The following is a 66488-nucleotide window of genomic DNA, read 5'->3' as shown; positions in this document are numbered from 1 at the left end:
TGTTCATAACAAGTTGATGCAGACGTTCCTTTAGTTTATTATATTCATGCTCTTTTCTCTTCATATCATGATTATACTGAGTACCTCAACTTGCAATAATATTTTGTAATTTTTGTACCTCATCTTTCTCATTTTTCAGGAGCTGATGCAAATTCCTGTTCTTGCACTGCAATTGTCTGTCTCTCTCCTGAAGCCCAATCATTTCCCTCTTGGAGGTTTCCAGTTGTTCCTTAAGTTTTGCATAGCAGTTCTGTAGATGGTCCATATCACTTCCCAGTTTCAGATTCTTTGTTTCCACATTTTCCTGAGCTAGAAGGTTCTTCCGCTGAAGTACAAGTAGCTCATTCATACAATTTAAAACAGCAACTATATTCAGTTTTCTCTTTGTCTCTTTACTTTTGGATTCTTCATATAATGAAAGAAAACCAAAAGTAGTTAACTTCTGATCAAGATATGAAATGCTTTGTTCAATATTCTCTTCTGTGCAGAAGGCACTGAAAAAGCTGTGCACATTTTTTGATAAAGGTATTGAAGAACTTAGCACTTGCTGTGAGTATAGACTTGATGGAGACATCTTTGTTTCTGAGGTATATTGAGAGATATTTTTACTTTCTGCAGACAGACCTGGATCTGTAATAGTCATCCAATCTCCCATAGCAATTTCCAGAGTCAGGATACCTGAGGAACTAGTTCAGCACTGAAACATGTAGACCAGCTGCTGTCACTCTTCTAAGTAGGCATCTCCTAGTTCATGTTAAGACTCAGGTTCTTAACACACTTCAAAATCCTGTAGAGCTTTGGGGCAGGCAGCCTCTAATGCAGACCCCAGTTATTCCTGCTTCTGATAAAAATACCTTTTGAGTTATTCCACTCCTTGAGTATCTAGGTTCAAAACAACCAAAATTCAAAAATTGCTATTATACTAATAATTTGCCTTCTTGCAGAGTTTGTGGCTATTAGGTGGCTTCACAGTTGGAAAACAGGGCACAAACAAAGCATGCCTCCCTCACAGGCCTGGGTCAACAGACTGGAGTCATATCTTGATTTAGGTTACTTAATGCAAGACCATTTCTCCAAGCTGGTTTCCTCACCCTTTACTAGATTATTGCTGCAGTATGAGAAACAGTGTGGTTAAAGGCACAGGATCCAAAGTCAGACCACCTGGTTTCACACCACAGCTCCAACACTTACAAACTAAGTGATTCTGAACAGAAATCTCCTCTGGGCCTCATTTTCCTCATCATCATGGCCCCCAGGAGCGACGGGGAGTCACCGCTCTCGGCGTACTAGCATGGCTCCCATGGCTCCGCAGGCCTGCACAGGCACTGTGGGACAAAGCGCCTCACACAGGCCACCCCTCCTCCGGTGCGGGCTTCTGCCTTCCCCGCCCCTACCAGGCTGCGCTCTGCCCTTCGCGGCCGCCTCTCCCTACTTTTATTTCTTGTGCTTTGGGAGTCTTGTTAAGGAAGTCTGATCCTAAGCCAACATGATGAAGATTTGGACCTACTTTTTCTTCTATTTGGTGCAAGGTCTCTGGTCTAGTTCCTGGGACCTTGATCCATTTTGAGTTGAGTTTTTTGCAGGGTGAGCGGTAGGGGTTTAGTTTCATTTTGTTGCATATGGATTTCCAGTTGGGCTGTTGTTTTTTAAATTTTGTTTTCTTTGTCTAGGTTTGAGATTGGAAACTCATTTCACATTGCATTATTTTTACATGCTATTTTATTTAAGATAATAGAGAAAGAAAAGTTGTGGGAAAAGAAATCTCAGTGGAGATTATTTGCAGATGGCTGATGTTGTCTAACTAGTGAGCACTGGGTATCAGCTATGAGTGTCATGTTGGCAGTGCTCCACCCCTGCCCCTGTCCGGAGCCAGCAGGCCATGCCCCCACCTTGCCACATGTTGAGCTAAGATGGCGCCTGCCAGATGCTGGTGGGGCGTGCCTCTCCTGCACACGTAACTGTCAGACAATACCAGGTGCATCAGACTAGATTGTGTGGTGCTTCATGACTGGCCAAGTACACTTCCTTATTTGAGCTCTGGCATTTGGACTAGTCTTGCCTTTGCATGCTTTCCCCTGATTGGTTTTTGTACTTTATATTAACTGGGTTTATTCCCCTAATAAATGCAGACTTGATCAGGCTTTTGTCTTGTCTCCATTTCTCATGTCTCTTGTCTCTCCCAATCCCTGTTCCCTGCTCCAGGTTCCCATTACAGTCCTGCGGGTTGGGACATGCCTCCACCAGGAAGAGGTATCAGTGTCCTGGAGCTGCAGTAGGTCAGTACAGAAACTGAAGGTTTTGGGAAACCTGTGAAGTAATTTGATAGTAATTTCTCTATATATTATGTCATAATAATTAAACATAGGAGCTTGTATTTCCTACTCCATTTTTAAATTTTCTAGTAGCTTTTGAATGACATGTTGTATAAATGTGATATCTGTATTGAATTGGAAATGTAAAAAGACTGACCATTCACCACACTAGAAGCAGTAGGCTTTTTTATAATTGTTGATGGACATTTATTTTATTTATTTATATGTGGTGCTGAGAATTTAACCCAGTGCCACACAAATGCTAGGTAACGGCTCTGCCCAGCTTAGCAGAATGTTTTGAGTTAATCTTATTTGTCTGGAGCCAGCAGGTCACGCTCCCTGACTCATGGTCACGCCCCCTGCCTTGCCTCATGTTGAGCTAAGATGGCACCTGCCCGATGCTGGTGGGGCATGCCTCTACCTGTTTACACACCTGTCAGACTATACCATGTGCATCAGACTAGATTGCGTGGTGCTTCATGATTGGCCAACTACACTTCCTTATTTGAGTTCTGGCGTGAGACTAGTCTTGCCTTCCTGCGCTTTCCTCTGATTGGTTTTTGTACTTTATATTAACTGTTTATTCCCCAAATAAACGAGAGTTGATCAGGCTTTTTGTCTTGTCTCCATTTCCTGTGTCTCTTGTCTCTCTCAATTCCCGCTCCCCTTTCCAGGTTTCCGTTGAAGTCCTGCAGATTGGGACAATTAGCGCCTAATGGTGTGGCTTTTGATACGGGGAAATTCTTGAGGGAAGAGGCATCTAAGTGTTTGGCCGAAGAAGAAAAAAAAGTGAAAGAAAGGTCGACAAAGATCGTCACGGGAGCCTGTCGTGACATTCTTAAAGGTACAGTAGCACCTAAGTATGGGACAAGAATTAAGTAAGCATAAAGTTTTTGTTAAGCAATTAAAAGAAGCTTTAAGGACATGGGGAGTAAAGGGTAAGAGTAATGATCTTTTTAAGTTTTTTGACCTTATTAAGGACACCTGTCCGTGGTTCTCACAAGAAGGAAGCATTAATATAAGAAGTTGGAATAGGGTTGGAGATGCTTTGGGAGATTTTCATAGAATGTTTGGCCCAGATAAATTTCCTATTACAGCTTTTGCTTACTGGAGTCTCATGAAGGAACTTTTAGAACATACAACAAATAATTCTGATATAGCAACAGCAGTTACTCAGACAGAGGACATTTTAAAAGCAGCATCAAAACAGGATCTTCAGGGAGAGCCCTCCGAGGAAAAGGGAGAAGTAGATCTTATTTCCCTTGAGAGTGAAGATGAGGAAGTTACAAGTCCTTTTCCAGATGCAGGCAGCACAGATGTTAAAAAGAAAACTCAACATCAGAACGAAGCTCCACCTAAAATTTATCCTTCATTGACTCGTTTTAAAGACCCTTCAAACGAGAATAAAATAGATGATGAGGAAGTTGATTTGGACCTCATAAATGAGGAAGCCTCAAAATATCATAATCCGACTGCCCACTTAAACAAGGACAGTCCGTTTTCTCTTATCGACCTCCCTATTGCACACACTCTGCTCCTATGGCAATGGCAGTGATAGATCCAAAGGAAGACCTTAAAGAAAAAATTAAACATTTGGAGGAACAAATCTAGAGGAACAATACCAAGCTCTGATTACCAGGTTACAAAAATTAAAGACAGGCAATGAATCAGTGCCCAGTCCTGATGGATTAAAAAGGGATATTCACCCTCAAATTCTATCTGGACAACAGTGTCCAAGATGAGGAGTTCCCTTAATCAACAGGGATTTAAAACCCCCTCCACTAAGAGCTTTCCCTGTTACTGAGACAAGGGATAACCAGGGACAACCCTGGAGGCACCACACTGGCTTTGATTTTACTATCATAAAAGAATTAAAAACTGCTGTTTCTCAGTACGGAGCTACAGTGCCATACACCCTTGCTATTTTAGACTCCATAGCAGAAAATTTGTTAACACCACAGGATTGGAATACTTTAGTTAGAGCCACCCTGACTGGAGGTGACTTCTTGCTTTGGAAGTCTGAATATTTTGAAAATTGCAAAGAGACAGCTAAAAGAAATCAACAAGCAGGATATGGGTGGACTTTTGATATGCTCACTGGAGTAGGTGATTATGAAACCACAGACAATCAGATGCAGTATGACCCTGGAGCATATACTCAGATACAGGCGGCAGCCACTAAGGCCTGGAGAAAATTGCCTGTTAAGGGAGACATCAGCATGTCTCTACAGGAGTCAAACAAGGCCCTGATGAGCCCTTTGCTGACTTTGTTCACAGACTTATAACAATGGCTGGTCATATTTTTGGCAGTTCTGATGCAGGTCTTGACTATGTCAAGCAACTTGCTTATGAAAATGCCAATCCTGCATGCCAAGCCGCTATAAGACCATACAGAAAGAAGACAGATTTAACAGGATATATTCGTCTGTGCTCAGATATAGGACCTTCTTATCAACAGGGCTTAGCAATGGCAGCTACTTTTAGTGGACAGACAGTGAGGGACTTTCTTAATAATAAAAACAAAAGCAAAAGGGCCTGTTTTAAATGTGGCAAGGGTGGACACTTTGCCAAAGACTGCAGATCAGATTTACAAAAAAACTCTTGAGGCCAAAATACCTGGTCTCTGCCCTAGGTGAAAGAGAGGAAACATTGGGCTAATGAATTCAAGTCCAAAAGAGACAATCAGGGAAATCCCCTTCCGCCACATCAGGAAAAATGGGAGGAGGGGCCTGCCTCAGCACCCAAAACAAGCATATGGGGCAATCAGTTTCATTCCAGCCAACAGCAGCAACAACAATCCATTTCAAACCTCAGTAGAGCAACCCCAGGGAGCACAGGATTGGACCTCTGTTCCACCTCCCATGTCGTATTAACTCCTGACATGGGCCCTCAAGCCTTGAATACTGGAATTTTTGGCCCATTGCCCTCAGGTTATTTTGGCTTAATTTTAGGAAGAAGTAGTTCTAGCATGAAAGGTTTACAAGTACTCCCAGGAGTTGTAGATCAAGATTTCTTGGGAGAAATTAAGATCATGGCTAAAACAGATAACAACATTATTACTGTTACTCAGGGAGAAAATATAGCACAGCTGATACTGTTACCATTAGTTCCAACCAAACACACAGATCAAAATCCTAGGAGAGGAAATGGAGGTTTTGGATCCTCTAATGTATATTGGGTACAACACATAACTGATCAAAAACATTCTTTGACCTTATAGCTAGATGGCAAGTCCTTTACAGGTCTCATAGATACAGGAGCAGATGTGACCATAATTAAACAAGAGGATTGGCCTTCTTCTTGGCCTACCACAGAAACTGTGACTAATCTTAGGGGTATTGGTCAAAGTACAAATCCAAAGCAGAGTTCTAAATACCTCACTTGGAGAGACAAAGAAAACAACACAGGTCTCATTAAGCCTTATATAATACCTCATTTGCCTGTTAATTTGTGAGGAAGAGACCTATTATCTCAGATGAAAGTAATCATGTGCAGCCCCAATGAAACGGTTGCTGCCCAAATGCTATCTCAGGGATATACACCAGGAAAAGGGCTAGGAATGGCTGAAAATGGTATTTTACATCCAATTCCCAATGTAGGACAGATTGACAGAAAAGGCTTGGGAAATTTTTGATTTCGGCCATTGACATGCCTGCACCCCAACTGTGTGCAGATCCAATAACTTGGAAATCAGATGAACCAGTTTGGGTTGATCAATGGCCGCTAACTTCTGAAAAACTTGAAGCTGCTTGAATGTTAGTGCAGGAACAGCTAACAGCTGGACATATCATAGAGAGTAATTCTCCTTGGAATACTCCTATATTTGTAATTAAGAAAAAATCTGGTAAATGGAGATTACTACAGGACTTAAGGGCTGTCAATGTCACTATGGTGCTCATGGGAGCCCTGCAACCAGGGCTGCCATCTCCTGTAGCCATCCCTCAAGGATATTTTAAGGTAATTATTGACCTCAAAGACTGTTTTTTACTATCCCTCTACATGTAGATGATCAAAAAAGATTTGCTTTTAGTCTACCATCAATAAATTATAGAGAACCTATGAAAAGATATCAGTGGAAGGTATTGCCACAAGGAATGGCTAATAGTCCAACCTTATGCCAAAAATTTGTTGCTCGTGCCTTACAGCCTATTAGAGATTCTTGGAAACAAATGTATATTATTCATTATATGGATGATATACTCATAGCAGGACAATCAGGAGAACAGGTATTACTATGTCTCACACAACTTAAACAGCAGCTGACTGCAGTAGGACTACAAATTGCTCCAGAAAAAGTTCAGCTACAAGACCCTTATACTTACCTAGGTTTCCTGCTCAATGGACCTAGGATTATTAATCAAAAGGCAACAATCAGGAGAGATCGTTTAAATACACTTAATGACTTCCAGAAGCTTCTAGGTGATATAAATTGGCTTCGACCATACCTTAAATTAACCACAGGGGAGTTAAAACCATTGTTTGAGATATTAAAAGGAGACCCTAATCCACAATCATCCAGGACTATATCTCCTGATGCATTAGCTTCTCTTAAGAAGGTGGAGGATGCTATTGCAGGTCAATTTGTTACCAATATTGATTATTCTCATCCCTTAATGCTCATTATATTTAATACTTCCATCACTCCAATGGGTCTTTTCTGGCAAGATAATCCTATTATGTGGATTCATCTTCCTTCCTCACCCAAAAAAGGGCTATTGCCATATTATGATGCAGTAGCTGATCTGATTATCATGGGGAGAGAAGATTCTAGAAAATATTTTGGAATAGAACCATATAAGATTATTCAACCCTACACCCGATCTCAGGTCAATTGGCTGTTACAAAATACTGACACCTGGCCTATAGCTTGTGCCTCATTCACAGGTGATATAGATAATCATTATCCACCAAATAAATTGGTTCAGTTTTGCAAACTACATCCTTTTGTGTTCTCTCGTATTATTAGAAGGGAGCCCTTATACAAAGCTCTTGTTGTCTTTACTGATGGGTCATCCACAGGAACAGCTGCTTACACCTTCCTTGACAGAACTGTCTTTTTCCAGACGAAATGTACATCTGCCCAACTTGTTGAATTACAGGCTCTTATTGCAGGTTTATCTGCCTTTCCCAATCAACCCCTTAATATCTACACAGACAGTGCCTACTTAGTGCACTCGGTGCCACTCCTTGAAACTGTCTCTCAGATCAGACATGTTTCTAAAACAGCATCACTGTTCCTTCAATGTCAGACACTCATCCATAATAGAGGGGAGCCTTTTTTTATTGGACACATCAAAGCTCACTCTGGCCTTCCAGGGCCATTAGTTAAGGGCAACAGAATTGCTGACACAGCCACCAAAATGGTTGCAGTAGCTTTTTCAGATAATATTAAGCAAGCTCAAGACACTCATAACCTACATCATTTAAATGCCTGCTCTCTTGGGTTACTCTATAAAATCACTAGGGAACAAGCAAGGCAAATTGCAAAAGGCTGTACCACATGTGCTACTCATCTACCTGTTCCACATCTAGGAGTTAATCCTAAAGGCCTTGTTCCTAACATGGTGTGGCAAATGGATGTTACACATTTTTTAGAGTTTGGTAATCTAAAATATATTCATGTTTGCATAGATACATTTAGTGGATTTATATTGGCTACACTTCAGCCTGGAGAAGCAACAAAACACATAATTGCCCATCTATTACATTGTTTCTCAGTCTTGGGCATACCTAAACAAATTAAAACAGATAATGGCCCTGGATATACAGCAAAAACCCTCCAAACATTTTGTAAAAAATTACAAATTCAACATGTCACTGGAATTCCTTATAATCCTCAAGGCCAAGGAATGGTCGAGAAAGCACATCTCTCTCTTAAAACTACTATTGATAAAATAAAAAAGGGGGAATGGTACCCAATCAAGGGTTCTTCCCGTAATATTCTCAATCATGCTTTACTCATTCTCAATTTTTTAAAAATGGATGATCATGGGAAATCTACCGCTGATCGTTTCTGGCACCCAGAATCTCAAAAGCATTTTGCCATGGTAAAATGGAAAGATCCATTGGATGGTTCATGGCATGGTCCAGACCCAGTCTTGATCTGGGGTCGAGGCTCAGTCTGCATCTTCTCTCAAAAAGCTGATGCAGCCAGATGGCTGCCAGAGCGCCTTGTACACCAAGTTAATGAAGTTACCTCCTCCAGGGATAAAAAATCATCCCTGAGAGTCTTTTCTTTTCCTTCCACAGGAATGAACAAAACATTGCTTCTCTGGATGATGGCTGCCTGTTCACTGCTCTCCTACAGCCATGCAGGGTTTGAGGACCCTGCTGAGGCTCGAGAAATGCTGTTTCTATGCCAACAAGTCAGGAATCATTAAGGACAAGATCAAACAGCTTCAAGAAGACCTAGGAAAACGCCGACGAGCACTGGCTGATAATCCACTATGGACTGGATTCAGTGGACTCCTTCCCTACCTCCTTCCCTTCTTAGGTCCCCTCCTTTGCTTGCTGCTAGTCGTATCTATAGGTCCTTTGATATTCAACAAGATTATGGCTTTCATCAAAGCTCAAATTGAGGCTATACAGGCAAAACCTATTCAGGTTCATTACCATTGACTGGAGATGATGGATTGTGATGGTGCAACATTTGATCAATATTAGATCATAATAGACCATCACCCCTGTGCGCTGAACTGGTCAGCCAATGACGGGTAAGATTCGTGGGAGCACATACCAACCTAAGACAGGAAATGAGGGCTAGAGCCTCATTATCCAATGACGGGTAAGGATGCTGCTCTGGCACGGACAACCTAAGACAGGCACAGTTCCCGAGGGATTGTCACTCCAGCTCTATAAAATAAAAAAGGGGGACCTGTCCTGAGCCGGCAGGTCATGCACCCTGCCTTGCCTCAAGGTCACGTGCCTTGACTCATGGTCATGCCCCCTGCCTCGCCTCATGTTGAGCTAAGATGGCACCTGCCAGATGCTGGTGGGGCATGCCTCTACCTGTTTACACACCTGTCAGACTATACCAGGTGCATCAGACTAGATTGCGTGGTGCTTCATGATTGGCCAACTACACTTCCTTATTTGAGTTCTGGCGTGAGACTAGTCTTGCCTTCGTGCGCTTTCCTCTGATTGGTTTTTGTACTTTATATTAACTGTGTTTATTCCCCAAATAAACGAGACTTGATCAAGCTTTTGTCTTGTCTCCATTTCCTGTGTCTCTTGTCTCTCTCAATTCCCGCTCCCCCCTCCAGGTTTCCGTTGAAGTCCTGTGGGTCAGGACACTTATTAGTGGTCCTTCAGAGCATTTTTTTTTCTCTTCTCTTGTGTCCCTCTCCCAGATACATCAAGTCAATTATGAGAAATGTCATCAACTGTATAATTGTTGATTTTCAAAAGGTGCTAAAAAACATTTCTTGGAATATAAATTAAAATTTGCACCTTGATTTACCTAGTTATATACACTATGAGCACTTTTTTTTTAAAATTTTGAGGGCTTCTGATTTTGTCTACCTTTATTATGGGTGTATAACATGTAATAAGTTTGTGGTGTTGCTTTTGGAAAATTACTTTCTGGTTTCTTTTTCTTGTCAGTGTTTGAATACTTATTTACTTTTCTAGGTTTAGCTGTATATGAATTTGATTCATTTTGTTACAAAGAATACTTTCCTTTTCTTCTCAGTCTTAGTTCAAACAAAGGGGTTTAAGTTGTATTTAGTTTATTCCCTCCTGTGGCCTAGAAATTGTCTTGTCTAGGTAACCATGCTACCCTTAAATGGCAGCCATATATTTGAGTATATTTTGCAGACTTTTTTAAAAAGCAAAGTTTATTTTTACTATAAAAGTAATAGAAACTTGGAAAACTGCAAACATGCAAAACATAGTCTTGGTGGGGATTAGGAAGATGTTGGTCAAAAGATTCAAAATTTTAGTTAGGAATAAATTCAGTTCTGTTGTATAATGTGATGAATATACTAATAACTATGTACTGTATACTTGAAAATTGCTAAGAGAGTAAATTTTTACTGCTCTCACCACACTGCCCAAAAATGTATGTGACATATATGCTACTGAGCTTGATTTATGCAGTCTGAGGATATAACTCAATGGTAAGTGTATATGTCTAGTTTGTGTGAGGTCCACACCATCTCCCAAGAGGGGCCTTGATTTAGCCATTCAATATTGTATACAAATTCCAAAGCATCATGTTCTACAACATAAATAATAAAATTTTATTTGCTAGTTTTTTTAAAATTACAGAAAAAAAAAACCCACTAAAAAATGTGCACATTTACTTCCTGTTAACTTTGACGTTCTATTTTTTTGCTATAAATGGTTTTTGGGATGTTGGTTACCTTTCTCTTTCTCTTTTCTTTTTTTTTTTCTTTTGTTTTACATGGTTGGATCTTAGGGTTTGTTACCAGAGATTTAGGCCATAGGGGTCCTAACTTCAAGGAGTTTCAAAAAATTAGATCTGGCCACTCACTCCAGAAGTCAAATGGGAAAAAGTAATGGAGAAAGAAAATTTAATCAGTAGAGGTAAATCAGAAAGACAAGGGGGATCAAAAACCAGCCTGCCTTCGAGGATATTGATATGAGCTTTAAGTTCAAATAGAAGAAAAATTGGGGTACAAAACAGGAGATATGCATAATTAGATAGTCTTGGTCAAATTAGTCTGGTTGGTCATTATCTCAGAATTGGTTCTGTGAAGCTCAAGAAGTAATCAGCCTCATTGGGATTTGTCTGTTTCTGGAACATTAAGAACAACAACTGGAGACTCTTTGGTACCATTCTGAGGGACTGGAATAGAATGGCACAAAAATTGGCAGTTAACAGACTGTTCACATTACCTTAGTTCTCTTATTGATCTCCCCAGTCTTGGAGGAGATAGGATAGGTTAGGTAAGCTGAGGGCTAATAAAACTTGTATTACCAGTTTTTAAACACTTCATAAGTGAATGGCATGCCTGTTTGCAGAGCTGATCCAAAGTTTAAGGTAATAAAGAGACAATAAGAGGCCGAGATGCCAAGCTTTTTTTCCTTGCTTTTAGTTACCCATTGGGAAAAAGCAGCCTGTTAAGTTCTTGTTTCTTATGTACAGTTGTGTATTTGGACATTCAAGCAACATTTATTTAAACTACCAATGTGCAAGAAAATCTTTGGAGATGTTGCAAAGAAATGTTTTTGATTTCTTCTGTTTAAATTCTGTTTGGGAATATAGATAAGAAAAAGTAATAAATTTAATGATGCCTAGGAATTGTCAAATATTTTGGACTCTGTTGCATGCATTAAGTGTGTCCTGTAGATCTAGAACTTATTTCTAAAACATATTCTTATTTATTAGTTAGTGTAACTAACATTTTTCATTGGCAGTTAATTTTCCTTGATTTGGGTAACATCATTTCTTCCCTTCTTTTCATTTTTAATATATTTTCTTTCTGTGATCTTTTTATTAAGGAATTTGAAACATGAATAATCTAATAAAATTATACATATGATATTTCCAACAAAGCACCAATCTAATGCACACTCACCTGTTTCTAGTCATTACCATTTCTAGTCCATGTACATACAACATGTTTTCACAGTATAAAGTTTTCATGTGGGGAAATTCCCTTATAAGGAAACAGAGTAAGAAGATTTATTTTTAATAACTAAAAAATATACTCTATGTGTTTAAAATTTTAAAAAAGCTAAGATGGAAGCATATATGGGAACTATACTTTTAAACTTCTCTGTGGCTCAGAATTGAAGCAGCTGAAGAACTGCTACACAATCAGGCAAGTGACTGAGGGAGTTCACTATTAGAAAGACTTGAAGAGACCCAGAAAGTCTGGTCTTTGTCATAGAGGGCAAAAATGGATATATCAGCACTCTGCCTGATGGCAGTGACAAAACTGAGGCCTGGCAGACAGGCATTGTGTGGTATTACACCAAGGAAAAAAGATAAATATAATGGCCATATTTGGCAAAAAAACAGCTGTAGAGCAGAAAGGCAGTTTGAACTTAACTCACAAGTGATCCACATTTCTCAACTTGTCAGCAGAGGCCTGTGGCAGATAGCCATCTTGTAGAGGTCGCAACTGAGTACATTGCTGTGAAAACCCTAGAGTCCAGGGTGACTCTGGTGGAATGCTATTGAAATAGGCACAGAGAAGATTATACACAAAGAGATACAAAAGGGAGTGTAGCCTGCTTTCCTTTTGAGTCTGGTAATGAGGACAACCAGTTGAAGAGGTTGGGAGATTGAATGGGAACAAGTGATTGCTTGAGAGAACTGGACCTTGGAAGGTCACAGTTGTGTGAATGTACTGCACAGGATCTGATGTACCCCCCATCCCCACCACCTGAGATGTTTGGTCACTCCACCCTATAAGTAGAAATCTTAGTAATTTCCCAAGATCCAGACACACAACAGTGACAGACATCAGTCAGGTCCTAGTGGTATGTCCATCTGATCTGTCCAGAGCAGATTTCAGCCAAGATAATATCTCATGCAGAGCTTGGTGTCTGATGCTTAAACTTTCACTTAAAACTTCAAAAATCAGCAGCACTCTGGGAGTGTCTTAATCTAATGTGTCAAGAGTAATCTCAAGAGGATGGTACTTCTCTCATTCCATGATACCAAGTACTGATGAGCAGGAAATCTGAGAATCATTTAAGTGAGTTTTAGCCCCTGACCACTCCAGCTGTGGGCATAGCAAGTGACCCAAAATAAGGGGATTAATAGCCCCCAGCCCTTCCTCTTTCCATTGGATGAATAGCTGAAGAAGACATGGTAAGAAGTGCAAATTGGTATAGATAGTGAGTCTGCTTTTATCTACAGGTTTGATGGTCTTTATATTAACAACCTGAGCATATTATAATTACCACATGTGCCTGACTCTCCTCTTGACCCCTGGCCTCCATGCTTACTGACATCATCTTCTGCTCAGTGGTCAGCTACAACTCTTTTCCTCCTTCAATAGACAGGGATAAAGGTTTCCCCTCATGATACACCCCTAGATTGTGGGTCATGACATGCACAAAATGTTCCTTGCAGGGTTGTTGTGAAAAGGAAAATGAAGAATGTGTTAGAAAATCATTGGCTTTGTCTGGTTTTTCTGAATAGAATTTTAGGGACTCAGACCCACAGAGGATCTAGAGAGTAGCTAAAAGGGGTTCCTCTGGTGCTGAAGAAATAGGTCATTTTGTAGAGCACTTGCCTAGGATGCTCAAGGACTGCAGTTTGAATCCCATGCCACTCAGGGAAAAAGAAATAAAAAATTAAAAAGCTCTTCTGAATATACCAACCCTCCCTGCTCTTGACTTTTTCTCCTCTTTTCATCAACTGAATCTGCACAGTTGAAAAAGTACCAGTTGGACACACAAGCATTTTCCAATCAGACTTTCAGCATGTTGCTGTGGTAAAAGTTAGCAGTACTTCCCCAGTCACCTGTGTTGCTTAATAGGAGGTGTTCTTGGAGATGAGTCAACTCTCAGGTACTGATAGGTTAGATTGTTCTCATGAGTATGCTTATGGGTGTATATCATCAGCAAGTTCTTGAAGAAGACAGTGCTCACCAGGTTGCAATGGCAGGAATCAACTACTCAGTTGTTAAGATCCAGTACATCTGTGCTATAGTGTTTTTGTTTTGGTCATACACAAAACCTTTATACATGTGCTTGCTTTGGCAGCACATATACTAAAATTGGAATGCTACAGATAATAGCATGGCCCTATGCAAGATTGACACACAAATTCATGAAGAATTCCATATTTTTAATCAGTTAATAAAAATATGAAGATGCATGCTTTTTATCTTCACTTTCCCAAAGCATTAAAATAAAGATATTTCTCAAAAGCAAATCCACCACCAAAAATATATACAATTCTGGGATTTCATAAATAAAAGCCAGAGATATTACTTTAACCACTGAATCAAATTACTACTTATCCCAAATTATTAAGATCCATTATTTTCTGTGTGTGTGTGTGTTGTGTTGCATGTGCTGAGGGCCACACCTCAGTCCTTGCACCTGGTAAGAAAGCATTCTACCACTGAGCTCTAACCTCAACCCCAAGACCATTTTTAAGTAAGTAATTCAAAAATTGCTAACATGAACCATTTTTGCCAGCTATTTGGAGAACTAAAGGAAAAACATACCAGTTATCAATTCTGTCTTTATAAGCATTCATATGAGAAAGATATTTAATTACCTGGTTTTCTCTAATGGTAGCAATGTGAGAAAATTCCATTAAAAAATTAACAATGGCTTTGGCATAGAAGAAAATGAAAAGAAAACTACCTCCCTGAAATTTTAAATCCTTCCTAATTACAAAGATACTAACAACAAACACTCACTTGGTTCTTAAATGAGGCCAGGAGAGAATAAACAAACCACTTTCAGTATCTTTCTTTAAAACTTAAAATTTCTGTGCTCTGTAACTGAGTTGTTAAGGTGTACACATAGAGGGACTGCAATTTCTTCTGTTTTCCAAAGTGTATATAGTGAATTTTAAGATAAAGGGGAAAGTAAGGATGGTATTCATTATTGGCCTTAAACCAACTGGATTTCCTCTTAACCCATCTCTGAATTTCCTCATGACATGCACAGAAATAAGCAGCAAGTTTTGTCATAAGAGAACAAGAATAGCAGCATGTATTTGACAGGTCTTTTTGATCTCAGGTCTTCTGTAAATCATTTGATGAATACTTAGCCATCAGAACAAAGAAACAGAACTTCTTTGGAAGTGAGATACTATTTATCCATTCATTAGGCTGTTATAGAAAGAGCCCCTAGGTCCCCAAGAGTCAAAGTAGCAATGGGTGAGAGTTTGTCAATCTAACATGGCCTATTGGGCAAGAAGGGCCCAGCACTGAGGAGAATTTATAAGGGTCTGGATGATTGATAGTAGCAAGTGCAGAAAAGGCTGTCCTCATGAATTCCCCAAGCTTGTAGAGAAGTACATTAGTTTTGGTTAAAACATGCTGCTTAGTTGGAAACAGAGGAAATATAAGAGGACCTCTGTTTTGTAAATATTGGGATCAGAGGAAATAGATGAGGACCTCTGTTTTGTAAATATTTGGGGAAATAGAACAAGTAGGTAAAATGCTGGTTTTAACCCAGTGAGAATGTCTGATGACCACCATGTGCAATTCTGGCAATGTAGCCATTTCCAAGTTGATGTTTTGAGAACTGACTTTCCTTGTGTTTTTGCAGGTACAAAGGGGTCAGTATGGAGTTCAAAGGACATAACTTTTGCCTGGTGACTTGGAAAACCTGGCCATTGAGACCCAGGGTGGCCCAGAAAAGCATGAAGTAACTGACTGAGTGCTGGTGAATACCAAGAACTGGCAAGAATTTTGTTCTTAGGATTAGATACACACACACCTGGTAAAGGTACCCAGTGTCCTGACAGCCTGAAAGTATTTACTCTTTCATATCTCTTGGAACAGCCTGACCAAAAAGTCAGTGGTCCCATTCAAAGAGAACTAAAGGAAGTGTTGAAGTTGGATGTTTTAGAAACAACCAATGAATTAATGAGAACTCGATTTTTTTTTCCTAAAATTTCAAAGCAAAATTCTCATGGTAAACTAAATGATCCAAACCTTATTTTGGCTAATGATTAATAAATATTTTATTTGACCTTTGATAATTATATATTACTCAGAAGATATCACATCATGATGGAGAAGATATCAAGATTTCCCTCAAACTGGCTATCCAGGTTTTAGCTTCAACAATATTTCAAAAGTTGACCAAAAGGGCTGGGGTTGTAGCTCAGTGGTAGAGCACTTGCCTAGCATGTTGTCAGACACTGGATTTTGATCCTCAGCACCACATAAAATAAGTAAATAAAAAAAGATATTGAGTCCATATAAAAAAATTTAATTAAAAAAAGTTGCCCGTGACATTTCCTCAGAGTATGAATCCTCTCAATAGACAGTAAGTTTCCCAGTACAGGATTTGCACTACTTCTAGCAGTGTCTTTGCTACAAATCCCTTGGTCATCTTAGGAAATTTCAATGTCATGGAAACTACTAGGGAAAGAAAACTAGACTACCAGAGGAAATAAAGATGCTTCTTTCCTCCACAGGTATCTCCCCTAAGTAAGAAACATGATGGAGAAGATGAGTGCCATGCATCTGATTCCCAAGGACAAGCTTCTGATTCAGAAAAAAATTACAGTGGTTGATGCTTTACATGAAATACCAGTGAAAAAAGGTAGGTAATGGATCTCACAGCCACTCAAAAGAATGACTAGTGCTTTTGCTTAATAAACAGAACCAAGAATCAAAGCATCAACCACAATTATTAATAAAAGTTCAGTAAAGTCAAGAATCCCCAAGGAAATTAAGTATGCTATTAAAATGTAGAAAAAGAGTATTTGGATGACTGACAAAGGCCAATATTATGACTTAGAGGCTTTCAATTTATGTTTTATGTAGAGTCAAAACTCAAACCTGACTGTAATGTCTTCTGTTTTCCATAAGTTTTTCTACTTATGTGGCATTTTTGAATGAGAGCTGGACCACAAAAGAAAATTCCTTAGTCTTGCTGGACCTCATCTTGATGTTTGTGAGATGTCCTCTTCCAGGCATATAAGGTCCTCTTTTTTTTTCTGCAGTGCTGGGGATCAAGCCCAAGGTCTTAGTGCTTGCAAGATAAGCGCTCTACCAACTGAGCTATCTCCCAAGCCCTTAATGTCCTCTTTTGTACATAGGCCAATACAGCAGAACTACCATCCATATCTAACATTGTATAGCTAAAATTCCTCATAGGACTTCAGCATTTCATTTATACTATTTATCCCAATGTTTTTGTTGTGCTTTTTTAAAGAGATGGGGTCTTGCTATGTTGCCCAGGCTGACCTTTAACACCAGGGTTCAAAAGACCCTCCTGCTGCAGCCTCCAAAGTAGCTGGGACTGAGTCCAAGTGCACATCACCATGTCCTACCCTTTATTCCTGAATTTTAGCATCTTTATTTATCTGTAACACTGAACTAATTGCTAATCAGAAAGTCAACCATGTCCATATATGTAACTAATTGTTATCTTTTTAACAGGTGAAGAGGCTGAACTATAAACCTAAAAAAAACTACTCAACAATAGCTAAAAGTAGTCACAGATAACTACAACCCTGTTCTTGCCTAGTAACAAGTTTCTGTAATCCAATGCACTAATGCTTTAGTTATATTCACTTGTTTTAACACAGAGAAATACCAATTAAAGAAAACACATCGAGTATCTAGAAGACTTTATTGTCTATTTACAGAAGAAAAGCATGCATATCATTAAACAAAACAAATAAAATGTTTTCTATCACAACTCAATATATTGTCATTCTTTTAAAGCTATATCATAGAAATAAGACAGGTATTTTGTTATTTTTCCTGGTACTATGGATAAAAGCCAGGGGTACTCCACCATTGAGCTATATCACCAGTTCTTTTTATTCATTTATTTATTTATAGAGTCTTGCTAAATTGTTGAGGCTGACCTTGAGCTTTCCATTCTCCTGCCTCAGCCTCCCTCATTGCTGGGATTGTGGTCCTGTACCACTGTGCCCAGCAAGACATGGGCATTTACAGGAATCTGGTTGAGAATCCTTTAAAGATCTAAACACTCATCATTTGAGGTGCAATCCTCATAGATATAAGTTCCTGGAACAACAGCTTGCATGCATAAGGCATTCACACCAAAGAAATCTGAAAAGAAAAAAAATAAATATTAATTAGAAGGACTGTATGTAGTGTCCCCAATTCTCTAACCTCAGAAAAAGGTAAGGATTTGATACTACAGATGACAAGTGAACAAGCAGCACTGAAGTGTTCACCTCTCCTGCCACCATGCTTCAGGGTACTTCTTTCCCCTAACCAGGCTCTGTGATGTTTTATAGTCTTTTTTTCTTTTTCTTTTTTTGCCAGACACAATTTGTATTCACCCTCCTCAAAGGTTTAAGAAAAACTTGTTTAAAATTCCTGGGCAAGAAAGTCCTTATTATTTCAAAACCATAAAAAGCCTGGATAAATTATCAAACTTCCACTGACTTGGAAAAATCAGTTTTTTTCCTTTTGTAAAACTAGGCATCTCACAGAGGTTATGTTACCAAAATTAGGAAAAGGTCAACCTGTTCCACCATACTCAGTCTGCCTGGATCAATAGCCCAACATGATTATATCTTAAAAAATGATCAAGTCTATACACACCTGGGTTTTATTGTGACAACCCCTGCATTCACATGTATGGGTCCTGGTGTTAGCAATTGCCATTATTCCACAAAGATTGCAAACATGTACCTGATATGGATCTGATGCCTCAAACTTTCTCTTACAAACTGGACTGCTCCATGGGCAATCTGATAATCTCATTCAATTTCTCCAATGCAGGCCATCATCACTATTGAGGGGAAAACATCAGATTATTTTGTACTTATTATTTTTATTATAAACACCACCTTTACTAACAGCAAAGGTTAAGGATAATATTAGTAAAGAAAGAGACTCCAGCCTTAATTTATATACCCTAGTGTTATGGTTATATGTGGCGTCCCCAAAAAGTTCATGTGTGAGACAATACAAGAAAGTTCAGAGGAGAAACAATTAGATTGTAGGAATCTTAACCCAATCAGTGAATTAATCCCCTAATAGCAGTTATTGGACTGGTAACTGAAGTGGTGGGGTGTAGCTGGAGGAGGTGGGAATTGAGGGTATGGCTTTTGGTTATATATTTGTATCTGGCAAGAGGAGTCTCTCTGCTACCTGCTCACCAAGTAAGCTGCTTCCCCTCTGCTACACTCTTCTTCCATGATATACTGCCTCACATTGAGCCCCCAAGGAATGGAGATGGCCTTCTAAGGAATAAGACCTTTGAAACTGCGAATACTCAAATAAACTTTTCCTCCTCTATAATTGTTCTGGTCAGATTTTTATTTACAGCAGCAAAAACAGCTGACTAAAACACCTAGGATTTTCTCTGCTGGTAGGAAAGAGAGAAGCCTAACAACCATTTGATGTTCATTAGAAGGTACCCAAATTGAATAAATACATTATATCTCAAGTACAGCATGTAATTTTCCTCATAAAATACATGATGTATAGGCTCATTGTGTTATCATTTAACATTCTAGAATTCAACTCTACATTCAAAAGTGAATTACAAAAGTAAATCTAAACAAAGCAACTTCTCAATGAATGAGTCTCCCAGGAAGGAACACCTGAAATGATAAATGTATTGTTGGCAAATGCAATAGAAAAACAGGTGAATTATTATAGGTTTCCCCAACACAGAATGAAATACATTGTGCCAGAGAATGATAACTATTTCTTAACATAAAATACATAAAACAAAACAAATGGGTTTACAGTATTTCAAAGAAAAAAAAAGTTCCCACTGATGAGCCTCTGGAACAGGAGTCCCCTATGTGTTTCTCAAAAAGAAAAGTCATTATTCAGTTTTGAAGAATACTGAACAATGAACTCAATATTTTGAAAACTGGCAAATAAAGGAAAAGAATCAAGCATTTATCCTGTGTTTACCACAGGAACTACATACCAGGTGCCTACTTAAAGAAACAAGAAGCAAAGTTTGAGAAGTAGTTCAGCTAATGTAAAAGGAATAATAAGAATTAGAATCTCATGAGTTTGCAAGCCCTTTTTCATCAAGGAATTAAAGGCAATGATCATTAGTAGCTACTAAAATTATAAAAAGGTGACCAGACACTGTAAGTATATAATACCACCTAAGAGATATTAGTGTCAAAACCTAAAGCCTGAGGCCAGGAATGGTGGCACATGCCTGTAATTCCAGAAATTTGATACCCTAAGACAGGAGATTGCAAGTTCAAGGCCAGCCTCAGCAATTTAGTGAGACCCTGTCTCAAAATACAAAGAGCTAGGGGTGTAGCTCAGTGCTACTGCACACTGAGTTCAATGTCTGGTACATTTAAAAAAATCCTCAAACCCTAAGTATCATCAAAACTTTTGATCAAATTAGCTCTTTATAGAACAACATAGCTGTGAGATGTAATCAGCAAAACCCAGATTATTTGAAACCTTCCAAAATAAATAGTCCTATTTCTTCAAATATCTACAAAAAGAAAAGGATGGAGGTCAATCTCTAGATTATTTTTAAAAAGGGCTTAAGAAACATATCAATTGCAAAACAAGACCTTATTTGTATCCTGATTAAAAACAAAAGACTTCCAATGACATTCCTCATAGAAATAGAAAAAGCAATCATGAAATTCTTTTGGAGAAATAAGAAACCCAGAGTAGTCAAAGCAATCTTTAGCAAGAAGAGTGAAGCAGGAGGCATCACAGTACCAGACCTTAAACTACACTATGGAGCTATAGTAACAAAAACATCATGATACTGGCACCAAAATAGACAGGTAGACCAATGGTACAAAATAGAAGACACAGAGACAAACCCACATAAATACAGTTATCTCCTACTAGACAAAGGCCCCAAAAGCATACATTGAAGAAAAGATAGCCTCTTCAACAAATGGTGCTTGGAAAACTGGAAATCCATGTGCAGCAAAATGAAATTAAACCTCTCTCTCAGCCTACACAAAACTCAACTCAAAGTGGATCAAGGACCTAGGAATTAGACCAGAGAACCTGCATCTAATATAAGAAAAGTAGGCCCAAATCTCCCTTGTGTTGGCTTAGGATCTGGCTTCCTTAACAAGACTCCTAAAGCACAAGAAGTAAAATCAAGGATCTATAAATGGAGTGGATTCAAACTAAAAAGCTTCTTCTCAGTAACATGAAGAACAAGTCTACCAAATGGGAGAAAATCTTTACCACACACACATCAGATGGAGCAGAATCTCCAGGATATATAAAGAACTCACAAAACTTAACACCAAAAAAAGTCAAATAACCCAATCAATAAATGGGCTAAGGAATTGAACAGACACTTTACAGAGAAATGCAATCAATCAAAAAACATGAAAAATGTTCTTCATCCCTTGCAATTAGAGAAATGCAAATCAAACTTGCTCTAAGACTTCATCTCACTCCAGTCAGAATGGCAATTATCAAGAATACTAGCAACAATAAGTGTTGTCAAGGATATGGGAGAAAAGGAGCACTCATACATTGCTGGTAGGACTGAAAATTGGTGCCACTACTCTGGAAAGCACTATGGAGATTCCTTACAAAACCTGGAATGGATCCACTATATTCACAATCTACTGACAACTTACTTGATCTTTTTTTTTTTTTTTTTAACTTTTCCTTTTGGCATTTTACTTTGGAAAATTCTAACCAGCAGGGTACTGTGTAAAATGCACAAGCCAGTGCTGCTTCTGGATCTTGCCTTTCATCTTAGGTAGGGAATAGGTAGAGGAATGTGTTTCTCCTGGGAAAGTCCAGTTTCCTTCAATGAGGGAATGCCTCATCAACTTAGCCAGACGATGTCAGGAAATATAAACAGGCAATGTCAAATGGTGATGGCACATGGGGTCTGGGTTCCCAGGACCCATATTTGCAGGCAGAAAGGAAACATTCCTCATCAATTATCAATCTTCCTCTCAGTATGTTTGTAGCTTTTACTCTTAAGATATCTTACAGTGAAAGAAGGGCTGAAATTCAAATCCCTCATCTCTCAATGATTCGGTGGCATTCAGTTTCACTGAGTACAATGAGTCTCTTCATTACCAGTGTTCCTGTAACATGAGAGCAAAAATGGGAGAGCTCCTCTATCCAGGTGAAAGGGGCGAGCCTCTGGTAGATCAGTGTAAATGGCTTGTGAATTCCAGGCTCCGCTTGGAGAACAATTGATTTCTCTTCCCAGAGGGTTTTTCCAAGCCTTGAGCAACATGGAGTTTAATGAGTGGCTACCAAAACCTGTGCAGTGCAGATTCTGCCTGAGGTCACAGAGGAAAGGCCTGAGAGCATGATGGTTCCATGGTTCCCATGGCTACCAGAGAAGTTTCCGCTCCTAGCCGCTTCACACCAAAAGTGAAGACAAGCATCAGCTCAGTTGTAATGGTCAGAGGAAAGAAGTGAGTGAGTGCCAGGGAACTGAGGTTTTCTAAAATGTTATTCTAACATCTTCAGCCAGTAGAGCACAGCTCCATGGTCCGTGGATCCCACCAGGATCAGGTAGCAAAAGGAACTCCTCTGAAGCCTCAGCTCAAACTGAACTTCAGGTATGCTAGGTATCGCTGCACTCATTTGGCCTCACTGGGCATCATGACAGCAGGCAAATATCCCCCATCAATTCCAGTGGGCCTGGTTGGGTGGACGTGTGCTTGGGGACACATGGATCACAAAGCTGAGCACTGGCTCCAGCACTATTTCCTTCCAAACGTGCTCCTCCAGGACTGGGCACACCCAGATTATCCTAGTCAATAAATTAGCCTAGAGCCCTTGCAAAAACACCTAATCATGTCAGGTGAGATCTCAGTGCAGTTGAGCATGCAGCGAGCATGTTGGATAAAGTGATCTTTAATTGGGACACTTCACACCCAATCTTGCGGGTTGCTCCTTTTTTCCTAGAAAGTTCAGCCAGGGGACAATTGGAACCTGGGAAGTGGATCTTCTAGGTGAACGTGAATGCATCTTCTGAAGACTTATATGGATTCCTGCGAGTCATTCCCTCAGGATATTTGATGGAAGATATGATGATGCTGACATGCCAGGAGAAATATTCTGTGCTCACTACTACTGGAAGGCCACACCTCCTTAGCTGTGACCTTACAACTAAGCAGCACTCAGAAATTTACCTGCTTGGAAATTCCAGGGCCACCTCAACGCACCTCGAGATGCAGAAATGTGTGTGCTTTCTGTGTTCACACATGTGTTCTTTCTCTTGACAACCCTAGTGCCAGCCTGGCACAAGGCCCTGTGGAAAATTCCCACCAGTCCTCTTAGCAGCCTCAAGGAGGATGCTGACTACAAGCCAGTGGATGATGTAAGAGCCTGCTGATGGCATAAGGGACACAGCATCACATGGCATGAATTCAGATTGGAACAGGCACCATGCTGAAAGGGCTATGATGAAAAGCTTCCAAGATAAATATTCAAAGAGAGCAAGCACATTTTGTTGGCACCGAATGCAGAAGGCTGTTGGTGCTAAAAGCCTACTGCAATGAAGAGACATTCTAAACGTTTTCAGCCATCATCGTCTACCCTCAAATTCCATGACATTTCTTCAGGTTCAACATACTCTACAAATAGAGGAAGTAGTACTTGCCAGTTCATTCTGTTAGCAACCATCTTTACAGACCCTAAATCCCCTTGCAAGAACCTCAAAGCCCTTGCAAACTCGTGGCTATTTCCTCTTGCTCTCAAGGAAACAGCTGATTATAAATATGCTGAATCATAGTTTTTCTGACACAAGAACAAGGAGAAAAAGCTTTCTTAAAATCACTGCACTTACACCGATGAAATACAATTTAAACCAGTTGAATTTGGAATATGCAGCACTGAAGCCAGCTCTCAAAATAAAGACTGCACCACAATATCACAAATGTAAACAGAAACAGCTGTGCTAAAAGGCAAAAGTGAAGATCAAAACTGAGTATCAAAACAGGAATGGTTCAAGAATATGCAAATGTGGGATCTGAATTTCTGAGCAGGGAAGTTGTACCACAGGCATTTGCAAATTGTCAAATGCTTTTTATTTCTTGACTTGCTTCTACCCACCTCCATCCTGCAACATTCCTAACATTCCTTGTTTCCCTTTTTTGGTTGAGTTCTTGCAATGAATAGATTTTTTCTTCCCACACCCTACAAAGCAGAATCCACAATTTCCCAATTCAGTGTTAAATGTGAGAACAACATATTCTTTTCCCACTTTTACAGTGCATCTCTTCAGGACATCCATCAAAGTTAACAAGAGTCTCTACATGTGCTCTGTTCCTTTTGACACTGGAGTTCCAATGATAGTGGGAGAGTAGGTGGTAAATTCCCACTGTCTCCTGAATGCTGTTAGCACAAACTAACAAGTATACAGCCCTAAATCTACCATTTTTCCTCAAGTCAAAAGCAATCCAATACAAAATAAATCTGACTAGGAAATCAGGGCCAGGGGCAGCTGTCTTTTGTTTTCACATGTTGGTATTCCAGTTGACCTTATTGTTCACTGACAACGTTCTCTGGTGTGGAAGTCCCCTTCATTGGCAGTCTGGGAGTGTCTCCAAGAAGCCTTGAAATTGGCAAGTACCAGTGATGTATTGTTTTGAATTCTTGCCACTACAATCCAGTGCAAATTGCCTATCAGGAGAACTCCTCATAGCATACTCATGATTGAGAAGTAACATCTGAACTAAGGAGAGTTGAAAGATGTGAAGAAGAACGTGCTCTTAAGCCATGCAGGTGACTGGGGATGCACTGCTCCCTTTGAGTGCAGCTCCTGGCTGAAAGGAGTCAATGGAAATTACTTGCAGATGAAACTGGTAGTTGTTGGACAGTGCTGATTCCATTTAATACCAGAGGAGAAAAATAAAAAGGTTGAGAGGATAGGATGTTTGCACACTCAGAAGTGTTTTCTCTTCAATTTTTCCATTCCCCTGGTGCTAGGGATTCAAACTCCTGCCTTTCTGCTTCCAAAGCCAGCACCCTACCAGATGGGCTATATCATTAACACAGGAACAGCTCCTTTAAAGTACATGACTTGATCCCCTCAGTTTTTGTGTATGTGAAGTTCTGTGCAGAAAAGCATGCCTAGACAAAGTCTATCAATGATTAAGAAATTCTTAATTCTCCTTTTCACAACAATCTTGCAAATAACCTTTTTTGCATCTCAAGACCCACAGTCTATGGGTATGTCCTGAGGGAAAGATTTATCCCCTCTTTACTTAAGGAGGAATGTGGTTGTAGCTGATCCCTGACTACAAAATTATATCAGGGATCCATAGAGGACAGGGCAAGAGGAGAGGCACAAATATGTACTATGAGAATGTGCTCAGGTTGTTAGTATGAATGGAGATTTGGGGGATCATTCGCCATTTCATCCCTAGCCATTACATTCACAGTGTACTGACAACTTCCTTTTTTTTTTTTTTTTAACTTTTCCTTTTGGCATTTTACTTTGGAAAATTCTAGCCAGCTGGGTACTGTGCAAAATGCACAAGCCAATGCTAGTTCTGGATCTTCCTATCATCTCAGGTAGGGGTGAGGTAGAGGAAGCTGTTTCTCCTGGGAAAGACCAGTTTCCTTCAATGGGGGAATGCCCATCAACTTAGTCAGTTGATGTCAGGAAGTACAAACACATAAAGGCAAGTGTTGATGGCTCTCAGTGTCTGGGTTCCCAGGACCCATATTTGCTAGCAGAAAGGAAACATTCCTCATCCAATTTCAGTCTTCCTCTCAGTATGTTGGTAGGTTTTACTCTCAAGTTTTCTTACAGTTAAAGAAGGGCTGAATTTTATATCCCTGATCTCTCAATGATTCAGTGGCATTCAGTTATACTCTGGATAATGCCTCTCTTGATTACCAGTGCTCCTGTGATAAGAGAGCAAAAATGGGAGAGCTCCTCTATCCAGGTGGAATAGGCAGGCCTCTGGTAGGTCGGTTTAGAGTGGCTCAAGAATTGCAGGCTCTCTTTGGAGAAGAGTTGGTTTCTCTCAGAGGGTTTTTCTGAGCCTTGAGTAACATGGTGTTTGAGGACTGGCTCCCGTGACCTGGAGCCCACAGTGCAGATTCCGCCTGAGGTCACAGAGGAAAGGCCTGAAAGCACTATGGCATCACTCTTACCATGGCAAACAGAGAAGCTTCTGCTCCTAGCTGATTCAGGCCAAGAATGAAAACAAGCACCTGCTCAGTTGTGATGGTCAGAGGAAAGAAGAAGCGAGTGAGTGCCAGGGAACTGAGGTTTTCCAAAATGGGATTCTAACCTCTTCAGCCAGGAGAGCACAGCCCCATGGTCCATAGATCCCTCCAGGAACAGGTACGACAAAGAACTCCTCTGAAGCCTGACAACTCACACTAAATTTCAGGTACACTAGGTGTCCCTGCAGTCATTTGGCCTCACTGGGCATCATGGCACAGGCAATTTCCCCCCACCAGTTCCAGTGGGCCTGGTTGAGGGGATGTGTGCTTGGGGACACATGGATCACCAAGCTGATAAGAGTTCTTTCTTGAGGAGAATCCTGGGGTGTACCAGGCATGGATCCAAGGTATGGACTGGGCTTGAGCACAGAACACTGGGCTCTCTTCATGTCTCATGAGAACACTCTTTGATGATCTAATGCCTCTTGGACTTTCCTGGTCCCCAGTAGAAGTCTGCTCTTCCCTGTAGTATGGTATTGTAAACATGTAACCTGAGCAGTGGCCTGGCTATCTCATTTAAATGATTGGTTCTACTTCATATATAAACTATTGCACTTCCTGAATAAATTGAGTCTGTATCACAGAACCTGGCTCCCAGTGTCTGAGTTAAGGGGCACCGTTGCACTCACTCCATTCACGAGAGTCCAACCCACATCTGACAACATTTTGGCACCCAACGTGGGGCCTCAGAGGAAGACAAAGCCCACAGAGCTGCTGGGTGAGTTACCTCCTTATGGGGAATCTACCGCCTTCAGTTAGTGTTACCCAGGCACGAGATTTACAAGCACTGTTAAAGAGTAGGTGAGTGAAAGTCTCAGAAATAAAGGCTATAAATGTATGGGACAATGTTGTAGATTGTGCCCCATGGATGGCATTAGATAAAATATGGGATTCTGAGTCATGGGAGAGGGTTATACATTTAGCCCATAGAAAGGAAATACAGGAGGGTAAAACTTACCCTCTCACTTTTTATCCAATTGTTACTCCTCTTTTAGCATGCCTTAGGGGGATCCCTGAGGAAAATCTCTTAGACTTACAAGATATTCTGGCTGCTCAGGTAGAGCGTGGGAACAGTGAAAAGGAAGATAAAACTATAAATGCCAGTTACCAGGCAACAGCAGAAAACAGGGAAAAACAAGAGCTAGAAAAACCACAGGAATTTAGAGATAAGGAGGATGAGAATCATCCACAGCCACAGCCTAGTCAGCTTTATCCTGTATTGCCATCTTGTGGCCAGAGTGTTACATTACCATCAAATGACAGTAAGGACCTACCGTGGGTAGCTGAAGAATATTTTTCTGCTCATCCAGCATATTCAGATAATAGCCCTTGGGGGTCACATTTTAATGTTTTGTGTCAAACTAGGGATCGTAATTGGGGAACTCCTTTACAAGCTTTTCCATCAAATGTCAATAGAACAGCCCAACGACTTTGTATTTGTATCCTCATGAACAAAAGACAATGGCTACTATTAGGAAAGCAGTTCAAGAGGATGGTCTTCATTCCCCTTATGCTACTCAGTTAATACAGAATTTTAGTCTAGATCTTAACACTCCAAAGGATTGGAAAGATTTGTGTCATACGACTTTGGGCTCTGGTGAGTATCTTCTTTGGAGAGCAGTGTCCTATGATCAATGTGAGCAAAAGGCTAAAAAGAATATTACAGCAGGAGTACAGTTAAATACTGAATGTTTACAGGGAGAAGGAGTCTATGCTTCACCAACTGTTCAGGCACAAGGCCCACCTCAGTATTTTGATCAAGTGCATTTATGTGCCCTGTGAGCTTTAAGATAGATTCCTAGCAAAGGAGGAACTAAGTCATTAAAACAGTACAAAAGCCCACAGAACCTTTCTCAGATTTTGTTGCACGTGCCTCTGAGGCAATAACTCAAAAGATTCAACATGCAGAGGCAGTGGAAGCTCTCTTGAAGGAGATAATATGGGAGGTAGCCACTTCAGAAGCTAGGAGGGCTATTACTCCCTTTAAGGGTGGCTCTATTGATGACTGGATTATAGCAACCAAAGACCTAGGTACTGCATCAGCCCACGCTGCAGCTTTTGCTGAAGATTTTTTTATTTATTTATTTATTTTTTTTTTTGCATGCATGAAGTTGAAGGAAGCCGAGAGCAACAAGGGCAAGGGGACTAACAATCAAACTTGTTGGTCATGTGGAGGATTAGGTCATTACCAGAAAGAGTGCCCTAGTAGGCTAGGGAGTACACAAAATAAACTAAAACCAAAAATACCACCCTCTAAATGCCCTATATGCAGAAAAGAGTTTCACTGGGCACATGATTGTTGTTCTAAAGAGAATGTTGATAGAAAGCCTTTAAATGGGGCACAGGGCAGTCCTCAGCCCCACAAGTAAGAGGACATCCCAAAATAATGGGGACCATTCCAATATGTGAGGCCAAAGCTCGGATGGTGCTCCAGTTAGATGGAGTTCCTTTCAAGGGTGCTGTTGACACAGGAGCTGATGTTACTATTATTAGGATGAAAGAAGCAGAAAAAATGAAATGGAAAACTAAAACTGGTCCCAATATTCAAGGAGCAGGAGGACTACAACCTACCAGAGAAGTAATTCACCCTGTCATTTGGAAAGATTCTGATGGGGAAACGTGAGCCATTGAGCCCTTGTTGGCAGAAGGATTGCCTATGAATTTGTGGGGCAGGGATATTCTGCAGGAAATGGATGCTGTGCTAACCACTGATGATAGAGAATTTTACCAAGATATTGTTGTGAAAGATAAAACAGGGTGCAGTAATCAGCCCCCCCAATTCTAAGGGCCACTGTTCCATTAGTACAAAAATCTGAACCTACTCCATTGCAGTGGGACACTCAAGATCTCATTTGGGTGGAACAGTGGCCTATACCAAATGAAAAACTAAAACATCTAAAGTTCATAGTACATGAACAGCTAGACAAGGGTCATATTGAATCATCTACAAGTCTACATAATACACCAACTTTTGTCATACAGAAAAAGGATAAATCAAAATGGAGACTATTACATGATCTGAGGGCTGTGAATGCTCACATGAAAAAAATGGGAAATTTACAGCCTGGTTTACTGCACCCAGCTGCCGTTCTCTTTAATTTTCACATAATTATACTTGATATTAGGGACTGTTTTTTCTCTATTCCTCTTCATGAAATGGAGAGGCCTTACTTTGCCTTCTCAGTATACAAGCCCAATCATCAGCTCCCTATGCAAAGGTATCATTGGAAAGTATTGCCTCAAGGAATCAAAAATAGTCCAACCATTTGTCAGCATTATGTCAGTCATGCCACAAGGCCCCTACATGAAAAATGCCTTATTATACATTATATGGATGATATCTTATTAGCACATCAGGAACAAGACTACTTAAATAAGTGCCTTCAACAACTTTTAAGAAATTTAGAAATATTAGGTCTTAAGGTTGCAGAAGGAAAAATTCAAAGGTAGCCCCATTTACATTTTTAGGTTTTAAATTATGGAAATCTATTTCTCCAGCAAGACCACAACTGTTAGTACAAAAGAGTTATCCATTGGCTGAACTACAACAATTGTGTGGCCAAATCAATTGGTTAAGGAGTTTTATTCCTATTTCCACTGCTCAGTTGGCACCATTATTTAGCTTATTAAAAGGGAATGCCGACACAACTTAAAAAATACACCTAACAACCCAAGCTAAAGAAGTTATTAATGAAATAAATGATGTTTTAAAGCAAGCTCAGTTAATCAGATATGATCCATGTCTTCCCATACAAGCTATTTGCATAGCCATGCCTGGGTTTCCAATAGAGGTGCTATATCAACAAGGTCCAATATATTTGGTACATTTAGCTTACAGCAAAACATACAAAATTACACCTTTTATACAGCTTTTGGGGCTTCTGGATCTACAGTTAGGAGAAGTAACCCAAGCAGTCTTTAATAAGGACCCTGATATCCTTATCATGCCATTAGAAAAACATAAGATAGATAATTTTATTATGACTGAACTGCTTTTCCAGACTCTAATTAGTGGATTCCCGGGCATTATCAATTCACATTATCCTCCTGACAGACTAATACAGGGATTAAAAACATTACAATTGAAACCCGCTCCGTTTTGTTGGCCCACTGGTAAAGCTATTCCAGGGGCTGCAACCCTTTTTACAGATGCTAATAAATACAATTGTGGATTCATTTATCATGAAACTTCCTCATCTAAAAAGCACAGAATCCCCCCCCCATGGAGGCTCAGTTCAACAAGGAAAATTAAGAGCACTTTCTTTAGCCTTAGAGCAATTTCAAAAGGAGCCTCTAAATGTGTTTTCAGATAGCATTTATGTTGTACAAGTAAGTAAGGACATAGCTCAATCCTCATTTCATGTCCAAGACTAGGCAATAGATCCTTATTTACAGGAATTAAAGTTTATTTTAGAACATATGCTATTTCCTTGGTATATACAACATGTGAGAGCACACTCCTATTTGCCAGGACCTATCTCTGAAGGTAATGATGAAATTGATAGATACATAATGTTAACACAAGAAGCCTTACAGCAAGAACGTGAGTTATATGCCAAGTTCCATTTTTCCAGTAAGTCCATAAAAATTTTGTATCCCCAATTGACTATCCAAAAATGCAGACATCTCACACAGGCATGCAGTAAATGTGCCCCTCTATTGCCTTTGGGACTATTGCAGCCACAAGGTGTAAATCCTAGGGGTCTTTCACCTAATAAGTTATGGCAAATGGACATCACTCACATACCATCATTTGGGAAATTTAAGTATGTACATGTCATTGCAGATACTTATTCCAAATTCACATATGCCACTCCATTAACTGGTGAAACTGCAAAACATATTGTTCAAGCATGAATGGGTGCCATACTATTTATGGGTGTGCCTTGGGCCATCAAAACAGACAATGGACCTGCATGTACCTCAAACAAATTCAAAAGTTGGGCATCTACTTAGAATATCAAGGTAATTACAGGAATCCCATACAATCCAAAGGTCAAGGAATTGTAGAAATAACACACCATACTATAAAAACTCAGCTACAAAAAGAAAAAGCGGGAGAAGAGGAAACACATATGCTCCTGTCATACACACTCAATCACATTCTGTTCACTCTGAATTTCCTAACTTTTGATGACCACAGTATTTCACCAGCCATGAAGCATTTGGGTTCTTTTCCCAATAACACTCCTCTGCCATTGGTGTATTGGAAGGACCCCCTATCAAATTGCCTTCATGAACCACACCCTTTACTAACTCAGGGGCGAGGTTTGCTTGTATTTTCCCAGAAGGTGAATCTACACCAATTTGGATACCAGCCAGATTCGTCAAGCCCGCTATGTCACATGGAGGACAATAAGAAAAGATGTACACAAACCCAGATGGAGGATCTGAAGAGACTCCACCTTGAGGACACAGAGGGCTCCTCAGCCAGACAAGCACAATCATCAAATACAGAAGAAAAATGAAGAAAGAAAAGAGGTCACCATGCACCTCCAGTAACTTGGGGGTGGGGGATTAAAAAGGGTAGCTCAGGAGGCTCAACAAATGGCTCCTGAAGGTGATACTTCCCCATCCACTTTGTTTTTACTAATGTGTGCTATCATCACTGGCAACTCTCACCGCACTGTTGCAACAATTATTGGGAATCCCCAATCTGTCCATGGTGATGCCATTAGGCTTAGATACAGATGTCCTGCCTTTTATTTTAACTTCTAATGCTTCCATAGGCATTCCTGCTACTTCAGCACCTCCTCATCAAGTTTGATTTAATACTACTGTTAACACTACTGGTAGTTGGTTATTCACTGTTCCTCCACTTCTGAACTCTCATTATGTGATCAAGTGATCTGCTTATGCCCTGATACTCTCCTAGATCATACTATAGGAAACATCACAGGTCTTAGACCAAGTAAATTAACTTCTATATCTAACAATAGTTCTACAAATGCCTTCCCTGGTTTGCCTTTCTGCCCATGGATTTCTGCCAATATCACTAAAAATATAAACAAATTTAGGCCATTAGCAGACATCCATCCCTGCCAGTGTGTGCAAAGTCACACTCCCTTTAGAGTTACCCAGCAGCTTTCATCCTTTGCCAGACCTTTAGTGATAAATGCCTCAGAACCCACCCCAAGCTCACAGAAAATGTATTATAATTCTTCTGGAAGTGCCTCACTGTTAGGTACTCAATTGTTATGCAATCAGCAAAGATGTTTAGATATAGGAGCTATGCTTTTCCTCAATGGGACTCATTTTAATGGAACATCTTCACAAATGTTTAATGCACCTCTCTCTGTTCAGCATCTGTTTTATTTCATTGTTTCTAATCAACCACCAATATGTCAGTATATTGTGATAATTCTATAGAGTGCTTCCTGCCCAATTGTTGGTCTCCTGGGTTTTCAACTGCATTGTTAGCTAGAGTACCTCCTTACATTTGGGTTATATCAAATGATACTCATACTATTCAACCAATAGTTCTTACTAAAGATGTACAGTTAAAACGTGCTAAAAGAGATTTTGAACTTATTGCACTGCTTGCAAGTATCATCATCGCTGCTCTAACTGCTTCACCTGCTGCCTTGATAGCCTTAGTACAAACTAGTGCTAATGCCACAGTGCTGAATGCACAGGCTACTAAAGTCAGTGAAGCCTTTGCTCTTCAACATGATACTATTACATTAATACAAGGGGGTATCCTAAATTTGCTGCAACAAATGGATATCACGAATGAAAGAATAGATTATGCAAATGACAATGCATCTGCAATGTAATCCCACATTACCCTATGTTTGTGATACTATGGTAAAACTTGACAATGTGACTAAATGGAGGCAAGAATTAAGTACATATTTAAGAGGTCCTTGGAATGCCCGGTTTCAAAACTTAATGCTCAAACTAGGACATGCAATCATGTCAATCAATGAAACCTGAGACCAACTTGTACTAAATGCATCTTTCTTCACATGATTATGGAACAAAATCACCTCATTTCATCCTGCAAATATTGCATTATTTGGCTCTCCCTTGCTGGCATTGTAATATCATTTCTATGTATTCCCTACCTTTTTAATGGAACCTCCAAAATTGAGACAAGACAGGTCATGTTAACTCAGGTTATGATGGAAAAAAAGAAAAAGGGGGAAAATGAGGATAATCCTGGGGTGTACCAGGCATAGATCCAAGGTATGGACTGGGCTTGAGCACAGAACATTGGACTCTCTTCATGTCACATGAGAACACTCTGTGATGACCCAATGCCTTTTGGGCCTTCCTGGTCCCCAGTAGAAGTCTGTTCTTCCCTAGAGTACAGTATTGTAAACATGCAACCTGAGCAGTGGCCTGGCTATCTCATTAAAATATTTGGTTCTCACTTCATATATAAATTATTGCATTTCCTGAATAAATTGAGTCTGCATCAAAGAACCTGGCTCCCAGTGTCTGAGTTAAGGGGCACCGTTGCACTCACTCCATTCCCGAGAGGCCAACCCACATCTGACAACACTTTCTGTTGGCCAGCTTAGTGCCAGCCTGTCACAATGCCCTGTGGAAAATTCAAACCAGTCCTCTTAGCAGCCCCAGGAGGATGCTGACTACAAGCCAGTGGATGATATAAGCCTGCTGATGGCATGGCAAACACAGCATCATATGGCATAAATGCAGATTGGAAAATGCACCATGCTGAAAGCGCTATGAAAAAAGCTTCCAAGATGAATATTCAAAGAGAGTGAGCAAATACATTTTGTTGGCACCAAACGCAGAAGGATGTTGATGATGAAAGCCTACTTCCCTGAAGAGACATTCTAAATGTTTTTAGCCATCATCATCTACCCTCAAATTCAATGGCATGTCTTCAGGTTCAACATACTTTAAAAATACAGGATGTAGTACTTGCCAGTTCATTCTGTAAGCAACCATCATTACAGACCCTAACTCCACTTGCAAGGACCTCAAAGCCCTGGCAAACTCACAGCTCTTTCTTTTGCTCTCAGTGGACAGCTGATTATACATATGCTGATTCATAGTTTTTCTTGCACAAGAACTAGGAGAAAAGGCTTTCTTTAAAAAACAGCACTTATGCCCATGAACCTAAACTTAAATGAGTTGAATTTGGAATATGCAGCACTGAACACAGCTCTTGAAATAAATACTGCACCACAACATCACAAATGTAAACAGAAACAGCTCTGCTAAAAGGCAAAAGTGAAGACCAAGACTGAATATCAAAACAGCAGTGGTTCAAGGTTATCCAAATGTAGGATCAGACTGACTGAGCAGGAATCTTGCACCACAGTAATTTACAAATTGTCAAATGCTTTTTATTTCTTGACTTGCTTCTACCCACCACCAACCTTCAACATGCCTAACATCTCTGATTTCCTCCTTTCGGTGTGAGTTCTTGCAATGAATGGATTTTTTTCTTCCCTTTCCCTGCAAAGCTCACTCCAATATACCACAGTTCCATGGTAAACATGAGCACAACATATGCTTTTCCCACTTCTCAGTGCATTTCTTGAGGCCATCCATCAAAATTACCTGAGTCTCTACTAGTGCTCCATTTCTTTTGATGCTAGAACTCCAATGATAGTGGGAGAGTAGGTGGTAAATTCCCCCTTTCTCCTGAATGCTATCAGCAAAAACTAAGGAGGATTCAGGTCCAAATCCTACCATTTTTCCTCAAGTCATAAGCAAGCCCATATAAAATAAATTGATTACAAAATCAGGGCCAGGCATGTCTGTCTTTTGTCTTCCCTTGTTGGTTTTCCATTTCACCTTGTGTTTCACAATCAAAGTGCTCTGGTGTGGAATTCCCCTTCATTGACTTCTGGGAGTGTGTCCAAGAAGCCTCAAAATTGCCAAAGGCCAATGATGTGTCATTTTGAATTTCATTTCACTGCAAGCTGGTGCACGTTGCCTTTCAGAAGAATTTGCTGGAGAAATATGGTCATAGCATAGTCATGAGTGAGATGTAACATCTGAACTCAGAAGAGTTGAAAGATGTGAAGAAAGAAGTACTCTTACACAATGCAAGTGTCTGGAGATGCACTGCTCCCTGTGAGTGCAGCTCCCAGCTGAAAGGAGTCAATGGAAATTGCTTGCAGTTGAAACTGGGAGTTATTGAACAGTGTTGATTCTATTGAATAAGAGAGGAGAAGGAGAAAAATGTTGAGCAGATAGGAGGTTTGCACACTCAGAAGTGTTTTCTCTTCAATTCTTCCACTCCCTTGGTGCTAGATATATGAAACCCTGCCTTTACACTTCCAAATCCAGCGCCCTACCAGATGGGCTGCATCATCAACACAGGAACAGTTCCTTTAAGGTACATAACTTGATCCCCTCAGGTGCAGCATCTGTGAAGATCTATGCAGAAAATTGTACCTAGAAAAATCCAATCACAGAGTAAGGAATTCTTAATTATAATTTTCACAACAATCTTAAAAGTAAACTTTTTGGCATCTCAACCCCCTTGGTGTAGAGGTGTGTCCTGAGAGAAAGAATCATCCCATCTTTACATAAGGAGAAAACCAGTTGTTGCCGTTTCCTGAGCACAATAGTATATGAGTGATCCATGGAGGACAGGGCAAGAGGACAGGTACTAATGTCTGGCTATGAGAATATGTTCAGGTTGTTAGTATGAAAGGAGAATTTGGAGATCATTCACCATTGCATCCTTAGCCATTACATTCACAAAGAATTATTTTTCTAGTTAATTGGTTTGTTTTTATTTTTGTGTCAATTGGTTTTTTTATAATGTATTTTTTTATTGTAAACAAATAGAATACATGTTGTTTCTCTGTACATGGCGTAAAGGCATACCATTTGTGTAATCATAAATTTACATACAGTAATGTTGTTTGATTCATTCTGTTATTTTTCCCTTCCCCCCACCCAACACTCTTTTCCCTCTATACAGTCCTTCCTTCCCCCATACTTGCCCCCTTCCCTAACCCTAACTCTAACCCTAACACTAATCCTTCCCTCCATCCATTATGAGTCATTATCCACTTATTAGCGATATCATTCATCCTTTGGCTTTTTGAGATTGGCTGATCTCACTTAGCATGATGTTCTCCAATTTCATCCATTTGCCTGCAAATGCCATAATTTTATCATTCTTTATGGCAGAGTAATATTCCATTGTATATATATACCACAGTTTCTTTATCCATTCATTAATTGAAGGACATCTAGGTTGGTTCCACAGACTGGCTATTGTGAATTGAGCAGCTATGAAGATCGATGTGGCTGTATCTCTGTAATATGCTGATTTTAAGTCCTTTGGGAATAGGCCAAGGAGTGGGATAGCTGGGTCAAATGGTGGTTCCATTCCAAGTTTTCTAAGGAATTTCCACACTGCTTTCCAGAGTGGCTGCACTAATTTGCAGACCCACCAGCAATGTATGAGTGTACCTTTCTCCCCACATCCTTGCCAACACCTGTTGTTGCTTGTATTCTTGATAATCACCATTCTAATTGGGGTGAGATGGAATCTCAGTGTGGTTTTGATTTGCATTTCTCTTATTACTAGAGATGTTGAACATTTTTTCATATGTTTGTTGATTGCTTGTAGATCGTCTTCTGTGAAGTGTCTATTCATTTCTTTAGCCCATTTGTCGACTGGATTATTTGTATTCTTGGAGTAGAGTTTTTTGAGTTCTTTATAGATTCTGGAGATTAGTGCTCTATCTTAAGTATGATTGGCAAAGATATTCTCCCACTCTGTAGGCTCTCTCTTCACATTGCTGATAGTTTCCTTTGCTGAGAGAAAGCTATTTAGTTTGAATCTATCCCAGTGGTTGATTCTAGCTTTTATTTCTTGTGCTATGGGAGTCCTGTTAAGGAAGTCTGGTCCTAAGCCTACATGTTGAAGATCTGGACCTACTTTTTCTTCTATAATCTGCAGGGTCTCTGGTCTGATTCCAAGGTCCTTAATCCATTTTGAGTTTAATTTTATGCATGGTGAGAGATATGGGTTTTGTTTCATTCTGTTGCATATGGTTTTACAATTCTCCCAGCACCATTTGTTGAAGAGGCTATCTTTTCTCCATTGTATATTTTTGGCACCTTTGTCTAGTATGAGAAAATTGTATTTATTTGGGTTTGTGTCAATGTCCTTTATTCTGTACCATTGATCTACCTTTCTATTTTGGGACCAATACCATGCTGTTTTTGTTACTATAGCTTTGTAGTAGAGTTGAAGATCTGGTACTGCAATACCCCCTGTTTCACTCTTCCTGCTAAGGATTGCTTTAGCTATTCTGGGTTTCTTATTCGTCCAGATGAATATCATAATTGCTTGCTCTATTTCTGTAAGGTACGTCATTGGGATTTTAATTGGAATTGCATTGAATTTGTATAGCCCTTTAGGTAGTATGGCCATTTTGACAGTATTAATTCTTCCTATCCAAGAACATGGAAGATCTTTCCATCATCTAAGGTGATCTTTAATTTCTTTCTTTAGTGTTCTGTAGTTCTCATTGTAGAGGTCTTTCACCTCTTTTGTGAGATTGATTCCCAAGTATTTTATTTTTTTCAAGGCTATTGTGAATGGGGTAGTTTTCCTAATTTCTCTTTTTGAAGATTGATGAAAGAGCAAATGCAGGCATTGAATGATCGCACCAATCCACAATAAAAGGAGCAAATACAAGAAGCAAAAGACCATTTCAATAAAGAGATAGAGATATTGAAAAAAAACAAACAAACAGAAATCCTTGACATGAAGGAAACAGTAAACCAAATTAAGAACTCCATAGGAAGCATATGCAGTAGGATAGAACACCTGGAAGACAGAACCTCAGACTTTGAAGACAAAATAATTAACCTTGAAAACAAAGTCCAACAAACAGAGAAGATGGTAAGAACTCATGAACAGAATCTACAAGAAATATGGGATATCATGAAAAGGCCAAATTTAAGAATTATTGGGATTGAGGAAGGCCTAGAGAAACAAACCAAAGGAATGAACAATCTATTCAATGAAATAATATCAGAAAATTTCCCAAATCTGAAGAATGAAATGGAAAATCAAGTTCAAGAGGTTTATAGGACTCCAATTACACAAAATTACAACAGACACATACCAAGGCACATTATAATGAAAATACATAACATACAAAATAAAGACAGAATTTTAAAGGCTGTGAGAGAAAAGAACCAAATTACATACAGGGGGAAATCAATACGGATATAAGCAAATTTTTCAATCCAGACCCTAAAAGCTAGAAGGGCCTGGAACAACATTTTTCAAGCCCTGAAAGAAAATGGATGCCAACCAAGAATCTTATACCCAGCAAAACTTACCTTCAAATTTGACGATGAAATAAAATCCTTCCATGATAAACAAAAGCTAAAAGAATTTACAAAAAGAAAGCCAGCATTACAGAACATTCTCAGCAAAATATTCCATGAGGAAAAGATGAAAAACAAAGAAGCAAATCAGCAAAGGGAGGAATTATCCTAAAGGAATTGTCAAATAAAGGAGGAAACAAGTTGTGTCAAACAAATAAATAAAAAAAATTTAAAAAATGAACCAAATGATCGGGAAACCAAATCATATCTCTATAATAACCCTGAATGTTAATGGCCTGAATTCATCAATCAAAAGACATAGACTGGCAGATTGGATTAAAAAGAAAGATCCAACAATATGTTGCCTGCAAGAGACTCACCTCATAGAAAAAATACCCATAGACTAAAGGTGAAAGGATGGGGAAAAACATACCATGCACATGGACTCAGCAAAAAAGCTGGAGTATCCATCCTCATTTCAGATAATGTGGACTTCAAGCCAAAGTTAGTCAGAAGGGATAAAGAAGGTCATTTCATACTGCTAAAGGGAAGCATAAATCAGCCAGATATAACAATCATAAACATCTATGCCCCAAACAGTGGCTCATCCATGTATGTCAAACAAATCCTTCTCAATTTCAGAAACCAAATAGACCATAACAGAATAATACTAGTTGATTTTAACACGCCTCTCTCACCACTGCACAGATCTTCCAGACAAAAATTGATCAAAGAAACCATAGATCGCAATAACACAATCAATAATTTAGACTTAACAGACATTTATATAATATACCATCCAACCAAGAGCGAATACACTTTCTTCTCAGCAGCACATGGATCCTTCACTAAAATAGACCATATATTATGCCACAAAGCTAATGTTAGCAAATACAAGAAGATAGAGACACTTCCATGTATTCTATCAGATCAAAATGGATTGAAGTTAGAAATAAATGAAAGAGTAAAACACAGAAACTATTCCAACATCTGGGGATTAAACAATATGCTATTATATGATGAATGGATAACAGAAGATATTAGGAAGGAAATTAAAAAATCCTTAGAGGTAAATGATAACAAAGAAACATCATATCAAAATCTCTGGGACACTATGAAAGCAGTACTTAGAGGGAAATTTATTTCATGGAGCGCATTTAATAAAAGAAGTAAAACTCAACAAATAAACAACCTAACACTACAACTCAAAGCCCTGGATAAAGAAGAACAGACCAGCACCAAAAGTAGTAGAAGACAGGAAATAGTTAAACTCAGAGCTGAAATCAATGAAATTGAAACAAAAGAAACAATACAAAAAATTGACAAAATAAATAGTTGGTTCTTCAAAAATATAAACAAAATTGATAAACCTTTAGCCACACTAACAAAGAGAAGACGAGAGAAAACCCAAATCACTAAAATTCGGAATGAACAAGGAAATATCACAACAGACAGGATTGAAATACAAAACATAATTAGAAGCTATTTTGAAAATCAATACTCCAACAAAATAGAAAATTTCGAAGACATCAACAGGTTTCTAAAGACATATGAATTGCCTAAACTGAACGAAAGGAACATACACAATTTAAATAGAACAATTTCAAGTACTGAAATAGAAGAAGTCATCAAAAGCCTACCAACAAAGAAAAGTCCGAGACCAGATGGGTTCTCAGCCGAGTTCTACAAAACCTTGAAAGAAGAGCTCATTCCAATACTTTTCAAAGTATTCCATAAAATAGAAGAGGAGGGAACCCTCCCAAACTCATTCTATGAACCCAATATCACCCTGATACCTAAACCAGACAGAGACTCATCAAGGAAAGAAAATTTCAGACCAATATCCTTAATGAACATCGACGCAAAAATTCTCAACAAAATTTTAGCAAATCGCATACAAAAACATATTAAAAAGATAGTGCACCATGATCAAGTGGGTTTCATCCCATGGATGCAAGGTTGGTTCAACATCAGGAAATCAATAAATGTCATTCACCATATCAATAGACTTAAAGTCAAGAATCACATGATTATTTCAATAGATGCAGAAAAAGCATTTGATAAAATACAGCACCCCTTCATGCTCAAAACACTAGAAAAAATAGGGATAGTGGGAACATTCCTTAACATTGTAAAGGCCATTTATGCTAAGCCCTTGGCTAATATCATTCTATATGGTGTAAAACTGAAAGCATTCCCCCTAAAAACTGGAACAAGGCAGGGATACCCTCTTTCACCACTTCTATTCAACATCGTTCTTGAGACTCTAGCCAGAGCAATTACACAAACCAAAGAAATTAAAGGGATACAAATTGGAAAAAAAGAACTCAAACTATCCCTGTTCACTGATGACATGATTATATATTTAGAGGAACCTGGAAATTGCACCAGAAAACTCTTAGAACTCATAAGTGAGTTCATTAAAGTAGCACGTTAGAAGATCAATGCTCATAAATTCAACACATTTTGAAAGGTAGATTAAGAAAATAAATTTATTTTTACCATATATTTTATTTCAAATGACAATTTTTTAAGGCTGAGATTACTAGTACATATAACTTTATATGACACAACTTCATATATCTGATTAAAATATGAAAAATATCTAAAAACAAAACAATATTACATCAGATAAATATTGCATTAGCAATTCTAGATAGTTAAATCATGGCTAACAGTAACTGGAACAGTGCTGACACCATTTTATTTATTATCAATTTTACTATTAATCTCCTAACTTTAAGAAATAAGTACAACAAATTATTTTCTATAATTTTTGGTAATTAATATGATGGAAGGTAGCTTTCTGATTTATCTTTCAGATGCTGAGACTGAGATACAATTTGGTAAAGGATAGAGCTACACATTTGCTTATCCTATAGCTTTGCAAATTGCCACTTGTAGTTCGCCCAATACTTTACTCTCCTGCTACTGAGAAGATCATGAACTAGCATGCTTGTCCAAATAGGTTGCTGATATACAATCAGAATTTTGGTATTGGTATGAAATGAAATAAACAATCTCTTAAACTCAACTAAATAAATGTCACATGATTCTAAACAGGCCAATTTTTTATCATTAATGAAAATAACTATATTGTAATTCCTAGACCTCTGATTTTCATTGGCCATGAAAGAAGGGTAGACTTTTCAGAAGGCTAAAGATCAGCTCACAGTATAAAGACTCAAACTGAATTGAGCCTCACTTACTTGAAGCCCCAAGTGTATTTACTATGCAATAAAATAAATAAATAGCAAAAGCAACAATGTTGATTGTATTATCTCTTGGAAAAAATCAGAATTTCTTTTCTCTCTCTTTTGTTTCTTTCTTTCCTTCTTTTTTTGGTACTAGAGATTTAACCCAGGACCACTTTACAAGTGAGCTATTATTTTGAGTCAGGGTCTTGCTAAAACGTTTAAGAGCTTTGCTAACTTGCTGAGGCTGCTCTTGAATTTGCAATCATTCTGTCTCTGTCTCCCAAACAATTGGGATTGCAGGCATTCATCAATGCACCTGGCAGTAATCAGAATTTCCTACTGATCTGTGAGAAGATAAAATTGTCTTTGCTTCCTTTAAATAAGTAGAGGCAAAATGTAAAGCACTCAGAGTATTTTCAGACAAAAGTGGATTTTTGATATTCCTTGACATTCCTTTTGCATTTCAAATACTCATGAATATTTCTGTCATAGGCATTCATTTTGTGATTATGTCAAAGAGCAGTAAATGCAGTTTGACAAAGAGAGGAGGGGTGGGGAAAATTAAGAGGGAAATAACAACATAAACTCTTTAAAAATACTATAATCTTTGCAAGCATATATAAATAACTTGTCATTTTTTGTTTAAACATAGTTGGCCCACTCATTTCCTTTTTAAGGAAGAAAATACAAATAGGAATATATGTTTCAAACAAATAGTAAAATACTAAGAGAGTAGAAGTATACAAAATGCCAAAGATAAATTCACCTTTTAAAAAGTAAATTATTAATCTATACTGAGTAATAACCTGAAATACTCATATAATTTAGCAAAATTTTCCAAAAGTGAAACTATTGTAATAATTTGTAAAATATTAAAAATGCAATTTTGAAAAACTGCATGGGTTTTTAAAAACTAAGTTCTATCAAACTATTCTGAGAGTAACAAAAATTACAAAGCTAATCTACAAAGTTTTTGTGAGCACTGGTATGTGAAGGATGGCCATCCACAATGCCCAGGGGAGACTGAGCACTGGTGAGAGAGGGGAACTTACTCACAGAATTCAGAAGACTCTGAGAAATGGTGGAGAAGTGATTAAGGATAGAAACCAGAAAAGACTGGACACTGGTGGGAGAGGGTCACTCTTTCACAGTACACAAAAGACCCTGAGCAATGGTGTGTGAGATGAGATTAAACACAGCACCCAGAGAAGACTAAGAACTCCTAGGTGAGAAATGCTCAACCACAGGGCAGAAGACTTAGTACTTCTGGCCTGGAGACCTGACTCATAGGATAGTTTATATCCTTAGTACTCATGTAAATGTAGCAATTACACTTCTTCAGTTGTCTCTTCTTCTGATGTGATCTTGGTGCTGATTTGTGGCCTTATGAAGATTTCCCTGCCTTCTCTGCTCCCCAATGTTCTCCCTCCATGTTGAACTGGGAACATTATCCAACAGTGTGTGGTGCCATGCCCAGTCTCACTTCTTGACTCCCATACAGTTTATGATGTCATAATGGCCTAGGGGGAGGGGCAGGAACAAGGCCTTGAGACAGGGTGGGGAGACCTCAGAACTGTGTCCCCCAGTGTAACCTTTCCTTTAACCAAATGACCTCTGCTACACTGACTATTAGAGGTCTGAGAAGACTGGCTCTAGTTCTGTTTGTTAACCTGTTGTCCCTGAGTTTAGGAATGTTTGTTTTGATGCTGCTGTCCCAGGCATCAAGTTTGGGGCAAAAATTGACTGTGGAGAATTGGTCACAAAACCTCATCTTTCCATTAAGTCCCTGCTGGAGCCAGGGACATTGGAACTTTGCCCCACCTTTTACATAGGGACCTCATGGATGGTCTCTAACATGTGTTTACTCATGCTCAGTCCAGGGACCCCTGGGTCTCCCTTCTCCCCTCTCCTTCTCCAAAGCTTAACTGGAAGATGCACACCACTTGGTTCCTGGCACTGATGGAATCCTACATAGACATGCTGCACTGAGTCTTTTGACCCTGAGAGTAGGAGTCCCACAGTCTTCTGTAAGGTTCTCATTGATGAGTAGGAAGAAATCCCACCACAGGACTGTGATCTGTCCTTGTACCAAGGGCTTCACAGCCAGGGTCACCAGGCAGAGCCTTCCCCCCACCACAGACCCACCAAGGGTATCAAGTGCTACAGATTGAGATATATTTTTATTATCACAATGCCTCCACCATAGACTTCCCAAGGTGATGTAGTTTTAGAGGAGACTGAGATGAAGAGCCCCTGGGTAGAGAAAGGGACACTTTATGGCTGCAGGACATCAGTGCAGCTGGGAGTTCCTGGTGCACTGGGGCCAGTTGCGCTCTCCTCCTAACTCCCTGTTCATACTCATTCAGGCTGATTCCCTGTCTCCCGTAGTCACCATGGTAGGCACTGTGACTACCATTGAAAGTTGATAGAGCAGATATTTGAATAGGTCATTGTTACCACCGGGGGACATGTGATTGGACTGAGGTTATCTAGAGTCACCAAAGCCACTGTTACCCACTCCCAGGCCATGGCTGGGGGGGAAGGTGACTGGTTTGGTATGTCTTTTGCCTCTCTAATTTAGATGGGCTGGCAGGAGAGAAGAGTATCTTGCACTTGTCTCTGCAGCAAAGGTGACCCTCAGTCTTTAATTACCAGGAATTTTGGTGTATTCTGTGAGTGAGTGCCTTCTCTTACCTACAAATGCAAATTTGTGAAAAAGAAAATATACATATACACATGTACATACACACATACATATGTATAAATAAAATTTAATATATAAACACACATACATACATAAACAAACATGTTTTCTTCATTACTGGGGATGGAACCGGGGGGTGATCTATCCCTGTGCTGCATCCACATATGTATTTATTTATTCCTTTATTGGTACAATGATGATTGAACCCAGGAGTGCTTAACCATTGAGTCACATTCCAAGTCACTTTTTCTTTTTATTCTCAGGCAGGTCCTCACTTATTGACTCTGAACTCACAGTCCTACTTCTGGCCTCAGCCTCCCAAGCTGCTGGGATGACACCCATACACTTATCATTTTCTTTTGAGAGAGGTCTCAAATTATCCCCCAGTCTTGCCTTGAACTTGTGATTCTCCCTACTCAGGGTTCAGTGGTGTCCCAAATAGAGAAACTGTAATTCCAGGTGCCCCGCCAGCACCCAGTTTGTCTCTGTCTTTTGTGTGAATTTTTGTCAACCTAAGATTCCCCTTTTTGTTCTTCCTCACTGAAGAGTTATGGAAAAGAATATTCCTAAAATACAGATCCCCAAGAAAAACAGAGGGACAGTGTGGTTCAGGGTGAGGGAAGAAAAAATTGCCAACCATTAAACTGCTTCCAGGGCACACTTTCCTAATAACAATGGACCCTAAACGTAGACCTTCCCCCGTTGCAGATTAGCCCTAAATGGGACAGCACATATTAAAACCCTGGGAAACAATGGATCCAGAGTAAGCACAATGAGTTTCAACCTTTTTACCACCACCACCCTCCTAACTTAGAGTTTTAACCTGTAAAACTAGCCCCTGATGATCAAAACAGTTGCAGGTATATGGCTTTCATCATTAAAAACCAAAATTCCCTATAAAACCAAAATTTTACCCTATAAAACCAAAATTCCCTCTATAATGGGGTCCATTTTCCCCATCTGGAAAATGGGTTCCAACAGCATCCTAGTCTGTGAAGGAATAAAGACTTCTTTGAATCCATTGAGGTCTGCCTTCTGTCCTTTTGTGCTTATACTTATAACTGAGCATTTAGATTTTGTGACATTTGAGATATTTTTTGCCTAGGCCACTCTCTGCCATCTGGGAGTCACATTGTGTTGAGCCTGTTCCTGGTGACCAGTGTTTTCAGACTGACTGAGAACCTGAGACATTTTGAATGTAACAAGGTCTTGCATTTCTGCTTATTCCTTCTGGGAGCCTGTAGAGGCAAACACGGGGAAGACTGTGGTGCAAGGATATTTGTGATGGTCATGAGCAGGGTCTCTGGAACCAAAGAGATCATGCAACTCTTCTTAAACTGAACAGCAACTCCCACTTCCTCCAGGGCAAGGTGAAGAAGAAGAAGAGGAGGAGGAGGAGGAGGAGGAAGAGGAGGAGGGGGAGGTCACAGTGAAGAGCAGTAAAAGAAACAATACCACAATAATCTGGTGAAAGGTATCTCATGTCCATGGAAAAAGTGACATGGTTTAGGCCAAATTCTGAAATAACTTTACTGATGAAGAAAGGACACAGGATGCAGAATCTATCTGTGTGATGCTCCACAATGACTTAAACTAATGAAAAAATTAGATAGATGGCAGAGAAAGAGAGAGGGACAGAGAGGGATACAAGGAGAGAGAGAGAGGGGGGGGGGAGAATGAAAAGAATCAAGTAGCTCCAGACTGTACTGAGCTGTCTTTCTGCACTGGCTCTCACTGGATCTGTCCATCATCCTTCCCTCTCTCCATTGTTTGTCTTTTATTTCTTACTGTTTTCAACCATTAGTGCTTTGTGCTTGGCTGCACAGATTTTAGATCATTCTGCTTCTGAATCACAACAGCCCCATCCCCACTTATCCAGCCTTTGAATTAGAATAATTTCTAATTTTTTGTGTTTGAATCTGCTTACAGCACCCCCTATATCTTCCACAGCTTTCTCCCTCTCTCTGATTTCTATGAAATAAATGACTCCTTTAGCCCAATTTAAAGGCAGATATCTGAATGGAGCTCATTTAAAATTCCTTTTAATGAGAAGAGCTTAGGAATCTTCAGAGACCTCTGATTTAAAACACTCTTCCTTGGTATCCAACTCCATTTCCTGCATAACTTACTTTGGTTCTAGGGATAAACATGTAAAAATTAGTTGAATTTGCTGAGGAAATTGATTTTTCTGTGTTTGGGCTTTAGGTTCCTCTTTTTCAGAGAAAATTTTGTAGTAAACAGTCTCTTAGAATTCTTCCCTGTCTAGTTATTTTTTAGACAAAATTTTGTAGATGAACATTCTCTTAGAATTCTTCCCTGTTTAGTTCTATTGTGTCTGTTTGGTGGGTATTATCTACTTTTGTCATTTAAAATTTTTTTTTCCTAAGAAATAAGCATTTTCTTGGACCACAAGTTGAGTCATTTTACATTTGGCAACAGACACAAATACATTTAGGTCCTTGGTAATAAGAAGTCATAAGAGGGACCTAAAAGAGACTGCCTTTGCTTAAAATAACAAAAACAAAAACAGTGACTTTTTACCTAGACCTAAAATAAGGAGAAAGTTTGCCATCTCTGCCTTCATTTTTATCTATCTCTGTATAACTCAAAACTTTGTGACCCTGCTAAGTTCTGCACATAGTAGTCAGTGTTTATGTAAAAGCAAGCACCACAAGGTTTGTCAGCCCTAAATGTACCCAACCTCTCTCCTCCCCTTTGAAGATTGAGGCATCCTGTTTAAATGCCCTGGGGTAATGTAGTCATCCTGGACTTCCATGATTACAAGTTAGAAAAAAAGGGAGGGATGGAGGGAGAAAGAGAGAGTGAGAGAGAGAGACAAGTGGAAAGAGAGGAAAAGAGAGACATAAACACATTCTATGCAGCAAATGGAAATTGTCCCCATGGAACCATAAAGACTTCTCTGTAGATATCTCCAAGACAGAGACACAAAACTGAGGAGACATTCAATCAGACCACATCTTGACCAGACCAAGATGACTTAATGATGCACTTTGGCTGGGTTTGTGGCTCAGTGGTAGGGCTTTTGCCTAGCACATGTACATGTGGGGTACTGGATTTCTTTCGCAGCACCACATGAATGTAAATAAACAAAAAAAAGGTATTGGGTCCATCTGCAACTAAAAATGCTTTTTTAAAAATAAAAAATGGGCCCTGCTGCCAGCTCCAGCCCACCCGCAGGTTGCTTCAAAGACCACAGGGCGCCAGGGACTTCCCCGAGCAGTCCAGCCCCCTCCAGCGGGAAGCGCCTCTCTAGGCTAGCTTCTCAGGGCAGAACACCCAGTGAGAGCCTCTCGACACCGAGCCAGCCACAAGTCCCCAAGGCAGTGGAGACCTCCGACATGCAAGCAGCTTCTGGGACCAGGGCTGGGCAGCCAGAGACCTCTCCAGGCAGCCTTGTCCCCCTCCAGCTGCAGGCTTTCTCCATGGTGCAATCCAAGATGGCTGACTAGAGGGTGACTGCATCTCCAGTCGCTCCAGAACTCAGGATTCAAGAAGGGAAAGCATTGAGAGACTTGGACTAAAATAGAACCATGGGGTGAGTCTCCCCCACCCAGTGAAGCTCAGCTGGGTCGCAGGCCCAGATTCAAGGGCTCATTAGAGTAGGACAGGGCAGATAGAGTCTCACCCAGGCAGCTCTGTGCACTCTGGCGGTGAGCTACTCCCACACGGACAGAATCTCCAACCTCGCGGAGCAGGCCCCCCAGTGAGAGCCTTTCTGCACAGAAGCAGCATGGCCAGCTCCGGCCACCATGGTCCACTCTGGCCCACCCCGCTGCCAGCTCTGGCCCACCAGCAGGTTGCTTCAGTGACCAGCACAGGGCGCCAGGGACTTCCCCAAACAGCCCAGCCCCCTCCGGCTGGAAGCACCTCTCTAGGCTAGCTTCTCAGGGCAAACCGCCCAGTGAGAGACTGTCTACACAGAGCCAGCCACAGTCCCCAAGCCAGTGGAGACCTCTGACCTGCAACCAGCCTCTGGGAACAGGGCTGGGCTGCAAGAGACCTCTCCATGTCTCTCTCCCTGGAACCAGTAGCAGGCAAGGAGCAGTGTTCCTCGGAAGCACTATATTATCAAGTTAATCCAAGACTTCTGGCTACTGAAGGCTGGTAGGTGATACACTGGAAATCTACAGGGACACTATAAGCCAATAGAGGAAATCTACAATATCACAGGTTCCCACTGACCAATATGAGAAAACAAGGGAAGAAAATGTCCGAAACAAACCTAGATACTATATCAATAAAACCCAATGACAACACAGCAGAAGAAACATCAGAAAGGGAGTTCAGAATGAACATAATTAAAACAATCAGGGAAGCAAACAAGTAGATGAAAGAACAAATGCAGGCATTAAATGAACACACAAATAAACAGTTAAAAGAGCAAATAAGGGAAGCAAAAGAACATTTCAATAAAGAGTTAGAGATACTGAAAAAAAAAAAACAAAGAGAAATTCTTGAAATGAAGGAAACAATAAACCAGATTAAAAAATCCATAGAAAGCATAACCAATAGGATAGATCTCCTGAAAGACAGAACCTCAGATATTGAAGACAAAATATTTAATCTTGAAAACATTGTTGACCAAACAGAGAAGATGGTAAGAAATAATGAACAGAATCTACAAGAATCATGGGATATCATGAAGAGGCCAAATTTAAGAACTATTGGGATTGAGGAAGGCTTAGAGATACAAACCAAAGGAATAAACAATCTATTCAATGAAATAATATCAGAAGATTTTCCAAATCTGAAGAATAAAATGGAAAACCATGTACAAGAGGCTTATAGGACTCCAAAGATGCAAAATTATAACAGACCTACACCAAGGCACATTGTTATGAAAAAAACTAATATTCAAAAGAAAGACAGAATTTTAAAGGCCGCGAGAGAAAAGAATCAGATTACATTCAGGGGGAAACCAATAAGAATATCAGCAGATTTTTCAATCCAGACCCTTAAAAGCTAGAAGGGCCTGGAACAACATTTACCAAGCCCTGAAAGAAAATGGATGTCAACCAAGAATTTTATACCCAGCAAAGCATGCTTTCAAATTTGACAATGAGATACGATCCTTCGATGATAAACAAAAGCTAAAGGAATTTACAAAAAGAAAGCCAGCATTAGAGAACATTCTCAGCAAAATATTCCATGAGGAAGAGATGAAAAACGTTGTAAATCAGCAATGGGAGGAACTAGCCTAAAGGAATAGCCAAATAAAGAGAAACCAAATCATGTCAAAAAACAAAAGAGTCCAATGACTAGGAATACAAATCATATCACAAATAACCCTGAATGTTAATGGCCTGAACTCATCAATCAAAGATATAGACTAGCAGATTGGATTAAAAAGAAAAATCCAACAATATGCTGCCTGCAAGAGACTCGTCTCATAGAAAGAGATACCCATAGACTAAAGGTGAAAGAATGGGAAAAAACATACCATGCACATGGACACAGCAAAAAATCTGGAGTATCCACCCTCATTTCAGATGATGTGGACTTCAAGCCAAAACTAGTCAGAAGGGATAAAGAAGGACATTGCATACTGCTTAAGGGAAGCATAAATCAGCAAGACATAACAATCATAAATATCTGTGCCCCGAGCATTGGCTCATCCATGTACGTCAAACAAATCCTTCTCAATTCCAGAAATCAAATAGACCACAACACAATAATACTAGGTGATTTTAACACACATCTCTCACCGCTGGATAGATCGTCCAAACAAAAATTGAATAAAGAAACCATAGATCTCAGTAACACAGTCAACAATTTAGATTTAACGGAATTATATAGAATATGCCATCCAACAAAGAACTAATACACTTTCTTCTCAGGAGCACATGGATCCTTCTCTAAAATAGACCATGTTTTATGCCACAAAGCCACTGTTAGCAACTATAAGAAGATAGAGATACTATCTTGTACTCTATCAGATCATAATGTAGTGAAATTAGAAATAAATGACAGAATAAAAAACAGAAACTTCTCCAATACTTGGAGATTAAATAATACGCTATTATATGATGAATGGATAACAGAAGACATCAGGAGGGAAATTAAAAAATTATTAGAAGTAAATGAGAACAAAGACACATCATATCAAAATCTCTGGGACACTATGAAACCAGTACTTAGAGGAAGATTTACTTCATGGAACACATTCAACAAAATAAGTAGAAATCAACAAATAAATGACTTAACATTACAGCACAAAGTCCTAGAAAAAGAAAAGCAGACCCACACCAAAAGTAGTAGAAGACAGGAAATAGTTAAAATCAGAGCAGAAATCAACGAAATTGAAACAAAAGAAACCATCGGAAAAATTAACAAAATAAATAGTTGGTTCTTTGAAAAAATAAACAAAATTCATAAACCCTTAGCCACGCTAACAAAGAGAAAGAAGGAGAAAACTCAAATTACTAAAATTAGGAATGAACAAGGAAATATCACAACAGACACGAGTGAAATACAAAACATATTTACAAGCTATTTTGAAAATCTATACTCCAACAAAATAGAAAACCTTGAAGACATCAACAAGTATCTAGAGACATATGAATTACCTAGACTGAATGAGGAGAACATACACAACTTAAACAAATCAATTTCAAGCAATGAAGTAGAAGAGGTCATCAAAAGCCTACCAACAAATAAAAGTCTGGGACCAGATGGGTTCTCAGCCGAGTTCTACAAAACCTTTAAAGAAGAGCTCATTCCAATACTTCTCAAAGTATTCCATAAAATAGAAGATGAGGGAACCCTCCCAAACTCATTCTATGAAGTCAATATCACCCTGATACCTAAACCAGACAGAGATACATCGAGGAAAGAAAATTTCAGACCAATATCCTTAATGAACATCGACGCAAAAATTCTCAACAAAATTTTAGCAAATTGCATACAAAAACATATTAAAAAGTGCACCACGATCAAGTGGGTTTTATCCCAGGGATGCAAGGTTGGATCAACATCCGGAAATCAATAAATGTCAATCAACATATCAACAGATTAAAAGTTAAGAATCGCATGATTATTTCAATAGATGCAGAAAAAGCATGTGATAAAATACAGCATCCCTTCATGCTCAAAACACAAGAAAAAATTGGGGTAGTGGGATCATTCCTTAACATTGTGAAGGCCATCTATGCTAAGCCCATGGCCAATATCATTCTAAATGGTGAAAAACTGAAAGCATTCCCCCTAAAAACTGGAACAAGGCAGGGATTCCCTCTTTCACCACTTCTATTCATCATTGTTCTTGAGAATCTAGCCAGAGCAATTAGACAAACCAAAGAAATTAAAGGGATACGAATTGGAAAAGAGGAACTCAAACTATCCCTGTTCACTGATGACATGATTATATATTTAGAGGAACCTGGAAATTCCACCAGAAAACTCTTAGAACTCATAAGTGAATTCAGTAAAGTAGCAGGTAACAAGATCAATGCTCATAAATCCAATACATTTTTATACATAAGTGATGAATCTTCAGAAAGAGAAATTAGGAAAACTACCCCATTCACAATAGCCTCGAAAAAAATAAAATACTTGGGAATCAATCTCACAAAAGAGGTGAAACACCTCTACAATGAGAACTACAGAACACTAAAGACAGAAATTAAAGAAAACCTTAGAAGATGGAAAGATCTCCCATTTTCATGGATAGAAAAAATTAATATTGTCAAAATGGCCATACTACCAAAAGTGCTATATAGATTCAATGCAATTCCAATTAAAATCCCAATGATGTACCTTACAGAAATAGAGCAAGCAATGATGAAATTCATCTGGAAGAATAAGAAATCCAGAATAGCTAAAGCAATCCTCAGTAGAAAGAGCGAAGCAGAGGGTATTGCAATACCAGATCTTCAACTCTATTACAAAGCAATAGTAACAAATACGGCATGTTATTGGTACCAAAATAGACAGGTAGATCAATGGTACAGAATAGAGGACACGGACATAAACCCAAATAAATACAATTTTCTCATACTAGACAAAGGGGCCAAAAATATACAATGGAGAAAAGATAGCCTCTTCAACAAATGGTGCTGGGAAAACTGGAAATCCATATGCAACAGAATGAAATTAAACCCCTATCTCTCACCCTGCACAAAACTCAACTCACAATGGATTAAGGACCTCGGAATTAGACCAGAGACCCTGAATCTTACAGAAGAAAAAGTAGGTCCAGATCTTCAACATGTCGGCTTAGGACCAGACTTCCTTAACAGGACTCCTATAGCCCAAGAAATAAAAGCAAGAATTAACAACTGGGATAGATTCAAACTAAAAAGCTTTCTCTCAGCAAAGGAAACTATCAGTAATGTGAAGAGAGAGCCTCCAGAGTGGGAGAAAATCTTTGCCACTCATACTTCAGATAGAGCGCTATTATCCCAAATCTATAAAGAAGTCATAAAACTCTACACCAAGAATACAAATAATCCAATCAACAAATGGGCTAAGGAAATGAACAGATGCTTCACAGAAGAAGATGTACAAGCAATCATCAGATATATGAAAAAATGTTCACCATCTCTAGTAATAAGAGAAATGCAAATCAAAATTACCCTAAGATTTCATCGCACATCAATTAGAATGGCGATTATCAAGGACATAAGCAACAATCGGTGTTGGCGAGGATGTGGAGAAAAACGTACACTCATACATTGCTGGTGGGGTTGCAAATTAGTGCAGCGACTCTGGAAAGCAGTATGGAGATTCCTCAGAAAGCTTGGAATGGAACCACCATTTGACTCAGTTATCCTACTCCTTGGCCTATACCCAAAGGACTTAAAATCAGCATACTACAGAGATACAGCCACATCAATGTTCATAGCTGCTCAATTCAGTATAGCCAGATTGTGGAACCAACCTAAATCCCCTCATTTGATGAATGGATAAAGAAACTGTGGCATATATATACAATGGAATATTACTCCACCATGAGGAATGACAAAATTATGGCATTTGCAGGCAAATGGATGAAATTGGAGGATATCATGCTAAGTGAGATAAGCCAATCTCAAAAAACTAAACCACGAATGATCTCGGTGATAAGCGGATGTATATATATGTGTGTGTGTGTATATATATATATGTTTTATCAGGTACATTATGGTAACTCAGTACATGTGTATAATTTGTAGTAATCAGACCATAATAAGTATTTTCATCCCTTCAACTATTAATTGTTTTTATGTACCAGGAATTTCATTTTGAAACACATTTTAAAGTAGCTACACTAGTAGTTACCTTACTCTGCCACAGAAATATCAGAAGTGATTTCTCCACTTGGTTCTTGGTGCCCCTTATCATCTGTCCTCTCTATCTTTTCCCATTCTCTGGGGATCAACACTGCATTCTTTTCTACTTGATTTTCTTAGTGTTTTCTACAAAGAAATGAGAACATGTGGTGTTTCTCCCTGTGTACTAGGCACATTTCACTTAACATGAAGAAGGATTTTGGTCAATTTTTTAATGGTATTGTGCTTATCACAGAAAATTAACCATTTTAATCCTTTATTATTATTTCAACAGAATAGTTTTATTGATTTTTTTAGATTCACATGACAGCAACATGTATTTTGACATATTATACTTACACGGGGTGCAACACATTATTTTAGAGGCCAGACCTGGTTTCATTCTTCTGCTTCAACAGCTTGATGCTTCCTAAGTATGCAGGTCAGAGGCAGTAAGCTCATTCATACTTTTGTGAAAACATTTACCATCCATCTCTAGCACTTTTATTTTTCTTGAACTATCCCTCTGTGGCTATCAAATAAGAACTCCTCACTAACCCCTTCCTCAGCTTCTTGTAACTCTCATCCTATTTTCTGTGTGCATGAATTTTAATTCTCACTTCTGCCTTCAAAATTAGTGCCTTACAGCTTTGGATAATTTATAAGTGATATGTCACTTTCAATAATGTATTCAAATGCACAAATTACTTCTTCAGGAATTTTTAAATTTTTGTTCCAGGTTGAATAATATTCCATGATATGTCCAGGCCATGTTTTGCTTATACATTTATATGCTGTTGGACATTGAATTTGTTTTACCAGGGATTATAATTAATAATGTTAATATGAGCATATGACAAACATTTCCATATATTCAATTATTTTTAGCAGATCAGTGAAAGGAAAATTGATGTATCAGTTAGTAATTTATAGCTATAAATATTGACATGTACATCTCTTTTAAGCATTTATTAAAACATGCTGTACACACTCAATGTGTTTTCAGTGGCTAACCTAGGTCATGGTGTTAACACCTGCCTCATAAGTGTCATGTGCTGACACCAAACTGATATGTTGGACACTTGTGATATCTTATGAAGATAAATGATTGACATTTCTTTGACATATTTGTTATTCACATGTTTCAAAGTAATGGATTTAATAAAACATGCATATCTCTATATTCACTTAATTCAGACAGCATATACTGTATGCCATGATTTATTATTCAGAAGCTAGTGAATTGACAGAGTAGGAAAACATATAGATATAAGAATTTATATTTGTAGTTTGATCAGAAGTTAAATTTGTACTATCCTGACCAAAAAAGATTTGAAGAAGTTCATAAATCATTTTTCAGTACAGATCAGCAGCGAAGTATTGGTTGTGGCATAGTCATTAGCTCTCATCATCTGGATAGAAAAGCAAACAGGGTCATGTTTCCATATAGTTCACCAGAAGGAGAAGATGGTGTCCAAACTGTACATGAGCATAAAGAAGCTTGTGAGAAACAGGGTGATTGAGGTGGTCCTCTGTCCATGGGATGTGCTTGCAGAGAAAGACTTGTGCTGTGAAGGTCCTGGAAATGCCTCTTGTGCCTCCACAAGAGGATCACCATGTATCCATTTCAGAGGGTCATGAGTTCTGTAAGAAAGACACCCAAGAATACACCTAATACAGAAAATAAATGCCTAAAGAAGTAACTAATTCATACAATTTTACAGGATTGAGCATTGTGTGAGGACACATTGGGGAAAACAGTAGAAGATAATAATAAGTTATCACTTAAGTACATGTACAAGACCACAAGAAAACAAGAAAACAAGCTATGATGTGGGAATTTGTGCTTGAACTTTGTCAAGCAGGAGAATCTGGGGCTGAAAATGATGACCTGAAGGGAATTCAAGAGGCAGGTGGCACATTTGGAGAATCTCCTTGAAAACCAGTGCAAGTAGATTATTGATTTATATTTGATGTCATCCCCCAAATCCTGAGACATAAAAGCATTTGTAGCTGTGTATCCTAAAATTGCCATCATCCCTGTGTGGATAAGGGTCAAGAGACAATGAGGAGGTTGGTGGACTTGAGCCTGTGATGCAGAAGGAATGTGAAGATGTGGAAGAGAAGAAGGATGGTGTTGACTGATATTTCAATGTGAACTTTAGAGAGAAATGCATTTCTTAGACTAATAAAATAACATGGTTGGTATTTTTCATCTCTTGGTTAAGGAATCATGGCATATATATCTTAGGAGCAAACAAAGAAAAAGTAATTATTTCAAAAATTATTATCTTCATGAATCTCAGACTGTGCTATTACCATCAGGAAAGTGTGGATTCACCTCAATGCACCTCTTTCCCACCTCAGAACTCACATCTCTCTCACATCTTCCAGCTGACATTTTTCTTTTATTACTCAATCATATCTTGATTATATAACAATTGTGGAGCTCCCACTGTATATAAGCTTTCCAATCCATTCAGAACAACTATTTATTATTGAATGTGGTTCTTGGTTATACTCTAATCTTGAAGATTTCTGAGGTAGTATCTTACTTGACTTTCTCCTTTGTCTTCTTTAAGCCCCATGTACATATTAAATGTCTTCAATTTTTAATGAATTCAAATAGGAAGATTGCAGTATACTAGAGAATTCCAGTTCTCTCAAGAAATGAATTTCAATGTAGTAATAATATACATGGGTATATTATTCTTTTGCTATCTGCATCCTTGTTTATTATAAAGTACTAATATCTTTCATAAATTAACTAATCCAAATTTTAGAATTATTTACTCTAAATAAACACATTGTTTGAATTTGTATTTGTGATCTTCAATTGAGCCCAAGTGTGACCTTGAGCAGTTTGTGATGGTATACACTGATCAACTAATTTGTAAAATATGATCAGACATCTTTCCTTAATTCTATATGTATTATGTGTGCAAGAAGATAAAGTAGTAAATGTGAAAGTGTTTATGACATATAATGACCTCTACGTATATTGACCATTATTTTTATTATGCCATTCCTCATACATTTGATTTGGGAGACTTCACTTAGTTCTTTTAATAATGACTACCTCTGTTACTGTCTTATTAAATTTCCACAATTTTAGAACATTTTCTCACTCTCTGTTGTCAAATCATTGCTGGTAATTTAGGAATTTTTTGAAAACACATTGTATCTATCCAAGTTATGCAAAAGATTTTATCATCACCAGAATAACTATACTAAGTGAACCAAGTCCATTAATCAAATATTAGTAGAAACATATTCTCATGTTTTCTACTTAGTCATCTAGAAGTAGGGTAGTAAATAAAGTCACAGTTAAAATAAAACCTGAATTAAAAACAAAACTTTGACCCAAGTCTAAAAGATAGTTCCCCAAAAGAAATCCAATCATCATCTGCATGATGTAAACAATTTTTCAGTTCAGAGGTCCAAGCATAAATTTGATATGGAAAATTTGTCATCAATCTACCAGTGGAATGTTTCCTATGCAAGGCATGTTTGTGTTTTAATTCAAGTGTCTTAAAAAGTAGGTATGTATTTTCAATAATTTCCAACCATATATTGATAAACAATAGTCAGAAAATTATCCATAGGAGACTGTCATTTTTTCACTCTTTAGAACATATAGATCTATAAGTCAAGATATTAACAGAAACCAGAAAAGTCAAATAGTTATAAACATGGGGAAAAATCTAAGGAGATGTAGATACTTAGTTAAAATATTGAAGTGTTGATTTTTTGTTATTTTTATCTTTAATTGAAATCTATTATTTGTGTGGAGAGTCAATCCATACCTAGCAGAATCAGAATTGGATGAGCCATGGGATACAGAAGACTGACATGCAGGCACTGGCAGCCATGATAGATTGTTGCAGGTAGCCTAAGGAGTAAGAGCCTGTGAGTTGGAGTGTCTTATATTCTGATTGATATGCTAGTTCTCCAAACAAATGGTTTTCCTAACTCCACTCCATCCTTTTCCTCACAGAAGAAGCCAGTCCCTTGTGGTCTTGGCCCCTTTACCTGTGACTATAAATAAAGGAGAGGTGGGCTACTCCATGTTGGTGGAGGCCAGATCTGGTTTGGCCTGATCCATCATGCCCCCTCACATTAGAAAAGGGTATTAGCACTTGAGTTTTTATTGATTAGATGTTTATGGGAAATTAATAGATTTATAGACAGCATCATCCTCTGCCAATTAATCCTTTTCTCATCCACACTGGATGTGACTGAATTCCCTGCAATTTGTACTTGTATTTGGGATGCAGAATTGTAATATGTGTATATAGTGTGATGTGATCAAATCAGGAAAATTTCAATCCTGTCAATTGTTATCTTTTTTTGTTAAAAAACAGGAAAATCTGATTATGTGAAATGTATAAGTAATTATTATAGCCAAACCCTATTATGCTCTAAAATTTGAGCTAATTTACCATCTTAACTTTTTTGATCTTACCCACAATCTATCTAATTACATTTTTTAAAGATCTAGTAAGCTGTTCTTTTCTCAACTTGTGTGTGATCAGCTTTTCAGCTTCAGTGTATGAGTGTCAACATGTGATATTTGGGAAAATGAAAATTTTCTACCACTACTAGGAAAAGACAATCTTTCCAAATAATGATCCAGTAAAATGACACAATTTGCTCCATTCCCTCATTCAGTGTTTTGGATTTGTCTGCCAGGATAAGTCCAAGAGAAAGTTTAGAAATATTTAAGTCAAATATCCATATATGTCCAAGTTTTATGGATCACATTTTTTCACTAGGACTTAGAATTCTTTTTTATGACATCAGTGAACATATAAATGCCATTTGCACTTTGTTATACATTTTTTTCACTTAAGACAAATAATTTTAGGCATTTCTTATAGTATAATTTTAAATGGATAAATATCAACATGCAATATTTGACTCATAAAAATCAGTTTAACCTAGGCATTGGATATTGAGACAGTAGGATTGCAAGTTCAAAGCAAGTCTCAAGAACTTAGCTAAGGTCTAGGCAATTTTGCAAGACACTACCTCAGAAAAAAAAAAAAAAACAAGAAAAAAACTTGGGTATGTGGCTTATGGTTAACCCTGAACATCGGTTCAATCCCTCATACCAATAAGTAAATAAAGAAGGTTTATAAATTGCCCTCTCTCAAAAAAAATGTATTATGAAACAAAACAAATAGTTGCATTCTATCACATCATTTCTATGACATACAAGATCTCTAAAATGTTTTCAAAATTTCTGCCTTATAAAAATGAAGCATTCTTACACTCATTGAATAAAATATTTTAATCATCAAGTCCATTGGATGCCACTAAGTTCAGTGTGACCAAGGAATCTGCAGCCCTACAAAAAGGAATAATAAAAAGCAGATGTGTGAAGTACCATGTATTTGCAATAATATTCAGGATTTCATGGATTTGTTTGTTCATTGCTTAAAACCAGTGGAAAATTGTCTTCTGAATGTGAATTTCTGTGCAAGTAACAGAAAAAAATTATACTCTTTCCTGAAGAAAGCACAAAAGCAAGGGACACAATTTGGTGTAATCCTAATCACAACTATTCTTTCTCCAAGTAGTGCCAGCAGTTAATCCAGAAAAATATATTTCTAGTCATTCTGCTCCCTCCAGATTTAAAACACAATCACATCAGTACATGCAGCACAGTATACATATTATGTGTATGTATAATATATATAATATATATTACTAAAATAATATAAGTATATTATAGTGATATTTTAAAGAAAGTTAGATACTAATGTCCATGATGACATACCATTGATAGAAAGCATCTGGGGAAGGAAAACATTAAAAAATATGAGTTAATCCTATGGTTTGTCCCTTCCCAGGTGTGATCCATCACACTGAAGACTGGCACAGTACACTCTAAGAGATCAGGGAAAAGAACAAAAGTTCTCTGCCATCAGTCATGTTATATGAGAAACACTATCCAAATAAGGGACTTAGGAGTGATGCTGACAACTTCATACCTGGATGCTCTCTTGTACCCGGCACTGATATGATGCTTTATGCACTGGAGAAATGCAGCTGCTCCCAGACTCAATATTATGTGTGTAAGGATTAGAAATCACATTGAATATAACATGAAATTCTGAAATAGGTCACATTTGAAGAATCCACATCTGGTAAGAGGAAGAAAAGTTTAAGTGAGTAGATGAAAAAATCATCACACATGAAAAAAGAAATGTCCAAAAGTTTCAGAATTTTATTTGTTATAGCTTATAGCAAAGACTGAAGGATACTCCCTTTAATATCTGAATCAAGGAGGGAGTCATATTAGACAGTATGCCATCCTACAGTCACCAAAATCATGGGTGGCTCTATGATTCATACATGATCACACATGTTTCTCCATACTAGTGAGAACTGCTCAGGCAGTGGAGTTGAGCTAGACAACAGGACAGAAGTAGAATTCTAGGAGGATACTCCTCTATAGGCTCAGTTGCAAGTTTCAGGGTCATAAGACCTTATGGATGGGCAGAGCTCAGGGTGAAGTTGTGAAAATTGCACACATCTGTCCTCTCTCCTGCAGTGTGAACACAATCCTGCATCTCCTTTGGGATGAGGTGATACACAAAACCTATTATTTACTCACCACTTAGTTATACATGTGTAGATGCATATGCTTTAGTTTGTGTTTAGCATACAGCTCACCTTCACCACTGATGCCAATCATCTCATCCTCCCCTTCTTTTCATTAAAGTAAAAACAGATAATGGGGATAAGACAGGTGAGATTGCTCCTGCTTCAAGAAATTTGGATTGGGACTGAGGTCTATGTAGACAGCACTTTCTACCTTGGGAAATTACTTGTGCTGAAAATGTATGGAAAACACATGGAAAAATGAAAGGCACCTCAGGGAAGGCAAAAGCATCACCCAGCCAATGTTATTCCTGTGAGCAAATTTGTTTTAAAATTCATGAACTCCAGCAAAATGAACAGCAAAACCCTGGACAAGTTTCTGGAAAATGAATGGCACCTACTGGTGAGAAATAAAGGTTATAATTGGTTCCTTGTGTAAGTTGTCAGATATAAAGTACTGCTCAGGATTTACACTAAGAGCTATGATATTTATATTATCACTATTGTAAACTTCTGAGAAAAGTCACTAGAAAAGAAAGCATTCATTTAAAGAAGTAAGTCCAAGAGGTGCTTTTTTATAGACCCACAATCTGTCATTTCTGGAAAACCCAAGCAGTCCTGCAGGAGAGTCTATCTCTCTGATTGATGTGGTGATGGAAGATTCAAGTCATGTTTTCCTTTTCAACAGCTTTGGCTTTTCTGTATCATTTTTTTCTTCATGTCTTAGTAACAAGAAAATGATATAGGCTGACATTTATGAATTGATGTAAAAAACAAAAATATCAAGTTTGGGAAAAAAATCTGAAAAGTAGCATTAGTAAGGCAGGATATGACTTAAATATCCCTCAAAAATAAATTAGATTCAGACATGTTCAATATGTCAGAAATTAAAAAGGGTATTTTTAGTGACTAAAACATAAAGGACTAATGAACATAAATATTATTCCTCCAAAATATTGTGAATTTTTTTCCTGGGTATTTTAGAACAAAAAATGGAGAACTACCAGGATAATCATTTGATGTTTTAAAATATTTAATGTATTTCCAAACCTTAGCATCATGGTCCTTTCATTTGCCATTTCCTAACTAATAGAGTACAGGGTAAGAAAAATTTTAATTGATGCAATTAAATTGGGTTCAAAGACTACATGAGAAAATACATATAAGTAGTTTATAGCAAAGTGAGATTCCCATTTGTGAAATGAGGTTTGTAACATAAAACCTCATTTCCTTCTAAAGATTTAAAAATTTATAGTTATTCCAATTATAGGAGTTCCTCACATCAATAGTTCTTTATGAATTAAGATGACAGTAGAAAAATTACAATTAAGAAATATTCTAATTTAAAACTTATGGTTTTCAGATGCTATGTATACAAATAATATATAATATCTCTAGATAACATATTGTATGTAATTTGTGTCACTAGTACTCATCAAATAAAAACAAATGTGAAGATAAAATTACTTGACATTCCCTATGAAAAAAATTACTCACTTTAAGGTGATCTAAATTAAAGAAGCAAATATTCTTAGAAGAAAATATCTTCATTTTGCCATACAAAACACAGTCCTCTGTGCTGAGTCGTACTGTTGGATCTGACATATCTTCTTCAGATACCAGAAGCCACACTAGTGGGCTCAAATTTTCTCCTTTCACATACATTTTTGGACCTAAAGACACAATAATTCTGCATCTGAGGACACACAGAAACCCAGAAGTCTGAGGCAGGGGAGGGATCTGTGCAGCTAAGGAGAGCCCAAACAACTAAGTTTTAAGGAAAAGATGTTTTTAAGCTCTATCTCTGCAGGACTATAATTTTAATGCCTGTAGAACAGTAATAAGATCCCACTGGTGACCACAGAACTGTGGCTTCCCTACTTGAATATATCCCCTGTCTCTAAATTTTACTTTATTCCCCGTTGGATAAAAGCAGTCTAGGGAGAGTTGGGCTCCAACCTTTTCTCTGAGTTTCCTGAATACATCTGGAAAGAGATCTTGATTGGAATAATGTCTCCATCATTTTGACAACTCCAGTTAGTCTCATTTGGGCCTTAAGATCCAATTAGTCCAAACATTCCACAATTACAATGCCTCTACTTTGGGGTGAGGGACTCCTTGTACCCCCACGGTTTCCAGGCTCTGAGGATTCTTACAGTGTTTGATGGGCCCCTCTTCCCTAGTTTGTTCTCACATGCAGGAGTAATTTTTGGGTATTCTTGGGTCAATAAGTCATCAGCTTCAAACTGGCAGGGTTTAGTTTCGAGCTCTAAGACATTAAAATCAATCAGAAATGAAATTAAAAATAAAAAATAGAGGCAGAGTTCAAGGTCACTGGTTGAAGAGATCTCCAGAAAATTGAACATAGAGCTGAAGCAGAGCCCAAGTTCTGAGTTCACTCTAAGTAATCTGCAACATTAGGCCTCATCCACACTAATGGAGGTAGAGTGAGGCCTGCACTTTCTCTGAGAGAAACTATATAAAATTAGGACAAGTTTTTTGTTTACTTTATATGAAGATACAAAAAGTAATAAAGAAAAAGTGGAGGCCTAACACCCAGAGTCAAACCAAGGTATGATCATTTCAAGCAGATCAATTGATGTTCCAGTCGATGAAATCAGAAGTAACTTATTTATCACAGCCATTATTGATATGTGAAGAATTAAGGTAGGTATGTTAACAAATGAAAAATTAGTTAGTTCTAGAGACAATTGGAGGCAGGCCCCTGTGGGGCCGCCGGGCGGGGTGGGCGTGCGAGTGGGCCCGGGGCATCACGGGCCGCCCTGCCCTATAAGGGGCCGAGCCGCCTCTACCGCTGGGCCGGTGCTGGGCGGACCGCAGCGGCGGCTGCGATTGGCTCAGGAGCCCCATCCCGGGACGGGGCTCGGTGCTGTTTGTTCGCCCTAAAGGTACCAATATGGCGGAGGCTTCTTTTGGAGGTTCCAGCCTAGTTGGGTCTTTGTCTTCTGAGCATCATGATTTTGACCCCACTGCTGAGATGTTGGTCCATGACTATGATGATGAAAGAACTCTTGAAGAAGAAATGATGGATGAGGGTAAAATCTTCTGTTCAGAAATTGAAGACTTAGAAAAGGAAGGAAACATGCCTTTAGAAGATTTACTGGCATTCTATGGCTATGAACCTACAATTCCAGCAGTTACCAATTCCAGTGCAAACAGCTCCCCAAGTGAACTTGCAGATCAATTATCAGATATGACACTAGACAAAGAGGAAATAGCAAAAGACCTCTTGTCAGGTGATGATGAGGAAACTCAGTCTTCTGCAGGTGATCTGACACCCTCTGTGACGTCTCATGAAACTTCCAATTTTTTCCCTAGGCCTTTATGATCAAATACTACATGTGATGGTGATAAGGAATCAGAGGTAGAAGATGTTGAAACAGACAGTGGTAACTCACCAGAAGATTTGAGGAAGGAAATAATGATTGATTTACAATATCAGGCAGAGATTCCCCCTTATCTTGGGGAATATGATGGTGATGAAAAAGTGTATGAAAATGAAGACCAGTTACTTTGGCGTCCTGATGTGGTTTTGGAGAGCAAAATTAAGGAGTATCTTGTTGAGACCTCATTAAGAACTGGAAATGAAAAAAATAATGGATAGGATTTCTGTGGGAGCACACACAAGGGACAATGAACAGGCATTGTATGAATTTCTCAAATGTAACCACAATGTAAAGGAAGCAATCAAAAGGTACTGTTGCAATGGAAAAGCATCTCATGAAGGAATGACTGCATGGACAGAAGAAGAATGCCGAAGTTTTGAACATGCGCTCATGCTTTATGGAAAAGATTTCCATCTTATTCAGAAGAATAAGGTGAGAACTAGAACAGTTGCTGAATGTGGAAGAAATATGAACGGTATGATTACTTTGCTCAACAGACAAGATTTGGAAAGAAACAATATAACCATCACCCTGGAGTTACAGACTATATGGATTGTTTGGTAGATGAGACAGAAGCTCTGGGTGGGACAGTAAATTCTTCAGCTTTAACTTCTAACCGGCCTGAGCCTATTCCTGATCAACAGCTGAACATTCTCAACTCCTTCACTGCCAGTGACTTGACAGCTTTGACCAACAGTGTAGCAACTGTCTGCAACCCCACGGATGTGAATTGTTTGGATGATAGCTTTCCTCCACTGGGCAACACACCCCGTGGACAAGTAAATCATGTGCCTGTTGTAACAGAAGAGTTACTCACCCTGCCTAGCAGTGGGGAAAGTGATTGTTTTAATTTATTTGAGACTGGATTTTATCACTCAGAGCTAAACCCTATGAACATGTGCAGTGAAGAATCAGAAAGACGAGCAAAGAGGTTGAAAATGGGCATTGCTGTCCCTGAATCCTTTATGAATGAGGTTTCTGTAAATAATTTGGGTGTGGACTTTGAAAATCACACACATCACATCACCAGTGCCAAAATGGCAGTCTCTGTGGCTGACTTTAGCAGTCTGTCTGCCAACGAGACCAATGGTTTCATCAGTGCTCACACTCTGCATCAGCACACCGCCCTTCACTCCGAGTGACCCACGGAGGAGCCCAGAGACAGTGGGTGTGCAGTACCAGTAAACTTGAGGGGAGCTATCAGGTTTGCATAGTCTTTCACTGGAAGTTTGAGCCTTTTTCACTATGATATCAGTGATGTCAGTATGTACAGAACTATATCTTGATGTATCAAGAATATTTTCATTTTTCAATCCATAAATGTGGAAATGAACTATATGATCAGCAGAGTTGGGAACTAAGATTGAACTCTGTGGTGCAGCTTTAAGCTCTGCTTCTCTCTTCCTCATCCCTCTTTCCCTCTCCCTTATTTTTCTATTCTTTTCTGTTCCCCACTGCCCCCATACCCAATTTTAAAACCTGTAGACAAGAGGCCACCAATTTTAAAACCTGTAGACAAGAGGCCACCAGCTCAAAACCAGCACAGATGTTCTGAACTGAATGGTGTGGCTTCTTTTCCTGTAAATTCCTTTTGTCATAATGGATGCAGTGGAATATCAATGTTTACAGGTACCAATCCCAGTCCCTGCTCAATTTAGCATTTTGTTTTGTTTTGTTTTTTATTAATAAAAGCAGGGGTAGGTTTCTTTAAACTGCACAAACATGCAAGTATTTTTTAAAAAATGGAAACTTCTCTCATGTTATTCAACTACAGCACTTCAGTTTACAAAACAGCAAGTACATCTTTATGGAAGCCAGCACGAGGAACCGTGTGCAAATTATGAAGACTCTTGCTTGGATCCTCTTTAAAATTTCTAGACCAGGGCTCCCTTACACAGAGTTGGTCATTTTACTGCAGGGAGATTTCTGTGTAATTTCATTTACTGGCTAAAAATTGGTATTTGAAGATGTGGTATTCCTATGGGGTTTTGTCCACCATTGTTAAGATTGTAATCTTAAACCATACCGGCCACTGATAATTTACTTTATCCTGAGGCAGTTGACTTGCAGACGCAGAGTCTACAAAGCCTAGGATGTTGCCACTCAATGGTTTACATTTTGGGATACCTCTTTTAAGTTGTAGCATTGCAGTTCAAAGTGTTAATATTTAGAGGGACTTCTAGATTTTATGCATAATGCAGTAGAACCTTGAAGAATATTTAAGCTCTTTTGTTTAGCTTGAGCAGTTGGCAAGAGAAATGTGAGTGCCTATCTGAAATAGAATGGTACATTACCACTTTTAAGTTTTAAAAAGTGACAGATGTTCAGCTGCATCTCAAAACTCGGTTTTATTTTTATTTCAAAATGAATGAGAAGCCATCATCATAAACTTTGGCCATTTCTGTTCTATGGACATGCATCTTTAAGTTATAAGGTAAATCAGACAATATGTAATACAGTATTACGATATAATAAGCTTTGTTTTTTTAGTGCAGTTAAAACAATTACCTTTTTTTGCACCGTCTTACCTAAAATTTTTGATTTTTACTAGTTGTGTCGCTTTGCAGAAAAAAAAATGTTTGGCTGTATTGCTAACATTTGTAAGTGTAAATCGCTTCAAGGTTGTGCTGACAAGTAGATAGGATGTAGTTAGTGGTCTTAGTAATGATTGAAAGGGAGGGTATTTATTATACAAACAGTGAACTGCAATGACATCCTTAGTTTTGGATGATGTGTATTCTTGTTTTTTTCTTTGCAGCATTTTAATGAAGATTGCTTTGAAGTGTTTATGCAGTAGCACATTTACTATAAAATTTAGTTTAGCACAGTGGACAAAAGTAGTTAAATTAATAACTTAAAATCATTCTCTAATTTATACATCTAAAGTCTAGCATTCCTGTATGCACAGTAAATAATGGG

The 66488-nt window shown here is 38.6% G+C and overlaps 1 long non-coding RNA gene and 1 pseudogene across 2 annotated transcripts; both read left to right on the top strand.

Moving 5' to 3' along the window:
* The first annotated feature begins 15528 nt into the window (after positions 1-15528).
* Positions 15529-17573, top strand: LOC306646509. Its single transcript, XR_013759859.1, has 3 exons — positions 15529-15641; positions 16402-16529; positions 17372-17573. It is a non-coding gene; the product is annotated as an uncharacterized lncRNA (long non-coding RNA).
* A 45497-nt stretch (positions 17574-63070) lies between these two features.
* On the top strand, positions 63071-64837 carry LOC306646265 (mesoderm induction early response protein 3-like; annotated as a pseudogene). The gene has a single exon. The product of its transcript is annotated as a mesoderm induction early response protein 3-like (transcript).
* The last annotated feature ends 1651 nt before the right edge of the window (positions 64838-66488 follow it).

This window comes from Sciurus vulgaris (assembly GCF_902686455.1).
Source record: "Sciurus vulgaris genome assembly, chromosome: 16".
Classification (NCBI taxonomy): Eukaryota; Metazoa; Chordata; class Mammalia; order Rodentia; family Sciuridae; genus Sciurus; species Sciurus vulgaris.
The sequence above is the reverse complement of the archived record's forward strand: the minus strand, read 5'-3'. Positions and strand labels throughout refer to the sequence as shown.